The 60948-nt window shown below is 49.3% G+C and overlaps 1 protein-coding gene across 1 annotated transcript; it reads left to right on the forward strand.

The window, feature by feature from the left end:
• The first annotated feature begins 30451 nt into the window (after positions 1-30451).
• On the forward strand, positions 30452-60632 carry NAA40 (N-alpha-acetyltransferase 40, NatD catalytic subunit). The gene is made up of 8 exons (XM_063944925.1): positions 30452-30573; positions 31354-31449; positions 31550-31602; positions 31682-31777; positions 34912-35070; positions 59519-59602; positions 60109-60186; positions 60262-60632. Exons 1-8 carry the CDS (start codon positions 30568-30570, stop codon positions 60398-60400), a joined length of 711 nt encoding a protein of 236 aa, XP_063800995.1. The 5' UTR covers positions 30452-30567; the 3' UTR covers positions 60401-60632.
• Positions 60633-60948: the final 316 nt, after the last annotated feature.

The following is a 60948-nucleotide window of genomic DNA, read 5'->3' on the forward strand; positions in this document are numbered from 1 at the left end:
GGCCAAGGAACCCGTTTTGGAGAAGGTGGCAGTGGCCCTCCCTTGTTGGAAGTGTCGGCGATCAGGACATTCGGCCAATGAGTGTCCCTGGGAAGATTCCGCGGACCTACTCTGCCCCAAGAAAGTGACCCCAGTAAAGAAGGATCCTTTCCCGCATAAGGCGGAGGTGGACGACTGGGAGGTGAAGATACCACGCTGCGAGGAAAAGCGTGAAGACCCAGTGACGAGGACGTCCGGAATCTCCCCGCGTTGGAACCGTCCACGACCAGGACGTGCGGAACAGGTGTGTCCTGGGTACCAAGAGATGCCAGCGGAAGCGAAGGAGTACGCTGAGGAAGTAGAGATGCCAGCGGAAGAGAAGTACACTGAGGAATTAGAGCTGCCAGCGGAAGGGACTAAGTACGCTGAGGAGGAAAGTAATCCCCTAGTCCAGGTATCGGTGGAGGGAGACTCGGACTACAGTGAGATGTCTGCCGACGAATCTCTCCAAGAGCAGATGGAGGATGACTCGGGCATCGGAAGTGCCGACGAGTGTGACTGGCAGGATCGGGTGGAGTCGTGCTCCCAGTTGATTGCCCTCCGTGAAGAGGAGGAGATAGTCCTGGAGCAAGAATACCTGCCGGTAGTGTCGAGTTGGACGGACGTACGGGGAGAGGATCGTGATGCCATGGGAGGACCCGTTCCAGAGGAAGACATGGGACCTTTGGAGATGCCCCACGAGGAGATGCGACAGATGGTGGTTGTTGCCCGGGAGGAAATGGATACCCCGGAGGATTCTGCTGTTGGGTGGTGGTCGGTACCACACCCTGAAGACATGGACGATGCCCCAGACGATATGGGAGGTCAAGAGTGGGTGACTGTTGTCCCCGTGGAGGAAGATTCCCCTTGGTGGCCAACGTCAAGCGACCATGAGGAGATGCCACTCCCCCAGAGGATCCGCCAATGGAGGTCAGGAGGTAAGTAGAGGAACCCGGAGCTGGAGGAGGAAAGATGTGGGGTTACAGTCTGTCCGGGCTGGGCCCTCGTATACAACCTCGCCGGAGGGACCTCAGAATTCCCTGACCCGCGGACAATGGACATCGTGGAGACCTTTGTAGGGACTACAAAGGAAAAAGGGGGGGGGGGGGAATGTAGAGATGTGCCCTGTGTCCCAGGGCACATCACCACAACAGTGTGCAGGGGATCTGCGTCCCCTGCAGTTCCTTGCTGTGGACAGCGCTGGGGCAGCTTATCTGTCCCCAGCGCTGGGAGTGCGGCAGCGGCGGGTGTCCGGTGCAGGGATCAGATATTTCCCTGCACCAGACTGTCAGCGGAGTCGGACGGCACGGCGGCGTTTTAAACTTGGCGCCAATCTGGCCGCCAATGAAAAGCGCCGCCCGCAGGATTTGAAATCCGGCGCCGTCCGTGAGCCAATCACGGCTCGCGGGGCGCCGGCCAATCGGAGGCAGACGCGGCGAGCCAAACGGCGCTTGCCGCGTCATAGGCCCCGCCTCCGGCGTCTGACGGCGGGAGCCGAAGACGGATAGCGTGCGGAAGAGCGCTGAAGAGCTCCGGTGGCCGCGGAAGAGGCCAGAAGACTCCAGGCTCCGGAAAGAAGATGTCCAGCGGCGGCTGGACGCAGCGAGGCGATGACGCTGGCCAGGACAGGCCAGCGGCCGAAGATTGAAAAGGAGCGCGGGAGAGGTCACCAGGGGTGGAAAGGAAGAGAGCTGACGAAGCTCCCCCCTGGTGCCTCTCCCTGCGGGTCAGGTAGGCCCTTCTCCGGTGCCCCTGTACCTGCTCCTCCCTAGACCACCGGGTGTTCGGGCATTAGGCACGTGGGCACAGTCAGGCCCTTCCGGCCTGTGGGCACATAGTCGGGCCTGACTCCGGCCTGTGTGCAGTTAGGGGGCGTTGGGCCCAGTAGATACGTGGTACCCCCCCCCCCCCAGGGGTATAGGTAGGCAGGCTGGCCTGAGCCCCACATAAGAGAGGGTAACGGAGGTGGGTAGGCTGTACGGCGTACACCCCCCCAGAGTGCAGGTAGGGATTTAAAGGAACAGCACCGTTTGATGTATACTCTGATATGTGTGTTGTTACCGTGCAGGGCAAAGTGTTGTTTTAGAGTTTGTGCATAGTTTGTGTTGCACCACCCAGTGGCGGATCTTGCCACGGGCAAGCAGGACTTTTGCCCGGGGCGCCGCCTTCCGGAGGGCGCTGGCGCCATCCGGAGGGCGCCGCACCGTGACAAGATCCGCCACTGCTGCCCGCTGTGTCCCTGTCCGCCTCCGCTGCCGTCCCCGTCCCGATCCCCGTCCCCGTCCGCCTCCTGAAGGGAACTAGACGCTATGCGTCTAGTTTCCCTTCCTGGAGAGTAACTTTGCTGAGCGGTGCGCGATGACGTCATCGCGCACCGCACAGCAAAGGTACTCTCTACGAAGGGAACTAGACTCATAGCGTCTAGTTTCCCTTCGTGGAGAGGACCTTTTGCTGTGCGGTGCGCGATGACGTCATCGCGCACCGCTCAGCATTCAAGCGGCGCTTTTAATGTACAGGGGGCGTGATTGACCACGCCCCCTGTATTAGGCCACACCCCATTTCCTGCCCGGGCGCAGAGCGCCCTTGAACCGGCCCTGGCACCACCCACACTTGAGTCAGTTTGAGGGCTTTGTTTATGTAGCTAGTGTAGCGGATGCACACTAGGTTAGAGTTAGGCCCTGCACGGCTGTTTCTCTCTTTGCCTCCTTACAGGGACCTGTAAGTGGATAAGATTGGAGTACAAGACGTAGGACGGTGAGTAACATCTGCCTGTGTGTTCCTTCTGTGTTTGTCCCTATCTGTCTCCCTTCCTTCAGGGTGAACGGTGAGCCTTGCACACCGGTTTCAAGGTAGAATTTCCACCTGGTGCGAGAGTGCCAATAGGTGAAATTCGGGCTCTGAGGCGTACGCCTGGGATGACCCTCACCTAGCCCGAAAGCGCTATTTTCCTCGTTTCCGGAGGGCGTTTCGGTCCACAGTCAGAAGGACGGCACTCAGCAATCTTCTTCCTCCTAGGTCATCGTGTCCGGGTCCGACTGAAGATTTTCCAGGTCCGTTGAAGGTTCCGGTACCTGAAGGTGAGAGAGTGCGGCGCCGGGTAAGTGGCGAACCTACACCTGCACAGCAGCAGGCACTACACGCACCGCCACCACCCTCTTACACTTTTCCTTCCCTTTAGGTGGTACCCATGGGGAGATGTGTGCTGAGTGATCTATCACAAACCGCTCAGCACTCAGCGTGAAGTGTGCTGAGCGGAGGGTGAAGTGAGCGACCGGACTAGATTGTGACTGCACGCAGGCCAATCTAGTGTCAGTAATAGTAACCACTGCAGCAATGCTTATATACCGTGTACATGTCCTGCATTTTCTTGTACGGTAGGTCACTGTTTTCTTGTTTTGCTCATTTATGACATTTTTAAGGTGCTGCGGAACCGTTGTGGCGCCAGTAAAGGATAGTAATAACATCAGACTTGCCTACCCTCCCGGATTCAGCAGGAGGCTCACGATTTTTCAATGAGCCTTCCGCTGCCCCGCAAACCTTGCCTGCCCTCCCGGTTTTTAAATGAGCTCCCTGTTAATCCGGACTGCGCATGCGCGAGTCCGGAAATGCGGGGGGGCGGGGCCTGCACGTAAGAGGTCACAGCCGTCCGTGGTGGCCGTCCTGCCTCCTGCTGTGCACACAGAGCCGGCAGCCTGAGTGGAGGCAGGAGAATAAACAGCAGAGCAGCTGGTCTGCTGACATCCTGATCCAATGCTCTGCTTCACTGCTGCTGGCCCCGCCCACCACACTCACAGGGCTGCGTGTATCTCTTCCTGCTCCTCATCATGTGCCTGCCCAGTGCTGCTGCCTCGGTAGATGCTAGAATCAAGTGGGCTAAGGGACCTTTTCCGTAAGGGGGAGGAGTTACGACGCAAGGGGGAGGAGCTAGGCCAGCGGGATAGTTCCTCTACTATCCACGCCACCAACTATTACCTTTAGTAATTAGGTGGTGAGCGAAGCGGAGCGGAGCGAGCCACCGTGCCCGAAGCGTGGCGAGCGAAGCGAGCCCGCGAGGGTACTTTTCGGGTACCCTGTTCGCCCGTAGCTCCTCCCCCTGGTGATGTAGCTCCTCCCCTCAATACGTCACAAGGTCCCTTCAGCCCCTCCGATATAGAACCAACCCTGCTGCCTCCCCCACCACACTGTCCCAGCCCCGTCTCCTGCTCTTCACAGGAAGGAGCAGCAATCGGCAGGTAGGTGCTGTATGTGCTGGGGGGGTTTTATGAGAAAGGGGGGATGTGTATAATGTGGTCAGGGGAAGGGAGTGTGTACTGTGCATTATGTAATGTTACATGGTACTTTCTGTAATAAGGGGGAGGGGAGGGGGAAGCTGTGTGATATGTAATGAGCTACCGGGTGTAATTTTAGGGGGGGGGGGGGGGGGGTTGTGCGGTGTATAATATAGTGTAATTTGGTGCTGTGTACTATCTGTGATAGGGGGGGGGGGGGGGCTGTGTGATATGTAATGTGCTAACGGGTGTAATATTAGGGGGGGGCTGTGTGAAATGTAATGTGCTACTCGGTGTAATATTGTGGGGACTGTGTACTGGCTGTAATATGGGGGACTGGGGCTATGTATAATGTAATGCAGTGGTTAAAGTGGGGCGGAACTGCGTTCCGTCACCTCTAATTGCAGGCGGTCCGCCCAGCCACAGCATCAGGTCCCTGCTGCATTGTAATGGCGGCAGCGGCCGCCAGCCAATCCCGGCTCGCGGACCAGCTGCAGCACCAATCAAAAATAGGGGCGGCTTTTTAAAATCTGGCGTGAGCCAATCACGGCTCGCGGACCGCCAGCCAATGAGAAGCTGCCAAGTGGCAGCTTCTCATTAGCTGGCGGTCCGGGAGCCGTAAAATGGAGTTCTGCCTGCAGTAATCTGCAAAAGGGAGCTCTGTGGCCACGCCACTTCCCCATGAAGCCACACCCCTACATTTTTGGCACACACTCGCCTACGGCACACACTTGCCCAGTTTTTTTATAGGGGGGTACCGATGCTGTTTCTTGCACACTGCTAAAAAAAATGTCTATTTAAGGCACTGACTGGGGCTATGTATAATGTAATGTTATGTGGTACCGGGTGTACTGGCTGTAATATGGGGGAGTGAGGCTGTGTATAATGTAATGTAATATGGTACTGGGTACAATATGGGGAGGGGGGCTGTGTATAATATAATGTATTATATGCTGTGTGTACTGGGTGTAATATACTGTCCGTTTCTTCTCAGAAATGTACACGGTATCATAATTTAGTGCACCTGTATTATTACTCTAGTGTACCTATAGTATTACCCTATTTTTTATTTTTATTTTTTGCTGCTTTTTGCTGCTTTTAGTACTAATTTTCACCTGCCATTGCAGGACACACCCCTGAGCAGTGGTGTAACTACTGCCCCCGCAGCCTTCGCGGTGGCTTGGAGGCGCAGGGCTGCGGGGGGCGCCGCCACTGATTTAGAGCAGATTGACATGCTGTGAAGGAGGGACACGGAGGGCAAAGCGCGCGCCTCTCCTGTGTCCCTCCTGCGTCTCCGGCAGGTCTATTAAATGAAGTGCCCGTTCGTGAGCTCTGATTGGCTCACGAACCGGCACTTCATTCAACAGACACGCCGGAGACGCAGGAGGGACACAGAAGAGGCGCGCGCTGTGCTCTCCGTGTCCCTTCTTCACAAAACAGCGGGGGGGGGGGAGCTGTACCTGGCACTGGGGGAGGGGGAACATATTTGGCACTTGGGGGGGCATATGTGGCACTGAGGGGGCATATGTGACACTGAGGGGTATATGTGTACCTGGCACTTGGGGGGGGGGGCATATTTGGCATTGGGGGCATGTGTGTACCTGGCACTGGAGGCATATGTGGCACTGGGAACACAGCCCTAGCAACAAGCATTACCCCCTAGCAACGAGCATGACACCCAGTGCATGAAACCCCTGGTAACGAGCATGGAACCAAGAGCATGAAACCCATGGCAACGAGCATGACTCCCAGTGCATGAAACCCCTGGCAACAAGCATGACACCCTGAGCATGAAAACCCCTGGCACCGTGCATGGAACCAAGAGCATGAAACCCCTGGCAACGACTAGATAATTTAAAAGTAATTAGAAGCCTTACTGTAGGACTTAATGTGTAAAATAATAATTTACTCACCAGTAATTCTATTTCTCGTAGTCCGTAGTGGATGCTGGGAACTCCGTAAGGACCATGGGGAATAGCGGGCTCCGAAGGAGGCTGGGCACTCTAGAAAGATCTTAGACTACCTGGTGTGCACTGGCTCCTCCCACTATGACCCTCCTCCAAGCCTCAGTTAGGATACTGTGCCCGGACGAGCGTACACAATAAGGAAGGATTTTGAATCCCGGGTAAGACTCTTACCAGCCACACCAATCACACCGTATAACTCGTGATATGAAACCCAGTTAACAGTATGAAACAACTGAGCCTCTCAACAGATGGCTCAACAATAACCCGATTTAGTTAACAATAACTATGTACAAGTATTGCAGATAAACCGCACTTGGGATGGGTGCCCAGCATCCACTACGGACTACGAGAAATAGAATTACCGGTGAGTAAATTCTTATTTTCTCTGACGTCCTAGTGGATGCTGGGAACTCCGTAAGGACCATGGGGATTATACCAAAGCTCCCAAACGGGCGGGAGAGTGCGGATGACTCTGCAACACCGAATGAGAGAACTCCAGGTCCTCCTTAGCCAGGGTATCAAATTTATAGAATTTTGCAAACGTGTTTGCCCCTGACCAAGTAGCAGCTCGGCAAGTTGTAAAGCCGAGACCTCTCGGGCAGCCGCCCAAGATGAGCCCATCTTCCTTGTGGAATGGGCATTGACAGATTTTGGCTGTGGCAGGCCTGCCACAGAATGTGCAAGCTGAATTGTACTACAAATCCAACGAGCAATAGTCTGCGTAGAAGCAGGAGCACCCAGCTTGTTGGGTGCATATATGATAAACAGCGAGTCAGATTTTCTGACTCCAGCCGTTCTGGAAACATATATTTTCAGGGCCCTGACCACGTCTAACAACTTGGAGTCCTCCAAGTCCCTAGTAGCCGCAGGCACCACAATAGGCTGGTTCAGGTGAAACGCTGACACCACCTTAGGGAGAAACTGGGGACGAGTCCTCAATTCTGCCCTATCCATATGGAAAATCAGATAAGGGCTTTTACATGATAAAGCCGCCAATTCTGATACTCGCCTGGCCGAAACCAAGGCCAATAACATGACCACTTTCCAAGTGAGATATTACAGATCCACGGTCTTTAGTGGTCCCAAGGTGCCACAGGAGGCACAAACGGGGGCTGAATATGCAGCACTCCTTTTATAAATGTCTGAACTTCATGTACTGAAGCTAGTTCTTTTTGAAAGAAAATCGACAGAGCCGAGATCTGTACCTTAATGGAACCTAATTTAAGGCCCATAATTACTCCTGCTTGCAGGAAATGCAGAAATCGACCTAGTTGAAATTCCTCTGTTGGGGCCCTTTCGGCCTCACACCATGCAACATATTTCCGCCATATGCGGTGATAATGATTTGCTGTAACCTCTTTCCTGGCTTTAGTAAGCGTAGGAATGACTTCCTCCGGAATGCCCTTTTCCTTCAGGATCCGGCGTTCAACCGCTATGCCGTCAAACGCAGCCGCGGTAAGTCTTGGAACAGACAGGGCCCCTGCTGCCGCAGGTCCTGTCTGAGTGGCAGAGGCCATGGGTCCTCTGATATAAATTCTTGAAGTTCTGGGTACCAATCTCTTCTTGGCCAGCCCGGAACCACGAGTATCGTTCTTACTCCTCACCTTCTTATTATTCTCAGTACCTTTGGTATGAGAGGCAGAGGGGAGAACACATAAACCGACTGGTACACCCACGGTGTTACCAGAGCGTCCACAGTTATCGCCTGAGGGTCCCTTGACCTGGCGCAATATCTTTTATAGCTTTTGTTGAGGCGGGACGCCATCATGTCCACCTGTGGCCTTTCCCAATGGTGTACAATCCTTTGGAAGACTTCTGGAGGAAGTCCCCACTCTCCCGGGTGGAGGTCGTGTCTGTTGAGAAGATCTGCTTCCCAGTTGTCCACTCCGGGAATGAACACTGCTGACAGTGCTAACACATGATTTTCCGCCTATCGGAGAATCCTTGTGGCTTCTGCCATCGCCATCCTGCTTCTTGTGCCGCCCTGTTGGTTTACATGGGCGACTGCCGTGATGTTGTCTGATTGGATCAGTACCGGCTGGTTTTGAAGCAGAGGCCTTGCCGGCCTCAGGGCATTGTAAATGGCCCTCAGATCCAGAATGTTTATGTGTAGGGAAATCACCTGACTTGACCAAAGTCCCTGGAAGTTTCTTCCCTGTGTGACTGCCCCCCCAGCCTCAAAGGCTGGCATTCATGGTCACTAGGACCTAGTCCTGTATGCCGAACCTGCGGCCCTCTTGAAGATGGGCACTCTGCAGCCACCACAGTAGAGATACCCTGGTCCTTGGAGACAGGGTTATCAGCCTATGCATCGGAAGATGCGATCCGGACCACTTGTCCAACAGGTCCCTCTGAAAAGTTCTTGTATGGAACCTGCCTAATGAGATTGCTTCGTAGGAAGCTACCATTTTTCCCAGGACTCGCGTGCCATGATGCACCGCTACCTGTTTTGGCTTCAGGAGGTCTCTGACTAGAGAATGACAACTCCTTGGCTTTCTCCTCCTGGAGAAAACTATTTCTGGTTTATGTCCAGAACCATCCCCAGGAACAGTAGACGTGTCATAGGAACCAGCTGTGACTTTGGACTGTTTAGAATCCAACCGTGCTGTTGTAGCACTTTCCAAAATAGTGCTACCCCGACTACCAACTGCTCCTTGGACCTCGCCCTTATAAAGAGATTGTCCAAGTGCGGGATAATTAAAACTCCCTTTTTTCGAAGGAGTATCATCATTTCGGCCATTACCTTGATAAAACACCCTCGGTGCCATGTACAGTCTAAACGGCAGTGTCTGGACTTGGTAATGGTAATCCTGTACCACAAATCTGAGGTACTCCTGGCGAGGATAGTAAACGGGGACATGCAGGTAAGCATCCTTGATGCCCCGGGATACCATGTAATCCCCCTCGTCCAGGCTTGCAATAACCGCCCTGAGCGATTCCATCTTGAACTTGAATTTTTTTATGTATGTGTTCAAGGATTTTAAATATAAGAAGGGTCACACCGAACTATGCGGTTTCGGTACCCCAAACCGTGTGGAATAGTAACCCCGTCCTTGTTGAAGTAGGGGCACCTTGAGTATTACCTGCTGGGAATACCGCCTATTAATTGCCTCTAGCACAGCCTCCCTGCCTGAGGGAGTTGTCAGCAAGGCATATTTAAGGAAACGGCTGGGGGGAGACATCTCTAATTCCAGCTTGTACCCCTGAAATACTACTTGAAAGAAACAGGGATCCACCTGTGAGCGAGCCCACTAATTGCTGAAATTTTTTGAGACGGCCCCCCACCATACCTGGCTACACCTGTGGAGCACCCGCGTCATGCTGTGGACTCACAGGAAGCGGGGGAAGAATTTTGATTCTGGGAACAGGCTGCTAGTGCAGCTTTTTCCCTCTTCCCTTGTCTCTGTACAGAAAGGAAGCGCCATTTGACCCGCTTGCTTTTCTGAAGCCGACAGGACTGTACCTTTTTCTGTGAGGAAACCTGAGGTAAAAATATTTCTTCCCAGCACATTGCTGTGGATACGAGGTCCCAGAGACCACCCCCAAATAATTCCTCACCCTTATAAGGCAGAATCTCTATGCGCTGTTTAAGTCAGCATCACCTGTCCAGTGACAGGTCTCTAATACCCTCCTGACAGAATGGACATTACATTCATTTTGGATGCCAGCCGGCAAAATATCCCTCTGTGCATCCCTCATATATAAGACGACGTCTTTAATATGTTCTCATATTAGCAAACTAGTATGCTTAACAGGGTCACCGACCACGCTGCAGCCGCACGATCTGCAGGTTTCAGTCTAGTACCTGAGTGTGTAAATACAGACTTCAGGATAGCCTCCTGCTTTTTATCAACAGGTACCTTCAAAGTGGCCGTTCCTAAAACGGCAGTGCCACTTTTTTTTTTTTTTTTTACAACCGTGTGAGCGCCTTATCCACCCTAGGGGATACCTCCCAGCGTAACTTATCCTCCTGGCGGGAAAGGGTACGCCATCAGTAACTTTTTATAAATTACCAGTTTCTTAACGGGGAACCCACGCTTTTCACACACTTCATTTATTCATCTGATGGGGGAACAAAACACTGCCTGTTTTTTCTCCCCAAACCTAAAAACCCATTTTCAGAGGTGCTTGAGTTAATGTCAGAAATGTATAACACATTTTTTATTGCCGGGACCAAGTCACGGCTGTTCCTAGTGGATTTTGTATATGTCTCAACCTTGTCGACACTGGAGTCAAACTCCATGTCGACATCTGTGTCTGCCATCTGAGAGAGCGGGCGTGTTTGAGCCCCTGATGGCCTTTGAGACGCCTGGGCAGGCGCGGGCTGAGAAGCCGGCTGTCCCACAGCTGTTACGTCATCCACCCTTTTATGTAAGGAGTTGACACTGTCGGTTAATACCTTTCACCTAACCATCCACTCTGGTGTCGGCCCCACGGGGGGCGACATCACATATATCGGCCTCTGTTCCGTCACCATATAAGCCTCCTCATTCAACATGTCGACACAGCCGTACCGACACACCACAGACACACAGGGAATGCTCTAAACGAGGACAGGACCCACAAAAGCCCTTTGGGGGGACAGAGTGAGAGTATGCCAGCACACACCAGAGCGCTATATACTGCAGGGACTAACTGAGTTATGTCCCCTATAGCTGCTGTTTTTATATATAATGTATACTGCGCCTAAATTTAGTGCCCCCCCTCTCTTTTTTTAACCCTTTTCTGTTGCAGGGGAGAGCCAGGGAGCTTCCCTCCAACGGAGCTGTGAGGGAAAATGGCGCCAGTGTGCTGAGGAGATAGGCTCCGCCCCTTTTTCGCTGCCTATTCTCCCGCTTTTTATGGACTTCTGGCAGGGGTATTTACCTCATATATAGCCCCTGGGGCTATATATTGAGGTATTTTAGCCAGCCAAGGTGTTTTTATTGCTGCCTCAGGGCGCCCCCCCCCAGCGCCCTGCACCCTCAGTGACCGAAGTATGAAGTGTGTGAGAGGAGCAATGGCGCACAGCTGCAGTGCTGTGCGCTACCTTGGTGAAGACTGAGTCTTCATGCCGCCGATTTTCCGGACCATCTTCTTGCTTCTGGCTCTGTAAGGGGGACGGCGGCGCGGCTCCGGGACCGAACATCAAGGCTGGGCCTGCGGTCGATCCCTCTGGAGCTAATGGTGTCCAGTAGCCTAAGAAGCCCAATCCGGCTGCAAGCAGGCGAGTTCGCTTCTTCTCCCCTTAGTCCCTCGCTGCAGTGAGCCTGTTGCAAGCAGGTCTCACTGAAAATAAAAAAATCTAAGACTATTACTATTACATCCAACCTCGGCCGGGCACGAAATCTAACTGAGGCTTGGAGGAGGGTCATAGTGGGAGGAGCCAGTGCACACCAGGTAGTCTAAGATCTTTCTAGAGTGCCCAGCCTCCTTCGGAGCCTGCTATTCCCCATGGTCCTTACGGAGTTCCCAGCATCCACTAGGACGTCAGAGAAAATAAGATTTTACTTACCGATAAATCTATTTCTCGTAGTCCGTAGTGGATGCTGGGGACTCCGTCAGGACCATGGGGAATAGCGGCTCCGCAGGAGACAGGGCACAAAAGTAAAAGCTTTAGGATCAGGTGGTGTGCACTGGCTCCTCCCCCTATGACCCTCCTCCAAGCCTCAGTTAGGATACTGTGCCCGGACGAGCATACACAATAAGGAAGGATTTTGAATCCCGGGTAAGACTCATACCAGCCACACCAATCACACTGTACAACCTGTGATCTGAACCCAGTTAACAGCATGATAACAGCGGAGCCTCTGAAAAGATGGCTCACAACAATAATAACCCGATTTTTGTAACAATAACTATGTACAAGTATTGCAGACAATCCGCACTTGGGATGGGCGCCCAGCATCCACTACGGACTACGAGAAATAGATTTATCGGTAAGTAAAATCTTATTTTCTCTGACGTCCTAGTGGATGCTGGGGACTCCGTCAGGACCATGGGGATTATACCAAAGCTCCCAAACGGGCGGGAGAGTGCGGATGACTCTGCAGCACCGAATGAGAGAACTCCAGGTCCTCTTTAGCCAGGGTATCAAATTTGTAGAATTTTACAAACGTGTTCTCCCCCGACCACGTAGCTGCTCGGCAGAGTTGTAATGCCGAGACCCCTCGGGCAGCCGCCCAGGATGAGCCCACCTTCCTTGTGGAATGGGCCTTGACAGATTTAGGCTGTGGCAGGCCTGCCACAGAATGTGCAAGTTGAAATGTGCTACAAATCCAACGAGCAATCTTCTGCTTAGAAGCAAGAGCACCCAGTTTTTTGGGTGCATACAGGATAACAGCGAGTCAGTTTTCCTGACTCCAGCCGTCCTGGAAACCTATATTTTCAGGGCCCTGACAACATCTAGCAACTTGGAGTCCTCCAAGTCCCTAGTAGCCGCAGGTACCACAATAAGCTGGTTCAGGTGAAACGCTGACACCACCTTAGGAAGAAACTGGGGACGAGTCCGCAGCTCTGCCCTGTCCGAATGGACAATCAGATATGGCTTTTGTGAGACAAAGCCGCTAATTCTGACACTCGCCTGGCCGAGGCCAGGGCCAACAGCATGGTCACTTTTCATGTGAGATATTTCAAATCCACAGATTTGAGCGGTTTAAAATGTGATTTGAGGAATCCCAGAACTACGTTGAGATCCCACAGTGCCACTGGAGGCACAAAAAGGGGGTTGTATATGCAATACTCCCTTGACAAACTTCTGGACTTCAGGAACTGAAGCCAATTCTTTCTGGAAGAAAATTGACAGGGCCGAAATTTGAACCTTAATGGACCCCAATTTGAGGCCCATAGACACTCCTGTTTGCAGGAAATGCAGGAATCGACCGAGTTGAAATTTCTTCGTGGGGCATTCCTGGCCTCACACCACGCAACATATTTTCGCCACATGTGGTGATAATGTTTTGCGGTCACATCCTTCCTGGCTTTGACCAGGGTAGGAATGACCTCTTCCGGAATGCCTTTTTCCCTTAGGATCTGGCGTTCCACCGCCATGCCGTCAAACGCAGCCGCGGTAAGTCTTGGAACAGACCTGGTACTTGCTGAAGCAAGTCCCTTCTTAGCGGCAGAGGCCATGAGTCCTCTGTGAGCATTTCTTGAAGTTCCGGGTGCCACGTCCTTCTTGGCCAATCCGGAGCCACGAGTATAGTTCTTACTCCTCTACGTCTTATAATTCTCAGTACCTTGGTTATGAGAAGCAGAGGAGGGAACACATACACCGACTGGTACACCCACGGTGTTACCAGAACGTCCACAGATATTGCTTGAGGGTCTCTTGACCTGGCGCAATACCTGTCCAGTTTTTTGTTCAGGCGGGACGCCATCATGTCCACCTTTGGTCTTTCCCAACGGTTCACAATCATGTGGAATACTTCCCGATGAAGTCCCCACTCTCCCGGGTGGAGGTCGTGCCTGCTGAGGAAGTCTGCTTCCCAGTTGTCCACTCCCGGAATGAACACTGCTGACAGTGCTATCACATGATTTTTCGCCCAGCGAAGAATCCTTGCAGTTTCTGCCATTGCCCTCCTGCTTCTTGTGCCGCCCTGTCTGTTTACGTGGGCGACTGCCGTGATGTTGTCCCACTGGATCAATACCGGCTGACCTTGAAGCAGAGGTCTTGCTAAGCTTAGAACATTGTAAATTGCCCTTAGCTCCAGTATATTTATGTGGAGAGAAGTCTCCAGACTTGATCACACTCCCTGGAAATCTTTTCCCTGTGTGACTGCTCCCCAGCCTCTCAGGCTGGCATCCGTGGTCACCAGGACCCAGTCCTGAATGCCGAATCTGCGGCCCTTTAGTAGATGAGCACTCTGCAGCCACCGCAGAAGAAACACCCTTGTCCTTGGAGACAGGGTTATCCGCTGATGCATCTGAAGATGCGATCCGGACCATTTTTCCAGCAGATCCCACTGAAAAGTTCTTGCGTGAAATCTACCGAATGGAATCGCTTCGTAAGAAGCCACCATTTTTCCCAGGACCCTTGTGCAATGATGCACTGACACTTTTCCTGGTTTTAGGAGGTTCCTGACTAGCTCGGATAACTCCCTGGCTTTCTTCTCCGGGAGAAACACCTTTTTCTGGACTGTGTCCAGAATCATCCCTAGGAACAGCAGACGTGTCGTCGGAAACAGCTGCGGTTTTGGAATATTTAGAATCCACCCGTGCTGTCGTAGAACTACTTGAGATAGTGCTACTCCGACCTCCAACTGTTCTCTGGACCTTGCCCCTATCAGGAGATCGTCCATTTTCTTTGAAGAAGAATCATCATTTCGGCCATTACCTTGGTAAGGACCCGGGGTGCCGTGGACAATCCAACCGGCAGCGTCTGAAACTGATAGTGACAGTTCTGTACCACGAACCTGAGGTACCCTTGGTGAGAAGGGCAAATTGGGGCATGGAGGTAAGCATCCCTGATGTCCCGGGACACCATATAGTCCCCTTCTTCCTGGTTCGCTATCACTGCTCTGAGTGACTCCATCTTGATTTGAACCTTTGTATGTAAGTGTTCAACTATTTCAGATTTAGAATAGGTCTCACCGAGCCGTCTGGCTTCAGTACCACAATATAGTGTGGAATAATACCCCTTTCCTTGTTGTAGGAGGGGTACTTTGATTATCACCTGCTGGGAATACAGCTTGTGAATTGTTTCCACTACTGCCTCCCTGTCGGAGGGAGACGTTGGTAAAGCAGACTTCAGGAACCTGCGAGGGGGAGACGTCTCGAATTTCCAATCTGTACCCCTGGGATACTCCTTGTAGGATCCAGGGGTCCACTTGCGAGTGAGCCCACTGCGTGCTGAAACTCTTGAGACGACCCCCCCCACCGCACCTGAGTCCGCTTGTACGGCCCCAGCGTCATGCTGAGGACTTGGCAGAAGCGGTGGAGGGCTTCTGTTTCTGGGAATGGGCTGCCTGCTGCAGTCTTCTTCCCTTTCCTCTATCCCATGGCAGATATGACTGGCCTTTTGCCCGCTTGCCCTTATGGGGACGAAAGGACTGAAGCTGAAAAGACGTTGTCTTTTTCTCCTTTATACGGCAATACTTCCATGTGCCGTTTGGAATCTGCATCACCTGACCACTGTCGTGTCCATAAACAACTTCTGGCAGATATGGACATCGCACTTACTCTTGATGCCAGAGTGCAAATATCCCTCTGTGCATCTCGCATATATAGAAATGCATCCTTTAAATGCTCTATAGTCAATAAAATACTGTCCCTGTCAAGGGTATCAATATTTTCAGTCAGGGAATCCGACCAAGCCACCCCAGCGCTGCACATCCAGGCTGAGGCGATCGCTGGTCGCAGTATAACACCAGTATGTGTGTATATACTTTTTAGGCTATTTTCCAGCCTCCTATCAGCTGGCTCCTTGAGGGCGGCCCTATCTGGAGACGGTACCGCCACTTGTTTTGATAAGCGTGTGAGCGCCTTATCCACCCTAAGGGGTGTTTCCCAACGCGCCCTAACTTCTGGCGGGAAAGGGTATACCGCCAATAATTTTCTATCGGGGGAAACCCACGCATCATCACACACTTCATTTAATTTATCTGATTCAGGAAAAACTACAGGTAGTTTTTTCACACTCCACATAATACCCTTTTTTGTGGTACTTGTAGTATCAGAAATATGTAACACCTCCTTCATTGCCCTTAACAAGTAACGTGTGGCCCTAAAGGAAAATACGTTTGTTTCTTCACCGACGACACTGGAGTCAGTGTCCGTGTCTGTGTCTGTGTCGACCGACTGAGGTAAAAGGACGTTTTAACGCCCCTGACGGTGTTTGAGACGCCTGGACAGGTACTAATTGGTTTGCCGGCCGTCTCATGTCGTCAACCGATTGCAGCGTGTTGACATTATCACGTAATTCCTTAAATAAGCCATCCATTCCGGTGTCGACTCCCTAGAGAGTGACATCACCATTACAGGCAATTGCTCCGCCTCCTCACCAACATCGTCCTCATACATGTCGACACACACGTACCGACACACAGCACACACACAGGGAATGCTCTGATAGAGGACAGGACCCCACTAGCCCTTTGGGGAGACAGAGGGAGAGTTTGCCAGCACACACCAAAAACGCTATAATTATACAGGGACAACCTTTATATAAGTGTTTTTCCCTTATAGCATTTTAATATATATATTCATATCGCCAAATAAGTGCCCCCCCTCTCTGTTTTAACCCTGTTTCTGTAGTGCAGTGCAGGGGAGAGCCTGGGAGCCTTCCCACCAGCATTTCTGTGAGGGAAAATGGCGCTGTGTGCTGAGGAGAATAGGCCCCGCCCCCTTTTCGGCGGGCTTCTTCTCCCGTTTTTCTGAGACCTGGCAGGGGTTAAATACATCCATATAGCCCCCAGGGGCTATATGTGATGTATTTTTAGCCAGAATAAGGTACTATCATTTCTGCCCAGGGCGCCCGCCCCAGCGCCCTGCACCCTCAGTGACCGCTGCTATGAAGTGTGCTGACAACAATGGCGCACAGCTGCAGTGCTGTGCGCTACCTTATGAAGACTGAAAAGTCTTCTGCCGCCGGTTTCTGGACCTCTTCACTTTTCGGCATCTGCAAGGGGGTCGGCGGCGCGGCTCCGGGACGAACCCCAGGGTGAGACCTGTGTTCCGACTCCCTCTGGAGCTAATGGTGTCCAGTAGCCTAAGAAGCCAATCCATCCTGCACGCAGGTGAGTTCACTTCTCTCCCCTAAGTCCCTCGATGCAGTGAGCCTGTTGCCAGCAGGACTCACTGAAAATAAAAAACCTAACAAAACTTTTACTCTAAGCAGCTCTTTAGGAGAGCCACATAGATTGCACCCTTCTCGGCCGGGCACAAAAATCTAACTGAGGCTTGGAGGAGGGTCATAGGGGGAGGAGCCAGTGCACACCACCTGATCCTAAAGCTTTTACTTTTGTGCCCAGTCTCCTGCGGAGCCGCTATTCCCCATGGTCCTGACGGAGTCCCCAGCATCCACTAGGACGTCAGAGAAATAAGAATTTACTTACCGATAATTCTATTTCTCGTAGTCCGTAGTGGATGCTGGGAACTCCGTAAGGACCATGGGGAATAGCGGCTCCGCAGGAGACTGGGCACAAAAGTAAAGCTTTAGGACTACCTGGTGTGCACTGGCCCCTCCCCCTATGACCCTCCTCCAAGCCTCAGTTAGGATACTGTGCCCGGACGAGCGTACACAATAAGGAAGGATTTTGAATCCCGGGTAAGACTCATACCAGCCACACCAATCACACCGTATAACTTGTGATCTAAACCCAGTTAACAGTATGATAACAGAGGAGCCTCTAGAAAAGATGGCTCACTACAACAATAACCCGATTTAGTTAACAATAACTATGTACAAGTATTGCAGACAATCCGCACTTGGGATGGGCGCCCAGCATCCACTACGGACTACGAGAAATAGAATTATCGGTAAGTAAATTCTTATTTTCTCTGACGTCCTAGTGGATGCTGGGAACTCCGTAAGGACCATGGGGATTATACCAAAGCTCCCAAACGGGCGGGAGAGTGCGGATGACTCTGCAGCACCGAATGAGAGAACTCCAGGTCCTCCTCAGCCAGGGTATCAAATTTGTAGAATTTAGCAAAACGTGTTTGCCCCTGACCAAGTAGCTGCTCGGCAAAGTTGTAAAGCCGAGACCCCTCGGGCAGCCGCCCAAGATGAGCCCACTTTCCGTGTGGAATGGGCTTTTACAGATTTTGGCTGTGGCAGGCCTGCCACAGAATGTGCAAGCTGAATTGTACTACAAATCCAACGAGCAATAGTCTGCTTAGAAGCAGGAGCACCCAGCTTGTTGGGTGCATACAGGATAAACAGCGAGTCAGATTTTCTGACTCCAGCCGTCCTGGAAACATATATTTTCAGGGCCCTGACAACGTCTAGCAACTTGGAGTCCTCCAAGTCCCTAGTAGCCGCAGGCACCACAATAGGTTGGTTCAGGTGAAACGCTGAAACCACCTTAGGGAGAAACCGAGGACGAGTCCTCAATTCCGCCCTGTCCGTATGGAAAATCAGATAAGGGCTTTTACAGAATAAAGCCGCCAATTCTGACACGCGCCTGGCCCAGGCCAGGGCCAACATCTTTAAGTGGTTCAAACCAATGTGACTTTTGGAACCCAAAAACTACATTGAGATCCCAAGGTGCCACTGGAGGCACAAAAGGAGGCTGTATATGCAGTACCCCTTTTACAAACGTCTGCACTTCAGGGACTGAAGCTAGTTCTTTCTGGAAGAAAATTGACAGGGCCGAAATTTTAACCTTAATGGACCCCAATTTCAGGCCCATAGACACTCCTGTTTGCAGGAAATGTAGGAATCGACCCAGTTGAAATTCCTCCGTCGGGCCTTACTGGCCTCGCACCACGCAACATATTTTCGCCAAATGCGGTGATAATGTTTTGCGGTTACATCCTTCCTGGCTTTGATCAGGATAGGGATGACTTCATCCGGAATGCCTTTTTTCTTCAGGATCCGGCGTTCACCGCCATGCCGTCAAACGCAGCCGCGGTAAGTCTTGGAACAGACAGGGTCCTTGCGGGAGCAGGTCCCTTCTTAGAGGTAGAGGCCACGGATCCTCCGTGAGCCTCTCTTGAAGTTCCGGGTACCAAGTCCTTCTTGGCCAATCCGGAGCCACGAATATAGTGCTTACTCCTCTCCATCTTATAATTCTCAGTACCTTGGGTATGAGAGGCAGAGGAGGGAAAACATACACTGACTGGTACACCCACGGTGTTACCAGAGCGTCTACAGCTATTGCCTGAGGGTCCCTTGACCTGGCGCAATACCTGTCGAGTTTTTTGTTGAGGCGGGACGCCATCATGTCCACCTTTGGTTTTACCCAACGGTTTATAATCATGTGGAAGACTTCTGGGTGAAGTCCCCATTCTCCCGGGTGGAGGTCGTGTCTGCTGAGGAAGTCTGCTTCCCAGTTGTCCACTCCCGGAATGAATACTGCTGACAGTGCTATTACATGATTTTCCGCCCAGCGAAGAATCCTTGCAGCTTCTGCCATTGACTGCTTCTTGTGCCACCCTGTCTGTTTACGTGGGTGACTGCCGTGATGTTGTCCGACTGGATCAACCCGGCTGACCTTGAAGCAGAGGTCTTGCTAAGCTTAGAGCATTGTAAATGGCTTTTAGCACCAGGATATTTATGTGAAGTGATGTCTCCAGGCTTGACCATAAGCCCTGGAAATTTCTTCCCTGTGTGACTGCTCCCCAGCCTCGCAGGCTGGCATCCGTGGTCACCAGGACCCAGTCCTGAATGCCGAATCTGCGGCCCTCTAGAAGATGAGCACTCTGCAACCACCACAGGAGGGACACCCTTGTCCTTGGTGACCGGGTTATCCGCTGATGCATCTGAAGATGCGATCCGGACCATTTGTCCAGCAGGTCCCACTGGAAAGTTCTTGCGTGGAATCTGCCGAATGGGCTTGCTTCGTAGGAAGCCACCATTTTTCCCAGAACCCTTGTGCATTGATGCACTGAGACTTGGCTCGGTTTTAGGAGGTTCCTGACTAGCTCGGATAACTCCCTGGCTTTCTCCTCCGGGAGAAACACCTTTTTCTGGACTGTGTCCAGAATCATCCCTAGGAACAGAAAACGAGTCGTCGGAACCAGCTGCGATTTTGGAATATTGAGAATCCAACCGTGCTGTCGCAACACTACCTGAGATAGTGCTACACCGACCTCCAACTGTTCCCTGGATCTTACCCTTATCAGGAGATCGTCCAAGTAAGGGATAACTAAAACTCCCTTCCTTCGAAGGAGTATCATCATTTCGGCCATTACCTTGGTAAAGACCCGGGGTGCCGTGGACCATCCAACGGCAGCGTCTGAAACTGATAGTGACAGTTCTGTACCACAAACCTGAGGTACCCTTGGTGAGAAGGGTAAATTGGGACATGAAGGTAAGCATCCTTGATGTCCAGAGACACCATGTAGTCCCCTTCTCTTGAATTTGAACCTCTGTATGTAAGTGTTCAAAGATTTTAGATTTAAAATCGGTCTCACCGAGCCGTCCGGCTTCGGTACCACAACAGTGTGGAATAATACCCCTTTCCCTGTTGCAGGAGGGGTACCTTGATTATCACCTGCTGGGAATACAGCTTGTGAATGGCTTCCAAAACTGCCTCCCTGTCTGCTTGTAAAGCCCCAGCGTCATGCTGAGGGCTTGGCAGAGGCGGGAGAGGGCTTCTGTTCCTGGGAACTGGCTGATTTCTGCAGCCTTTTTCCTCTCCCTCTGTCACGGGGCAGAAATGAGGAACCTTTTTCCCACTTGCCCTTATGGGAACGAAAGGACTGCGCCTGATAATACGGCGTCTTCTTATGTTGAGAGGCGACCTGGGGTAAAAACGTGGATTTCCCAGCTGTTGCCGTGGCCACCAGGTCTGAAAGACCGACCCCAAATAACTCCTCCCCTTTATAAGGCAATACTTCCATATGCCATTTGGAATCCGCATCACCTGACCACTGTCGTGTCCATAACCCTCTTCTGGCAGAAATGGACAGCGCACTTACTCTTGATGCCAGTCGACAAATATCCCGCTGTGCATCACACATATATAGAAATGCATCTTTTAAATGCTCTATAGGCAATAATATACTGTCCCTATCTAGGGTATCAATATTTTCAGTCAGGGAATCCGACCACGCCAACCCAGCACTGCACATCCAGGCTGAGGCGATTGCTGGTCGCAGTATAACACCAGTATGTTGTGTAAATACATTTTAGGATACCCTCCTGCTTTCTATCAGCAGGATCCTTAAGGGCGGCCATCTCAGGAGAGGGTAGAGCCCCTGTTTTGACAAGCGTGTGAGCGCTTTATCCACCCTAGGGGGTGTTTCCCAACGCACCCTAACCTCTGGCGGGAAAGGATATAATGGCAATAACTGTTTAGAAATTATCAGTTTTTTTATCGGGGGAAACCCACGCTTCATCACACACCTCATTTAATTTCTCAGATTCAGGAAAACTACAGGTAGTTTTTCCTCACCGAACATAATACCCCTATTGGTGGTACTCGTATTATCAGAAATGTGTAAAACATTTTTCATTGCCTCAATCATGTAACGTGTGGCCCTACTGGAAGTCATATTTGTCTCTTCACCGTCGACACTGGAGTCAGTATCCGTGTCGGCGTCTGTATTTGCCATCTGAGGTAACGGGCGCTTTAGAGCCCCTGACGGCCTATGAGACGTCTGGACAGGCACAAGCTGAGTAGCCGGCTCTCTCATGTCAATCACTGTCTTTTGTAAAGAGCTGACACTGTCATGTAATTCCTTCCAACAGTTCATCCACTCAGGTGTCGACCCCCTAGGGGGTGACATCCCTATTACAGGCAATTTGCTCCGCCTCCACATCATTTTCCTCCTCATACATGTCGACACAAACGTACCGACACACAGCACACACACAGGGAATGCTCTGATAGAGGACAGGACCCCACTAGCCCTTTGGGGAGACAGAGGGAGAGTTTGCCAGCACACACCAGAGCGCTATATATATACAGGGATAACCTTATATAAGTGTTTTTCCCCTTATAGCTGCTGTATTGTTTATACTGTGCCTAATTAGTGCCCCCCTCTCTTTTTTAACCCTTTCTGTAGTGTAGTGACTGCAGGGGAGAGCCAGGGAGCTTCCCTCCAACGGAGCTGTGAGGGAAAATGGCGCCAGTGTGCTGAGGAGATAGGCTCCGCCCCTTTCTCGGCGGCCTTTTCTCCCGTTTTTCAGTGTAATCTGGCAGGGGTTAAAATTCATCCATATAGCCCTGGGGGCTATATGTGATGTATTTTCGCCAGCCAAGGTGTTTTTATTGCTGCTCAGGGCGCCCCCCCCTAGCGCCCTGCACCCTCAGTGACCGAAGTGTGAAGTGTGCTGAGGAGCAATGGCGCACAGCTGCAGTGCTGTGCGCTACCTTGGTGAAGACAGGATGTCTTCTGCCGCCGATTTTCCGGACCTCTTCTTGCTTCTGGCTCTGTAAGGGGGCCGGCGGCGCAGCTCTGGGACCGGACTCCATGGCTGGGCCTGTGTTCGATCCCTCTGGAGCTAATGGTGTCCAGTAGCCTAAGAAGCCCAATCCACTCTGCACGCAGGTGAGTTCGCTTCTTCTCCCCTTAGTCCCTCGATGCAGTGAGCCTGTTGCCAGCAGGTCTCACTGAAAATAAAAAACCTAAAACTAAACTTGTCACTAAGCAGCTCAGGAGAGCCCCTAGTGTGCACCCTTCTCGTTCGGGCACAAAAATCTAACTGAGGCTTGGAGGAGGGTCATAGGGGGAGGGGCCAGTGCACACCAGGTAGTCCTAAAGCTTTACTTTTGTGCCCAGTCTCCTGCGGAGCCGCTATCCCCATGGTCCTTACGGAGTTCCCAGCATCCACTAGGACGTCAGAGAAAATAAGATTTTACTTACCGATAAATCTATTTCTCGTAGTCCGTAGTGGATGCTGGGGACTCCGTCAGGACCATGGGGATTAGCGGCTCCGCAGGAGACAGGGCACAAAACTAAAGCTTTAGGATCAGGTGGTGTGTACTGGCTCCTCCCCCTATGACCCTCCTCCAAGCCTCAGTTAGGATACTGTGCCCGGACGAGCGTACACAATAAGGAAGGATACTGAATCCCGGGTAAGACTCATACCAGCCACACCAATCACACCGTATAACTTGTGATCTAAACCCAGTTAACAGTATGACAAACGTAGGAGCCTCTGAACAGACGGCTCACAACAAATAACAACCCGATTTTTTTGTAACAATAACTATGTACAAGTATTGCAGACAATCCACACTTGGGATGGGCGCCCAGCATCCACTACGGACTACGAGAAATAGATTTATCGGTAAGTAAAATCTTATTTTCTCTGACGTCCTAAGTGGATGCTGGGGACTCCGTCAGGACCATGGGGATTATACCAAAGCTCCCAAACGGGCGGGAGAGTGCGGATGACTCTGCAGCACCGAATGAGAGAACTCCAGGTCCTCTTTAGCCAGGGTATCAAATTTGTAGAATTTTACAAACGTGTTCTCCCCCGACCACGTAGCTGCTCGACAGAGTTGTAATGCCGAGACCCCTCGGGCAGCCGCCCAGGATGAGCCCACCTTCCTTGTGGAATGGGCCTTGACAGATTTAGGCTGTGGCAGGCCTGCCACAGAATGTGCAAGTTGAATTGTGCTACAAATCCAACGAGCAATCGTCTGCTTAGAAGCAGGAGCACCCAGCTTGTTGGGTGCATACAGTACAAACAGCGAGTCAGATTTTCTGACTCCAGCCGTCCTTGAAATGTATATTTTCAATGCCCTGACAACGTCCAGCAACTTGGAATCTTCCAAATCGCTAGTAGCCGCAGGCACCACAATAGGCTGGTTCAGGTGAAACGCTGACACCACCTTAGGCAGAAACTGAGGACGCGTCCGCAGTTCTGCCCTGTCCGAATGGAAAATCAGATATGGGCTCTTATACGATAAAGCCGCCAATTCTGATACTCTCCTGGCTGAAGCCAGGGCCAGTAGCATGGTTACTTTCCATGTAAGATATTTCAAATCCACCGATTTGAGTGGCTCAAACCAATGGGATTTGAGAAAATCCAAAACTACATTCAGGTCCCACGGAGCCACTGGGGGCACAACCGGGGGCTGTATATGTAGTACTCCTTTTACAAAAGTCTGGACTTCAGGAACTGAAGCCAATTCTTTCTGGAAGAAAATCGACAGGGCCGAAATTTGAACCTTAATGGACCCCAATTTGAGGCCCATAGACAATCCTGTTTGCAGGAAATGTAGGAATCGACCCAGTTGAAATTCCTCCGTGGGGGCCTTCCTGGCCTCACACCACGCAACATATTTTCTCCAAATGCGGTGATAATGTTGTGCAGTCACCTCCTTCCTGGCTTTAACCAGTGTAGGAATGACCTCTTCTGGAATGCCTTTTTCCTTTAGAATTCGGCGTTCAACCGCCATGCCGTCAAACGCAGCCGCGGTAAGTCTTGGAATAGACACGGTCCCTGCTGAATCAGGTCCCGTCTTAGAGGTAGAGGCCACGGATTTTCCGTGAGCATCTCCTGAAGTTCCGGGTACCAAGTTCTTCTTGGCCAATCCGGAGCCACGAGTATCGTTCTTACTCCCCTTTGCCGTATAATTCTCAGTACTTTGGGTATGAGAGGCAGAGGAGGAAACACATACACTGACTGGTACACCCACGGTGTTACCAGAGCGTCCACAGCTATTGCCTGAGGGTCTTTTGACCTGGCGCAATACCTGTCCAGTTTTTTGTTGAGGCGAGACGCCATCATATCCACCTTTGGTTTTTCCCAACGGTTCACAATCATGTGGAAGACTTCTGGATGAAGTCCCCACTCTCCCGGGTGTAGATCGTGTCTGCTGAGGAAGTCTGCTTCCCAGTTGTCTACTCCCGGAATGAACACTGCTGACAGTGCTATCACATGATCTTCCGCCCAGCGAAGGATCCTTGCAGCTTCTGCCATTGCTCTCCTGCTTCTTGTGCCGCCCTGTCTGTTTACGTGGGCGACTGCCGTGATGTTGTCCGACTGGATCAACACCGGCTGACCCTGAAGCAGGGGTTTTGCCAGGCTTAGAGCATTGTAAATCGCTCTTAGCTCCAGTATATTTATATGAAGAGACATCTCCAGGCTTGACCATACTCCCTGGAAGTTTCTTCCCTGTGTGACCGCTCCCCAGCCTCTCAGACTGGCATCCGTGGTCACCAGGACCCAGTCCTGTATGCCGAATCTGCGGCCCTCTAACAGATGAGCACTCTGCAACCACCACAGAAGAGACACCCTTGTCCGTGGCGATAAGGTTATCCGCTGATGCATCTGCAGATGCGATCCGGACCATTTGTCCAGCAGATCCCACTGAAAAGTTCGTGCGTGGTATCTGCCGAATGGAATTGCTTCGTAAGAAGCCACCATCTTTCCCAGGACTCTTGTGCATTGATGCACAGACACTTTTCCTGGTTTTAGGAGGTTCCTGACAAGTTCGGATAACTCCTTGGCTTTCTCCTCCGGAAGAAACACCTTTTTCTGAACCGTGTCCAGAATCATTCCCAGGAACAGCAGACGTGTTGTCGGGGTCAACTGAGATTTTGGAAAATTCAGAATCCACCCGTGTTGTTGCAGCACTACTTGGGTTAGTGCTACTCCGTCCTCCAGCTGTTCTCTGGACCTTGCCCTTATCAGGAGATCGTCCAAGTAAGGGATAATTAATACGCCTCTTCTTCGCAGAAGAATCATCATTTCGGCCATTACCTTGGTAAAGACCCGAGGTGCCGTGGACAATACAAACGGCAGCGTCTGAAACTGATAATGACAGTTTTGCACCACGAACCTGAGGTACCCTTGATGTGAAGGGCAAATTGGGACATGCAGGTAAGCATCCTTTATGTCCAGGGACACCATAAAGTCCCCTTCTTCCAGATTCGCTATCACTGCTCTGAGTGATTCCATCTTGAACTTGAATTTTTGTATGTACAGGTTCAAAGATTTCAGATTTAGAATAGGTCTTACCGAGCCGTCCGGCTTCGGTACCACAAATAGCGTGGAGTAATACCCCTTTCCCTGTTGTAGGAGGGGTACCTTGACTATCACCTGCTGAGAAAACAGCTTGTGAATGGCTTCCAATACCGTCGCCCTGTCTGAGGGAGACGTTGGCAAAGCAGACTTTAGGAACCGGCGAGGGGGAGACTTCTCGAATTCCAACCTGTAACCCTGAGATACTACCTGCAGGATCCAAGGGTCCACCTGTGAGCAAGCCCACTGTGCGCTGAAATTCCTGAGTCGACCCCCCACCGCTCCTGAGTCCGCTTGTACAGCCCCAGCGTCATGCTGAGGGCTTTGCAGAACCCTGGGAGGGCTTCTGTTCCTGGGCAGGGGCTGCTTGCTGCCCTCTCTTACCCCTTCCTCTGCCCCGGGGCAGATATGACTGTCCTTTTGCCCTCTTGTTCTTATAGGACCGAAAGGACTGCGGCTGAAAAGACGGTGTCTTTTTCTGTTGGGAGGGGGTCTGAGGTAAAAAGGTGGATTTTCCGGCAGTTGCCGTGGCCACCAGATCCGATAGACCTACGCCAAATAATTCTTCCCCTTTATACGGCAATACTTCCATATGTCGTTTGGAATCCGCATCACCTGACCACTGTCGCGTCCATAAACTTCTTCTGGCAGATATGGACATCGCACTTACTCTCGATGCCAGAGTGCAAATATCCCTCTGAGCATCTCGCATATAAAGAAAAGCATCCTTTAATTGCTCTATAGTCAATAAAATACTGTCCCTATCCAGGGTATCAATATTTTCAGTCAGGGAATCCGACCAGACCACCCCAGCACTGCACATCCAGGCTGAGGCGATGGCTGGTCGCAGTATAACACCAGTATGTGTGTATATACTCTTTAGGGTAGTTTCCAGCCTCCTATCAGCTGGATCCTTGAGGGCGGCCGTATCAGGAGACGGTAACGCCACTTGTTTTGATAAGCGTGTGAGCGCCTTATCCACCCTAGGGGGTGTTTCCCAGCGCGCCCTAACCTCTGGCGGGAAAGGGTCTAATGCCAATAACTTTTTTGAAATTAGCACTTTTCTATCTGGGTTAACCCACGCTTCATCACATACATCATTCAATTCCTCTGATTCAGGAAAAACTACAGGTAGTTTTTTCACCCCCCACATAATACCCCTTTTTGTGGTACTTGCAGTATCAGAGATATGCAAAGCCTCCTTCATTGCCGTGATCATATAACGTGTGGCTCTACTTGAAAATACGTTTGTTTCTTCACCGTCGACACTAGATTCAGTGTCCGTGTCTGGGTCTGTGTCAACCGACTGAGGTAAAGGGCGTTTTACAGCCCCTGACGGTGTCTGAGACGCCTGGGCAGGTACCAACTGGTTTTCCGGCCGTCTCATGTCGTCAACTGATTTTTGTAATGTGCTGACATTATCACGTAATTCCATAAACAAAGCCATCCATTCCGGTGTCGACTCCCTGGGGGGTGACATCACCATTACCGGCAATTGCTCTGCCTCCACACCAACATCGTCCTCATACATGTCGACACACACGTACCGACACACAGCAGACACACAGGGAATGCTCTTATCGAAGACAGGACCCCACTAGCCCTTTGGGGAGACAGAGGGAGAGTTTGCCAGCACACACCCAAGCGCTATAATATATATGGGAACAACCTTATATAAGTGTTGTATCCTTATAGCAGCCTAAATATATAAAATATCGCCATAAAAAGTGCCCCCCCTCTCTGTTTTACCCTGTTTCTGTAGTGCAGTGCAGGGGAGAGTCCTGGGAGCCTTCCTCACAGCGGAGCTGAGCAGGAAAATGGCGCTGTGTGCTGAGGAGAATAAGCCCCGCCCCCTATTCCGGCGGGCTTTTCTCCCGTAGTTTGTAATATCTGGCAGGGGTTAAATACATCCATATAGCCTCAAGGGCTATATGTGATGTATTTTTTAGCCATAAAAGGTATTTACATTGCTGCCCAGGGCGCCCCCAGCAGCGCCCTGCACCCTCCGTGACCGTTGGTGAGAAGTGTGTGACAAACAATGGCGCACAGCTGCAGTGCTGTGCGCTACCTTCAAGAAGACTGAAGAGCCTTCTGCCGCCGGTTTCTGGACCTTCAATCTTCAGCATCTGCAAGGGGGGTCGGCGGCGCAGCTCCGGGACGAACCCCAGGGTGAGACCTGTGTTCCGACTCCCTCTGGAGCTAATGGTGTCCAGTAGCCTAAGAAGCCAATCCATCCTGCACGCAGGTGAGTTGAACTTCTCTCCCCTAAGTCCCTCGATGCAGTGAGCCTGTTGCCAGCAGGACTCACTGAAAATAATAAACCTAAAAACTTTTTCTAAGCAGCTCCTTAAGAGAGCCACCTAGATTGCACCCTGCTCGGACGGGCACAAAAACCTAACTGAGGCTTGGAGGAGGGTCATAGGGGGAGGAGCCAGTACACACCACCTGATCCTAAAGCTTTAGTTTTGTGCCCTGTCTCCTGCGGAGCCGCTAATCCCCATGGTCCTGACGGAGTCCCCAGCATCCACTTAGGACGTCAGAGAAATGGGCATTGCGGTGTGTGTCATAATGTGTCACAGGCATTACGGTGTGTGGCATAATATATCACGGGCATTGTGGTATGTGGTATAATGTCTCAGGGGCATAATGTATAACGGGCATTGCAGTGTGTGGCATAGGGTATAACGGGCATCGCGGTATGTGTTACAGGCATTACGGTGTGTGGTATTCTATATCACGGGCATTGTGGTATGTGGTATAATGTTTCAGGGTCATTGTGGTGTGTGTCATAATGTGTCACAGGCATTGTATGTGCTATAATGTATCAGGGGCATTGCAGTGTGTAGCATAATGTATAATGGGCATTGCGATGTGTCACAGGCATTACGATGTGTGGCATAATGTGTCAGGGGCATTATGGTGTGTGGCATGTTGTGTCATGTGCATTATTGTGTGTGGCATAATGTCTAAGGGCCATTGCAGTATGTGGCATAATGTATACTGGGCTTTACTATAAGGAGGAAAAATGACGAATAATGTATGGGGCATGAATCAGGATTATTTTTCTTTCCTGTGGTGGCTAACATCTGAGCGTGCAGGTTGCAAAACTGGGGTATAAGGTAGTCTTTTCCTGCAATGCCACGCCCTTTATGTGAAACCACGCCCCTTTCAACAAAGCCACACCCCTTTTTTGCTTGGGGGAAAAACATTTCTAGTTACGCCACTGCCCCTGAGTGTCAATAAATACGCTAACAGGTAGTCCTCAACACGCACTTTGGCCGAAGCATGCCACTCCCCCCCCCCTTCCCCCCCTCAACGGCACGCCACGCTTTGTGTGGCGTATTCTGCTGCCTGGAATCTCCCTGGAACCAGTTTTCAAAAGTAGGCAAGTATGAATAACATACCCTCCAACATTTTACACATAAAAATCGGTACAAATTAGAAAAGGGGGCGTGGCCACGGGTAAAGGGCCTTTTCCTATACTTTCAATGGCAGTTTAGAGAGCCAAAAATCGGTACAGACTATGGAGGTCATTCCGAGTTGTTCGCTCGCAAGCGGATTTTAGCAGATTTGCTCATGCTAAGCCGCCGCCTACTGGGAGTGAATCTTAGCATCTTAAAATTGCGAACGAAGTAATCGCAATATTGCGATTACACACCTCGTAGCAGTTTCTGAGTAACATCAACCTTACTCGGCATCTGCGATCATTTCAGTGCTTGTCGTTCCTGGTTTGACGTCACAAACACACCCAGCGTTCGCCCAGACACTCCCCCGTTTCTCCGGCCACTCCTGCGTTTTTTCCGGAAACGGTAGCGTTTTTTCCCACACGCCCATAAAACGGCCTGTTTCCGCCCAGTAACACCCATTTCCTGTCAATCACATTACGATCGCCAGAACGATGAAAATGCCGTGAGTAAAATTCCTAAGTGCATAGCAAATTTACTTGGCGCAGTCGCAGTGCGGACATTGCGCATGCGCACTAAGCGGAAAATCGCTGCGATGCGAAGATTTTTACCGAGCGAACAACTCGGAATGACCCCCTATATATAAAAAAAAAAAGGTACTGTACCTGCCAAAAAGGTACAGTTGGAGGGTATGTAATAATAACTGCTGCTAACCCACAGCCACAGATTGCCTGCATTACGGAACGTACGAGTCAACGTCAGCTATTACTTTGACAAATCACTTGTAATACGTTTAATATACTATTTTGTCCACTTAATTTTTATTAATAGTGTACTCATCTCATACCACTATATTTTATAAGTGCCGTTTTAAATGTCTAACCTTGCAAAAACGAGCATTTACATGGTATGATAATTTTATGTAATTTATAACATGAAGCATTGTCTAGCTGTCAGCAGCACACGGTCCCCGTCCAGACATCACCATGGCAACAGCCACCCCGCCTCTTCTGTTCTGTGTCCAATATAGCATCTGGCTCTGCCGCTTTCCCCGCCACGCCCCCCTCCGGTGACGTACCAACAGCCGCGTTTTCTCACCTAGACAAAGACTGGGAGAATGGGCGGAGCTTCACTTTCCCCGCCAACTCCAGGCGAGGTGTGACCCGCACACGCGCTGTACGCATGCGTTTCACTGACCTCCACTGAGCCGAACGGACTACACGAGTGGGCGTGATAGGCACCGTGCGTGATGATATCATCGGGACTTACCCCTTTGCTCCTTTCTTCTCCCCCTCCAGCACCGAACCGAACCGGGATCAGAGTATTACGTCATCAGCTACGTCATGGGGGTGAGAAAGGAGGGGGGCAATGGCCAGTAGGCGAGGATGGGGTCGCCGGTACCAAAAAATAGCTGTTTTGGGTATTATGAGGTTCATGGGTATTTTTGGATGGCTGTGTGGTATGGGAGCTACAGGGGTACTTGCTGGCTGTAGGTGTGGATTCCTGTAGTGGACCTATTATGGCAGTGAATGCTGGTGGCTTGGCTTCCTAAAATGATATAATATTAAGGAGGCAAAATTAATTGAAATTTCAATGTATTACCCCCCAAAAAAGTTATGTGCCAGGGTTACCTGCTTTGTGCCTACCAATCTGGGGTAATTCAGTGACTTTCGGGGGTGTCCGGGACAGGTAAAATGGTGCAGGTGTGCACATGGCTATTTGCCCAGCAGAAGCACCAACTTTGAAAAATTACTTGGGCATGCGCTTATTACCCTTGTGAAAAATGGCATATATAGGCTGCAAGAGCACATGCTGGTGGTGCTCAAGCACCCAGTATATCATGCCTTCATTAGGGCTTTGCCAATTAACTGAATTTTAATTGCTCTCTGGACTAATGTACTTCTCCTGTTGCTTTGTGCAAGCTGAACTTTCCTGAAGATATTCTGGCGTCAATGGTTTAGCCTTTGACCATGTTTCTCCGATACACATGGGCTTAATGGATGGTGAATCTACTTGTGATAATTACGTAGTAATGGCAAAAAATTTTTAATTTGCCGCTTTGATTGCCTTGCATGTGTGGTGTGCAATTACATGTACACATTACTCATGTCTTGGTTTTTGATCCTCAGAGGAAGTCTGTACGGGCAAAAGAAAAAAAACAAAAACGCCAAGAGGAACGTGCTGCCATGGCAGCTGTGTGCGCCAAGGTGCAAGCGGCCAATCAGGTGACTGGCACTGTTTTCTATGAGAAGGTTTAGTTGCTTTGCTATATGTCTGTTACATTGACCTGACTGTTTTTCTACCTTGTCATTGTCTATTTTGCAGCTGGGTGACCCCCTAGGAGCCTTTCCAGTCTTTAAGAAGTTTGACAGAAATGGGTAAGGTTAAGAGGGTTTTAAAATTGTTTCTAAAATGATGTATGATGCTCTTGTTTATAATTGCTGTCCCTATTTTCAGGTTGAATCTGTCTATAGAGTGCTGCAAAGTAACAGATTTGGACCCGAAGACTCTAGACTGGGTATTTGAACTCACAAAGACAAATATGCAGCTGCTGTAAGTGTGTATGAGATACCTAAAGTTTTTACAATCCTATTATTTATAGGCAGGCTGTTAGTACCATGTCCTATAAAATCAATGCTGTCTTGGTCTCATGTCTTATACACTGTTCAGTGCTTTATTGCCGTATATTATCTACAGCCGTTAAAAGTCATTCTAGTGGTAAAAGAGATTTTATTCTAGAAAAGTGATCTTGTGTGTGCACACCACTATAAGAAAATACGTTCTGGCATTAAAACCCCTAACATGCTTTATCTGTTGATTGGAATTATTCTCATGGTATATTAGTAGTTCCAAAACGGTGTTTGGGCACCCTGGGGTGCCTTGGGCTGCCTTGGGCTGGTGGTTCAGGACCAAATCAAATTACTTCTGGTTAATGATAGCCATACCAGTGTAATGGCAGCCAATCGTAAAATGTGTACAATCGGAAACACAACTGTACACCACCACACAACTGAACCTAGACAGGTGAGCACAAGTTATTTATTTTTTTTTATTTTTTTTTTCCAAATTTATCAATAAAAAACTGATATCCTGTGGGGGATGCATTTAGCATCCCAGCTGTCGGGATGCCAGCGATCATATGATGACGCCAGAATCCCGACACCACTCAGGAGATTGGTTCCGGATCACTGACAGCCAACAACCTGAATGTGTGTATTGGGGGTTAGGGCTGGGGAAGGGTCGGGATTTAGGGTTAGGCATTAGCAGGGACCTCAATCCTGCTTATCCTTCTCTTGCTTAAACATCCTTGATGGCACCTAATCCCACAGTTTCTGCCACTCTGATACTTATGTCAGTGTTATTTACGCTGTACATGTCCTAATATTGTCTTCAACTGTAAGTCACTTTTTTTTCCCATTTTGATTTCATTTGTGTACTCTGTAATTGGGTGCTGCAGATCCCTTGTTGCGCGATATAAATAAAGAATAATAATAATGGGGGGGGGGGGGGGCAGGCACTAGAGGAGGTGGTTAGCCATAGCTGCCAGTTGGGGGTGGGGGGTCGTTTGCATACATACCCCCTCTGATGGTGGGATTTTCAGTCCTGGCATCCCAACCGCTAGGATTTCATATGTATTCCCCCTAGTCCTCTAGGGGTGCCGTGAAATAAATGCTTTATACTGTAGGGAGCCTTGAATTAAGAAAGTTTGGGAACCTTTGATCTACGGCATTGAATAGCAAAAGGTTATCTCCAGATATAAAATTCAAGCTGCAAAAAATAAAATACAACCCCTTTTACATGTATAATTTGAGATACATTTCTTACATACATAAATGAAAAGTAAGTTAATGTGTATGCACAAAGCGCATTAAGACATGTTGTAAGTGTGCCATCATACTTGAGACACCATTTATCATCATTAACTAGCTGAAGGATAGGCATCGTGTAGTACCACAGCTGTTTTGGAACTACACATCACAGCATGCCTTAAAAGTTTTAGCTTGCCCTAACCGCAAAACTGACAGGGCATGCTGGGATTTGTAGTTCTGCTGGAGTGCCACGGGTTGCCTAGCCCTGAGCTAGTTTGATGTCTGGAGTTTTTTAGACTAAAAGAAAAAAGTGATCCCAGTCCTCAAAGCTTCGGTTAGTTACCACTAACAGGTGGTGTCCACCTGCACAAACTGCAACTAACCCGTCCTGTTTAGCATTGCTCTAAATTTCAGAGGGAAATCCAGCCTGCAGAATAAAAAGTTCTTCACCCTATTCTGTAAGAATTATACAGCCTTGGTATAGGGCTTTTCCCACATCCCATGCCCAGTGGGTGTTGATGGTGGAATTCAGCATTGTTTTAAGCCATGGCAGCCATAAATTGCTTGGGCATGCTGGTGCTTGTAGAACTAAAAGTACCAGCATACCCATGGCAGCATTTGAAGGACTGCAAGCACCAGCATGGCCAAGCATCCAGGGACAGCTTTTGTCTGTACTGGCATTGTATCTGTCAATGCAGAAAAGCATTATGGAACATCCCTGAATATGGGTTCTATTTAGTAAGCCGTGGAGAGAGATAAAGTACCAGCCAGTCCGCTCCTTACTGCCATGCTCCAAAATGACAGGAGCTGGTTGATACTTTATTTATTCCCGTCCACTTTTTCTCTGTAAGCCTTAGTAAATAGACCCAGTTTTCACCAAGGAGTTTCTGTGTTTGGTTGGAAAGTCTGAGCTTTGTGCTGAGCTGCACTTGGGAGTCTCTCTTAAATACTATATACAGTGAGCAGTTTGCCAGGAACTGTATACTCATTTTCATTATTCATAGCTGACATATGGAATTGCTTACCAGGTGTTAATTTTACTGTGAGTAGTTTGGGATGAGTTCCATCACTTGTTTAATTTTTTTAATTTTATTTGTGGCTTAAATATTTAATTTGGCAAACTGCTCTTTTCCCTATCTGTCTTATTCATGAAGCCCATATCCTTAATGGCTCTCTCCTCTCCCAGCTGTTTTGTGTTCATCTGACCAATATTCAGAAGTGTTTTTAGTTTATCCATTCACTAGGAGCCGAGGCATGGCGTGCCTAAGGAATGTCACTAGTTCTTAGTGAATGGATAGTCTGAATTCTCTTCATTATTGAGAGGAGAGAGCTTCCAGGGCTGGCAGTGGAAAGTGGCTGGGAGATCAATTCGCCTCTCTATTGTACAGTAGCTCAGTGGTTAAGATCTATTTAAAAATCATGTTCACTACATGTAGGGTGTGCTTGCAGTGAGTTCTCTGCTGTCCATGCTGTCAGACCAGACCTGTAGCTGCACATTGAAGTGTTATGTCAGGGCCTCTATAATATCTGTGTGTAGGTATTGAGAGAGAGATATTAATTATTTATTAATTATTAGATTTAATAATTTATTTCTGTTAAATAGTAGTTCAGAGTATGGCCACCTACTGGCCAAAGTATAACCTGTGTAAATACCTTTCACTTTTTCACATTACAAGGTCAAACTTTCTCTTCATATACGAGATGAAAATATTCTTAATTGGTTAGAAAAGCTTTATAAAATACCTTGTAGACAGCACAAAATACCGTGTTTTTTTTTTGTTTGTTTTTTTTTTTTTTTTTTTTTTTCCGTTTTAGTTTTTCTTGACTCGTTCTGATGTATTAATTTCAAATCTAAAAAAGGTTTTTGTGTCATTGTAGATATGAACAGAGCGAGTGGGGATGGAAAGAGCGGGAAAAGCGTGATGAGCTGACTGATGAACGTGCCTGGTACCTTATTGCCAGAGATGAGCTTTCTGCGCCTGTGGCTTTTGTGCACTTCAGATTTGACGTGGAGTGCGGGGATGAGGTCCTTTATTGGTAAGGAGCAGAGTACCACAGATGGAGAATTGTCCATACATGTGTATATGGAGGATATGCGGAAATGTTCAGGATTTATGGCATAACCGAAGTACATCTTCTGTCCACCTATTATTCTATCGTAAATACCCTAACTGCTAAAGTAATCCTAATACCCTATCTCTAACCCTGAAGGGCAGACTGGATGCGCCATTTGATTCTTATGTGCTGTCAAATTCTGTTTTTTGTTGTTGTTTTTTTGTCCACTGTAATGCTGCATATGGTGCCCCCCAGTGGTGGTAATGGCAGATATTTGTTGCTGTGCTGCAGCAGACAGATTATAGAGAACATGTTAAAGTAAAAACAGTGGAGCAGCCATTTTGTGGACTGGGGGCCTAATTCAGAACGGATTGCAAAAGCAAAATCTTTCTCTAATGGGCAAAAGTATGTGCATGCACTGCAGGTGGGGCAGATGGGTGTGGTTCATAGGGTCGACCAGAATTAGGTCAACTACTATTGGTCGACAGTAACTAAGGTGACACCCAAAGTAGGTCGACATGAGGTTTGTTTGTTTTTGTAAATTGTCATTTTTGTAGAGTGACCGGGAACCCCAATTAGTGCGCTGTGTCCCCTCGCAGGGCTTGCTTTGCTCGCCATGCTTAGGGCAAGGTACCTTGCTCCACTACCGCTGTGCACACGTTATCGTTCCCAGTTGTAGTCCATGTGGATCATAAAGTATGAAAAAGTGAAGACATTTTTTTTGAAAAGCTCATGTCGACCTTTTGCCATGTCGACCTAGAAATCATGTTGACCTAATGCATGTCGACCTAGAGACTGGATAATGGGACAGATAACAAGTTGCATAGAGTTAGATTTGGGTGGGTTATATTGTTTCTGTGCAGGGTAAATACTGGCTGCTTTATTTCTCTTACGTCCTAGAGGATGCTGGGGACACCGTAAGGACCATGGGGTATAGACGGGCTCCGCAGGAGACATGGGCACTCTAAAGACTTTAGAATGGGTGTGCACTGGCTCCTCCCTCTATGCCCCTCCTCCAGACCTCCGTTAGATCCTGTGCCCAGAGGAGACTGGGTGCACTGCAGGGGAGCTCTACTGAGTTTCTATGAAAAAGACTTTTGTTAGGTTTTTTATTTTCAGGGAGCACTGCTGGCAACAGGCTCCCTGCATCGTGGGACTGAGGAGAGAGAAGCAGACCTACTTAAATGATAGGCTCTGCTTCTTAGGCTACTGGACACCATTCGCTCCAGAGGGTCGGAACGCAGGTCTCACCCTCGCCGTTCGTCTCGGAAGCCGCGCCGCCGTCCTCCTCACAGAGCCGGAAGATAGAAGCCGGGTGAGTATTGAGAAGAAAAGAAGACTTCAAAGGCGGCAGAAGACTTCAGATCTTCACTGAGGTAACGCGCAGCGATAACGCTGCGCGCCATTGCTCCCACACATACACACACACACACAGCGGGCAGCAATATAAACCTCAAGGGACACTGGCATATGGATTATATACTGCGGAGGCGGTATATTTAAAAAAAAAACCTGCCAGTATAAATAATTTGAGCGGGACCGAAGCCTGCCGCTGAGGGGGCGGGGCTTGATCTTCCAGCACCATTTTCTCCACAGCACACTGCAGAGAAGCTGGCTCCCTGGACTCTCCCCTGCTGAACACGGTTACAGGGGGGGGCACATTAATTGGCGCAGGGAGTGTAATTGTATATATATTTCTATAAAAGCTCTGTATTAGCTGGGATTTTATTCCGGTGGCGCTGGGTGTGTGCTGGCATACTCTCTCTCTGTCTCTCCCAAGGGCCTTATTGGGGGACTGTCTCCATATAGATATATCCCTGAGTGTGTGGGGGTGTCGGTAGTTGTGTGTCGGCATGTCTGAAGCGGAAGGCTCATCTAGGGAGGAGGTGGAGCAGATGATTGTGGTGTCTCCGTCGGCAACGCCGACACCTGATTGGTTGGATATGTGGAATGTTTTAAATGCAAATGTATCTTTATTACATAAGAGATTGGACAAAGCAGAGCCCAGGGATAACACAGGGAGTCAATCCATGGCTTTGACTGTATCGCAGGGCCCTTCTGGGTCTCAAACGTCCACTGTCCCAAGTAGCAGACACTGATACCGACACGGATTCTGACTCCAGCGAGGTTACACCCAAGGGTGGCCAAAAGTATTCATTATATGATTATTGCAATAAAAGATGTTTTGCATATCACAGATGACCCCTCTATCCCTGACATGAGGGTATGCATGTTTAAGGAAAAGAAACCTGAGGTAACTTTTCCCCCATCTCATGACCTGAATGAGTTATTTGAAAAAGCTTGGGAAACTCCAGACAAGAAACTGCAGATTCCCAAGAGAATTCTTATGGCGTATCCTTTCCCGGCACTGGACAGGTTACGGTGGGAATCCTCACCCAAGGTGGACAAGGTTTTTAACGTGCTTGTCCAAAAAGGTGGCGCTACCATCCCCGGACACGGCAGCCCTCAAGGATCCTGCTGATCGCAGACAGGAAACTACCTTAAAATCAGTTTATACACATATGGGTGCCTTTCTCAGACCGGCAATAGCGTCGGCTTGGGTTTGTAGCGCTGTAGCAGCTTGGGTAGATACCTTGTCAGCTGACATTGATACACTAGATAGGGATACCATTTTATTGACCTTAGCTCACATTAGAGACGCAGTCTTATATATGAGAGACGCTCAGAGACGTTGGGCTGCTACGTTCGAGAGCCAACGCCATGGCGATTTCTGCTAGGCGAGCCCTGTGGACCCGCCAATGGACGGGCGATGCCGACTCAAAGAGGCATATGGAAGTTTTGCCTTACAAGGGTGAGGTTTTATTTGGGGAAGGTCTCGCGGACCTGGTTTCCACAGCTACCGCTGGTAAATCTACTTTCTCTGACGTCCTAGTGGATGCTGGGGACTCCGTAAGGACCATGGGGAATAGCGGCTCCGCAGGAGACTGGGCACAAAAGTAAAGCTTTAGAACTACCTGGTGTGCACTGGCTCCTCCCCCTATGACCCTCCTCCAAGCCTCAGTTAGATTTTTGTGCCCGAACGAGAAGGGTGCACACTAGGTGGCTCTCCTGAGCTGCTTAGTGAAAAGTTTAGTTTTAGGTTTTTTATGTTCAGTGAGACCTGCTGGCAACAGGCTCACTGCATCGAGGGACTAAGGGGAGAAGAAGCGAACTCACCTGCGTGCAGAGTGGATTGGGCTTCTTGGGCTACTGGACATTAGCTCCAGAGGGACTGATCACAGGCCCAGCCATGGATAGGTCCCAGAGCCGCGCCGCCGGCCCCCTTACAGAGCCAGAAGACAGAAGAGGTCCGGAAAATCGGCGGCAGAAGACGTCCTGTCTTCAACAAGGTAGCGCACAGCACTGCAGCTGTGCGCCATTGCTCTCAGCACACTTCACACTTCGGTCACTGAGGGTGCAGGGCGCTGGGGGGGGGGCGCCCTGAGACGCAATAAAAACACCTTGGATGGCAAAAAATGCATCACATATAGCTCCTGGGCTATATGGATGAATTTAACCCCTGCCAGAATACACAGAAAAACGGGAGAAAAGGCCGCCGAGATGGGGGCGGAGCCTATCTCCTCAGCACACTGGCGCCATTTTCCCTCACAGCTCCGTTGGAGGGAAGCTCCCTGGCTCTCCCCTCTGTCACTACACTACAGAAAGGGTTAAAAAAGAGAGGGGGGCACTAATTACGCGCAGTATTAAAAATACAGCAGCTATAAGGGGAGAAACACTTATATAAGGTTATCCCTGTATATATATAGCGCTCTGGTGTGTGCTGGCAAACTCTCCCTCTGTCTCCCCAAAGGGCTAGTGGGGTCCTGTCCTCTATCAGAGCATTCCCTGTGTGTGTGTGCTGTGTGTCGGTACGTTTGTGTCGACATGTATGAGGAGAAAAATGATGTGGAGACGGAGCAGATTGCCTGTAATAGTGATGTCACCCCCTAGGGGGTCGACACCTGAGTGGATGAACTGTTGGAAGGAATTACGTGACAGTGTCAGCTCTGTATAAAAGACAGTGGTTGACATGAGACAGCCGGCTACTCAGCTTGTGCCTGTCCAGACGTCTCATAGGCCGTCAGGGGCTCTAAAGCGCCCGTTACCTCAGATGGCAGATATAGACGCCGACACAGATACTGACTCCAGTGTCGACGGTGAAGAGACAAATGTGACTTCCAGTAGGGCCACACGTTACATGATTGAGGCAATGAAAAATGTTTTACACATTTCTGATAATACGAGTACCACCAAAAAGGGGTATTATGTTCGGTGAGGAAAAACTACCTGTAGTTTTCTTGAATCTGAGAAATTAAATGAGGTGTGTGATGATGCGTGGGTTTCCCCCGATAACAACTGATAATTTCTAAAATGTTATTGGCATTATATCCTTTCCCGCCAGAGGTTAGGGTGCGTTGGGAAACACCCCCTAGGGTGGATAAAGCGCTCACACGCTTGTAAGAACAAGGGCTCTACCCTCTCCTGAGATGGCCGCCCTTAAGGATCCTGCTGATAGAAAGCAGGAGGGTATCCTAAAATGTATTTACACACATACTGGTGTTATACTGCGACCAGCAATCGCCTCAGCCTGGATGTGCAGTGCTGGGTTGGCGTGGTCGGATTCCCTGACTGAAAATATTAATACCCTAGAGAGGGACAGTATATTATTGCCTATAGAGCATTTAAAAGATGCATTTCTATATATGCGTGATGCACAGCGGAATATTTGCCGACTGGCATCAAGTCTAAGTGCGTTGTCCATTTCTGCCAGTAGAGGGTTATGGACACGACAGTGGTCAGGTGATGCGGATTCCAAACGGCATTTGGAAGAAGGGGAGGAGTTATTTGGGGTCGGTCTTTCAGACCTGGTGGCCACGGCAACAGCTGGGAAATCCACGTTTGTACCCCAGGTCGCCTCTCAACATAAGAAGACGCCGTATTATCAGGCGCAGTCCTTTCGTGGGCAAGCGGGCAAAAGGTTCCTCATTTCTGCCCCGTGACAGAGGGAGAGGAAAAAGGCTGCAGAAATCAGCCAGTTCCCAGGAACAGAAGCCCTCTCCTGCCTCTGCCAAGCCCTCAGTATGACGCTGGGGCTTTACAAGCAGAATCAGGCACGGTGGGGGCCCGTCTCCATGAATTTCAGCGCGCAGTGGGCTCACTCGCAATTAGACCCCTGGATTCTTCAGGTGATATCTCAGGGGTACAAATTGGAATTCGAGACGTCTCCCCCTCGCCGTTTCCTAAAGTCGGCTTTACCGATGTCACCCTCTGACAGGGAGGCAGTTTTGGAAGCCATTCACAAGCTGTATTCCCAGCAGGTGATAATCAAGGTACACCTCCTGCAACAGGGAACGGGGTATTATTCCACACTGTTGTGGTACCGAAGCCGGACGGCTCGGTGAGACCGATTCTAAATCTTGAACACTTACATACGGAGGTTCAAATTCAAGATTGAGTCACTCAGAGCAGTGATTGCGAACCTGGAAGAAGGGGACTACATGATGTCTCGGGACATCAAGGATGCTTACCTTCATGTCCCAATTTACCCTTCTCACCAAGGGTACCTCAGGTTTGTGGTACAGAACTGTCACTATCCGTTTCAGACGCTGCCGTATAGATGGTCCACGGCACCCCGGGTCTTTACCAAGGTAATGGCCGAAATGATGATACTCTTTCGAAGGAAGGGAATTTTAGTTATCCCTTACTTGGACGATTCCCTGATAAGGGTAAGATCCAGGGAACAGTTGGAGGTCGGTGTAGCACTATCTCAGGTAGTGTTGCGGCAGCACGATTGGATTCTCAATATTCCAAAATCGCAGCTGATTCCGACGACTCGTCTTCTGTTCCTAGGGATGATCCTGGACACAGTCCAGAAAAAGGTGTTTCTCCCGGAGGAGAAAGTCAGGGAGTTATCCGAGCTAGTCGGGAACCTCCTATAACCGAGCCAAGTCTCAGTACATCAAAGAAAGGGTTCTGGGAAAAATGGTGGCTTCCTACGAAGCAATCCCATTCGGCAGATTCCACGCAAGAACTTTCCAGTGGGACCTGCTGGACAAATGGTCCGGGACGCATCTTCAGATGCATCAGCGGATAACCCTGTCACCAAGCACAAGGGTGTCTCTCCTGTGGTGGTTGCAGAGTGCTCATCTTCTAGAGGGCCGCAGATTCGACATTCAGGACTGGGTCCTGGTGACCACGGATGCCAGCCTGCGAGGCTGGGGAGCAGTCACACAGGGAAGGAATTTCCAGAGCTTATGGTCAAGCCTGGAGACATCACTTCACATAAATATCCTGAAGCTAAGGGCCATTTACAATGCTCTAAGCTCAGCAAGACCTCTGCTTCAAGGTCACCCGGAGTTGATCCATTCGGACAACATCACGGCAGTCACCCACGTAAACAGACAGGGTGACACAAGAAGCAGGAGGGCAAGGCAGAAGCTGCAAGGATTCTTCGCTGGGCGGAAAATCATGTGATAGCACTGTCAGCAGTATTCATTCCGGGAGTGGACAACTGGGAAGCAGACTTCCTCAGCAGACACGACCCCCACCCGGGAGAGTGGGGACTTCACCCAGAAGTCTTCCACATGTTTATAAAACTCGACAAGTATTGCGCCAGGTCAAGGGACCCTCAGGCAATAGCTGTAGACGCTCTGGTAACACAGTGGGTGTACCAGTCAGTGTATGTGTTCCCTCCTCTGCCTCTCATACCCAAGGTACTGAGAATTATAAGATGGAGAGGAGTAAGCACTATATTCGTGGCTCCGGATTGGCCAAGAAGGACTTGGTAACCGGAACTTCAAGAGATGCTCACGGAGGATCCGTGGCCTCTACCTCTAAGAAGGGACCTGCTCCAGCAAGGACCCTGTCTGTTCCAAGACTTACCGCGGCTGCGTTTGACGGCATGGCGGTTGAACGCCGGATCCTGAAGGAGAAAGGCATTCCGGATGAAGTCATTCCTATCCTGATCAAAGCCAGGAAAGATATAACCGCAAAACATTATCACCGCATTTGGCGAAAATATGTTGCGTGGTGCGAGGCCAGTAAGGCCCCGACGGAGGAATTTTCAACTAGGTCGATTCCTACATTTCCTGCAAACAGGAGTGTCTATGGGCCTGAAATGGGGGTCCATTAAGGTTCAAATTTCGGCCCTGTCAATTTTCTTCCAAAAAGAACTAGCTTCAGTCCCTGAAGTTCAGACGTTTGTGAAAGGGGTACTGTATATACAGCCTCCTTTTGTGCCTCCAGTGGCACCTTGGGATCCAAAAGTCACATTGGTTTGAACCACTTAAATATGTGGAGTTAAAATATCTCACATGGAAAGTGGTCATGCTGTTGGCCCTGGCCTGGGCCAGGTGCGTGTCAGAATTGGCGGCTTTATCCTGTAAAAGCCCTCATCTGATTTCTCTAACGTCCTAGTGGATGCTGGGGACTCCGTCAGGACCATGGGGAATAGCGGGCTCCGCAGGAGACAGGGCACATCTAAAAAGCTTTTTAGGTCACATGGTGTGTACTGGCTCCTCCCCCTATGACCCTCCTCCAAGCCTCAGTTAGGTTTTTGTGCCCGTCCGAGAAGGGTGCAAACTGGATGGCTCTCTTAAGGAGCTGTTTAGTAAAGTTTTTTTTTAGGTTTCTAATCAGTGATTCCTGCTGGCGACAGGATCACTGCAACGAGGGACTTAGGGGAGAGACTTGCAACTCACCTGCGTGCAGGAGGATTGAAGTTTTAGGCTACTGGACACTGAGCTCCAGAGGGAGTCGGAACACAGGTCAGCCTGGGGTTCGTCCCGGAGCCGCGCCGCCGATCCCCCTTACAGACGCTGAAGAAAGACGGCGGAACGGAGGTCCGGAAACAGGCGGCAGAAGACTTCACAGTCTTCAGAGAGGTAGCGCACAGCACTGCAGCTGTGCGCCATTGTTGCTACACGGCTCACTGACACGGTCACGGAGGGTGCAGGGCGCTGCTGGGGGCGCCCTGGGCAGCAATATAAATACCTATTTGGCAAATAAATACATCACATATAGCCATTAAGGCTATATGTATGTATTTAACCCAGGCCAGTTTTCCTAATAACCGGGAGAAAAGCCCGCCGTGAAAGGGGCGGAGCTTATTCTCCTCAGCACTCAGCGCCATTTTCCTGACCAGCTCCGCTGGTGAGGAAGGCTCCCACTCTCCCCTGCACTACAGAAACAGGGTTAAAGAGAAGGGGGGCATAAATTGGCGATATAATTATATATTAAGAGCCCATATATAGAAACAACACCTTCTAGGGTTGTTATATACATTATGGCGCTTTTGGTGTGTGCTGGCAAACTCTCCCTCTGTCTCCCCAAAGGGCTAGTGGGTCCTGTCCTCTATCAGAGCATTCCCTGTATGTGTGTGCTGTAGGTCGGTACGTGTGTGTCGACATGTATGAGGAAAATGTTGGTGAGGAGACGGAGAAAATTGCTTGTAATGGTGATGTCACTCTCTAGGGAGTCGACACCAGAATGGATGGCTTACTTATGGAATTACGTGATAATGTCAACACGCTGCAAGCCGGTTGACGACATGAGACAGCCGGCGGACAAATTAGTATCGGTCCAGGCGTCTCAGACACCGTCAGGGGCTTGTAAAAACGCCCATTTACCTCAGTCGGTCGACAGACACTGACACGGACACTGACCCCAGTGTCGACGGTGAAGAAACAAACGTATTTTTCCTTTAGGGCCACAAGTTACATGTTAAGGGCAATGAAGGAGGTGTTACGTATTTCTGATACCACAAGTACCACAAATAAGGGTATTTTGTAGGGTGGGAAAAAACTACTTGTAGTTTTGCCTAAATCAGATAAATTAAATGAAGTGTGTGATGATACGTGGGGTTCCTCCGACAGAAAGTTATGGGCGGTATACCCTTTTTCCCGCCAGTAGTAAGGGCGAGTTGGAAAACACACCTTAGGGTGGACAAGGCGCTCACACGCTTATAAAAAACATGGCGTTACCGTTTCCAGATACGGCCGCCCTCAAGGAGCCAGCTGATAGGAAGCTGGAAAATATCATAACAGTATATACACACATACTGGTGTTATACTACGACCAGCAATCGCCTCAGCCTGGATGTGCAGCGCTGAGGGGGCTTGGTCGGATTTCCTGACTGAAAATTTTGATACCCTTGACAGGGACAGGATTTTATTGTCTATAGAGCATTTTAAGGATGCATTTCTATATGTGTGATGCGCAGAGGCATATTTGCATTCTGGCATCAAGAGTAAATGTGATGTACATATCTGCCAGACGAAGACACGACAGTGGTCAGGTGAGGCAGATTCCAGACGGCATATGGAAGTATTGCCGTATAAAGGGGCGGTCCATTGGACCTGGTGGCCATGGCAACAGCTGAAAAATCCACCTTTTGTTACCCCGAGTCACATATTGGCAGAAAAGGACACAGTCTTTTCAGTCTCAGTCCTTTCGTCCCCATACGGGCAGGCGGGCGAAGGCCAGTCATATCTGCCCAGGGGGAGAGGAAAGGGAAGAAGACTGCAGCAAGCAGCTCATTCCCAGGAACAGAAGCTCCTCACGGCTTCTGCCAAGTCCGCAGCATAACGCTGGGGCCGTACAAGCGGACTCAGGTGCGGTAGGGGGTCATCTCAAGAGTTTCAGCAACACTCGCAAGGGAACTCCGGGATCCTACATGTAATATCCCAGGTGTACATTGGAAATTCGAGACGTCTCCCCCTCACACAATTCACAGGCTGTATTCCCAGCAGGTGATAATCAAAGTACCCTTCTTACAACAAGGAAGGGGGTAGTATTCCACACTATATTGTGGTACTGAAGCCAACCGGCTCGGTGAGATCTGAAATATTTGAACACTTACATACAAGCGTTCAAATCAAGATGGAGTCACTCGGAGCAGTGATAGCGAACCAGGAAGAAGGGGACGATATGATGTCACTGGATATCAGGGACGTTTACCTACAGGTCCAAATTTGCCCTTCTCACCAAGGGTACTTCAGGTTCCTGGTACAGAACTGTCACTATCAGTTCAGACGCTGCCGTTTGGATGGTCCACGGCGCCCCGGGTCTTTACCAAGGTAATGGCCGGAATGATGATTTTTCTTAAAAGAAACATGGACGCTTTCCTGATAAGGGCAAGGTCCAGAGAACAGTTGGAGGTCGGAGTAGCACTATCTTAAGTAGTTCTACGACAGCACGAGTGGATTCTAAATATTCCAAAATCGCAGCTTTTTCCGACGACACGTCTACTGTTCCTAGGGAAGATTCTGGACACAGTCCAGAAAAACGTGTTTCTCCCAGTGGAGAAAACCAGGGAGTTATCCGAGCTAATCGGGATCCTCCTAAAACCAGGAAAAGTGTCAGTGCATCATTGCACAAGAGTCCTGGTAAAAATGGTGGCTTATTACGAAGCAATTCCATTCGGCAGATTTCCCGCAAGAACTCTTCAGTGGGATCTGCTGGACAAATGGTCCGGATCGCATCCTCAGATGCATCAGCGGATAACCCTATATCCAAGGAAAAGGGTGTCTCTCCTGTGGTGATTACAGAGTGCTCATCTTCTAGAGGGCCGCAGATTCGGCATTCAGGATTGGATGCCGGTGACCACGGAGGCCAGCCTGAGAGGCTGGGGAACAGTCACACAGGGAAAAAATTTCCAGGGAAGTGTGATTAAGTCTGGAGAATTCTCTCCGCATAAATAAGCTTAGAGCAAATTTATAATGCTCTAAACTTAGCTAGACCTCTGCTTCAAGGTCAGCCGGTATTGATCCAGTGGGATAACATCACGGCAGTCGCCCACGTAAACAGAAGGGCGGCACAAGAAGCAGGAGGGCAGTGAAAACTGCAAGGATTTTTCGCTAGGCGGAAAATCATGTGATAGCACTGTCAGCAGTGTTCTTTCCGGGAGTGGACGACTGGGAAGCAGACTTCCTCAGCAGGCATGACCTCCACCCGGGAGAGTGGAAACTTCATAGGGAAGTTTTTCAACATGATTGTGGACCGTTGGCAAAGACCAAAGGTGGACATGATGGCGTCCCACCCGAACAAAAACGGGACAGGTATTCCGCCAGGTCATGAGACCTTCAGGCGATAGCTGTGGATGTTCTGGTAACACCGTGGGTGTACCAGTCTGTGTATGTGTTCCCTCCTCTGTTTCTCATAACCAGGGTATTGAGAATTATAAGACATAGAGGAGTATGAACTATACTAGTGGCTCCGGATTGGCCAAGAGGGACTTGGTACCCGGAACTTCAAGAAATGCTCACAGAGGACTAAGGGACTGGGGAGCTAAGAAGGGACTTGATTCAGCAAGTACCATGTCTATTCCAAGACTTACCGCGGCTGCGTTTGACGGCATGGCGGTTGAATGCCGGATCCTGAGGGGAAAAGGCATTCCATAAGAGGTCATACCTACCCTGGTCAAAGCCAGGAAGGAGGTGACCGCACAACGTCATCACCACATGTGGTAAAAATATGTTGCGTGGGTGAGGCCAGGAAGGCTCCACGACGGAAATTCAACTAGGTCGATTTCTACACTTCCTGAAAACAGGAGTGTTTTGGACCTCAAATTGGGGTTCATTAACATTTAAATTTCGGCCCTGTAGATTTTCTTCCAGAAAGAATTGACTTCTGTTCCTGAAGTCCAGATTGTAAAGGATGTATTGCATATACAGCTTTTTTGTGCCCCTAGGGGCACCGTGAGATCTCAACATAGTGTTGGGATTTCTTAAAATCATATTGGTTTGAACCGCTCAAATCTGTGGATTTGAAATATCTCACATGGAAAGTGACCATGCTGTTGACAAATATCTCACATGGGAAGTGACCATGTTGTTAGCCCTGGCCTCGGCCAGGCGATTGTCAGAATGGGCGGCTTTGTCTTACAAAAGCCCATATTAAAATTTTCCATTTGAACAGGACAGAACTGGGACTCGTCTCCAGTTTCTTCATGAAGGGGTGTCAGCGTTTTCACCTGAAACAACCTCTTGTGGTGCCTGCGGCTACTAGGGACTTGGAGGACTCCAAGTTACTAGACGTGGTCAGGGCCCTAAAATATATATATATATATATATATATATATATATATATATATATATATATATATATATATATATATATATATATATATATATATATATATATATATATATAGTTAGGACGGCTGGAGTCAGAAAGTCTGACTTGCTGTTTATACTGTATACACCCAACAAGCTGGGTGCTCATGCTTCTAAGCAGTCTATTGCACGCTGGATTTGTAGTACAATTCAGCTTGCACATTCTGTGGCAGGCCTGCCACAGACGAAATATGTAGATGCCCATTCCACAAGGAAGGTGGGCTCATCCTGGGCGGCTGCCCGAGGAGTCTCGGCATTACAACTTTGCCGAGCAGCTACGTGGTCAGGGGAGAACACGTTTGTAAAATTTTACAAATTTTGATACTCTGGCTAAGGAGGACCTGGAGTTCTCTCATTCGGTGCTGCAGAGTCATCCGCACTCTCCCGCCCGTTTGGGAGCTTTGGTATAATCCCCATGGTCCTGACGGAGTCCCCAGCATCCACTAGGACGTTCGAGAAAATAAGAATTTACTTACCGATAATTCTATTTCTCGTAGTCCGTAGTGGATGCTGGGCGCCCATCCCAAGTGCGGATTGTCTGCAATGCTTGTACATAGTTATTGTTACAAAAATCGGGTTATTACTATTGTTGTGAGCCATCTTTTCGGAGGCTACTTCGTTTTGTTATCATACTGTTAACTGGGTTCAGATCACAAGTTGTACGGTGTGATTGGTGTGGCTGGTATGAGTCTTACCCGGGATTCAAGATCCTTCCTTATTGTGTACGCTCGTCCGGGCACAGTACCTAACTGAGGCTTGGAGGAGGGTCATAGGGGGAGGAGCCAGTACACACCATGTGACCTAAAAAGCTTTTTAGATGTGCCCTGTCTCCTGCGGAGCCCGCTATTCCCCATGGTCCTGACGGAGTCCCCAGCATCCACTACGGACTACGAGAAATAGAATTATCGGTAAGTAAATTCTTATTTTTCCATTCGGACAGGGCGGAATTGAGGACTTGTCCTCAGTTTCTCCCTAAGGTGGTTTTCAGCGTTTCACCTGAATCAACCGGTTGTGGTGCCTGCGGCTACTAGGGACTTGGAGGACTCCAAGTTGCTAGACATTGTCAGGGCCCTGGAAATATAGGTTTCCAGGACGGCTGGAGTCAGAAAATCTGACTCGTTGTTTATTCTGTATGCACCCAACAAGCTGGGTGCTCCTGCTTCTAAGCAGACTATTGCTCGTTGGATTTGTAGTACAATTCAGCTTGCACATTCTGTGGCAGGCCTGCCACAGCCAAAATCTGTAAAAGCCCATTCCACAAGGAAGGTGGGCTCATCTTGGGCGGCTGCCCGAGGGGTCTCGGCTTTACAACTTTGCCGAGCAGCTACTTGGTCAGGAGCAAATACGGTTGTAAAATTCTACAAATTTGATACCCTGGCTGAGGAGGACCTGGAGTTCTCTCATTTGGTGCTGCAGAGTCATCCGCACTCTCCCGCCCGTTTGGGAGCTTTGGTATAATCCCCATGGTCCTTACGGAGTCCCCAGCATCCACTAGGACGTCAGAGAAAATAAGAATTTACTTACCGATAATTCTATTTCTCGTAGTCCGTAGTGGATGCTGGGCGCCCATCCCAAGTGCGGATTGTCTGCAATACTGGTACATAGTTATTGTTACCAAAAAATCGGGTTATTATTGCTGTAGTGAGCCATCTTTTCTAGAGGCTCCTCTGTTATCATGCTGTTAACTGGGTTTAGATCACAAGTTATATGGTGTGATTGGTGTGGCTGGTATGAGTCTTACCCGGGATTCAAAATCCTTCCTTATTGTGTACGCTCGTCCGGGCACAGTATCCTAACTGAGGCTTGGGTCATAGGGGGAGGAGCCAGTGCACACCAGGTAGTTCTAAAGCTTTACTTTTGTGCCCAGTCTCCTGCGGAGCCGCTATTCCCCATGGTCCTTACGGAGTCCCCAGCATCCACTACGGACTACGAGAAATAGAATTATCGGTAAGTAAATTCTTATTTTTTTACCTTATGTTTCCCCACAGCAAAAGAAAACACCACAATATCAGATGCAGTCCTTTCGGTCGCATAAGTCTAAAAAAGGTCTGGGCTCTTCCTTCCTCGCCAGAGGTAAGGGTAGAGGGAAAAGAATGCCTGCTACGGCTAGTTCCCAGGAGCAGAAGTCCTCCCCGGCTTCTACTAAATCCACCGCATGACGCTGGGGCTCCTCTGAGGGAGTCCGCGCTGGTGAGGGCACGTCTTCGACTCTTCAGCCACGTCTGGGTTCAGTCAGACGTGGATCCTTGGGCAATGGAAATTGTATCCCAAGGCTACAAGCTGGAATTCGAAGACGTGCCTCCTCGCCGGTTTTTCAAATCTGCTTTACCTGCTTCTTCCCCAGAAAGGGAGTTAGTTTTAGCTGCAATCCAAAAACTGTGTCAACAACAAGTGGTTGTTGAGGTTCCCCTAGTTCAACAGGGAAAGGGATACTATTCAACCCTATTTGTGGTCCCGAAACGGGATGGCTCGGTCAGACCCATTCTAAATTTAAAATCCCTAAATCTGTACTTGAAAAAGTTCAAATTCAAGATGGAATCGCTCCAGGCAGTTATCTCCAGCCTGGAAGGGGGGGATTTTATGGTGTCACTAGACATAAAGGATGCATACCTTCATGTTCCCATATATCCCCCTCATCAGGCGTACCGGAGATTCGCTGTACAGGACTGTCATTACCAGTTTCAGACGTTGCCTTTTGGGCTTTCCACGGCCCGAGGATTTTCACCAAGGTAATGGCGGAAATGATGGTGCTCCTGCGCAGACAGGGAGTCACAATTATCCCGTACTTGGATGATCTCCTGATAAAAGCGAGATCGAGAGATCCGTTGCTAAAAAGCGTGTCGCTCTCCCTGAGAGTGCTGCAGCAACATGGCTGGATTCTAAATCTACCAAAGTCACAGTTGGTTCCAACGACTCTGCTATCTTTCTTAGGCATGATTCTGGACACGGAACAAAAGAGGGTTTTTCTCCCGATGGAAAGCCCAGGAACTCCAGAACATGCTCAGAGACCTGTTTAAAACCGAAAAGAGTCAGTCCATCAATGCACTCGAGTACTGGGAAAAATGGTGGCAACCTACGAGGCCATCCCATTCGGCAGTTTTCATGCAAGAACATTTCAGTGGGACCTTCTGGACAAGTGGTCCGGGTCCCATCTCCAAATTCATCAGAAAATAAGCCTGTCCCCCAGGGCCAGGCTGTCTCTCCTGTGGTGGCTGCAGAGTGCTCATCTTCTAGAGGGTCGCAGGTTCGGCATTCAAGACTGGGTTCTGGTGACCACGGACGCGAGCCTCCGAGGATGGGGAGCAGTCACACAAGGAAGAAATTTTCAGGGAACATGGTCAAGCCAGGAGGCTTGTCTACACATCAACATACTGGAATTAAGGGCCATATAAAAAAGCCTACGACCAGCGGAGAATCTTCTTCACGAACTACCGGTTCTGATTCAATCAGACAACGTCACAGCCGCGGCTCATGTAAACCGCCAAGGCGGGACAAAGAGCAGAGTGGCAGTGGCGGAAGCCACACGGATTCTGCGCTGGGCGGAAAATCACGTAAGCGCTCTGTCAGCAGTCTTCATTCCAGGAGTGGACAACTGGGAAGCAGACTTCCTCAGCAGACACGATCTTCATCCAGGAGAGTGGGGACTTCATCAAGAAGTTTTTGCAGAGATAACCAGTCTTTGGGGACTTCCTCAAATAGACATGATGGCGTCACGCCTCAACAAGAAGCTTCGGAGGTATTGTGCCAGGTCAAGGGACCCTCAGGCAGTAGCGGTAGACGCCCTGGTGACACCATGGGTGTTTCAGTCTGTATATGTATTCCCTCCTCTTCCTCTCATCTCCAAAATATTGAGAATCATAAGAAGAAAGAGTGCAGACAATACTCATTGTTCCAGATTGGCCTCGATGGGCCTGGTATTCAGATCTTCAGGAGATGCTCACAGAAGATCCATGGCCTCTTCCTCTCAGGGAGGACCTGTTGCAGCAGGGGCCCTGCGTGTTCCACGACTTACCGCGGTTACGTTTGACGGAATAGCGGTTGAACACCGAATCCTAGCTGGAAAAGGTATTGCGGATGAAGTCATCCGTACTCTGATAAGGGCTCGGAAGGAGGTGACTGCGAAACATTATCACCGTATCTGGAGGAAGTATGTTTCTTGGTGTGAAGCCAAGAATGCTCCTACGGAAGATTTCCACCTGGGCCGTTTTCTCCACCTTTTACAGACAGGAGTGGATATGGGCCTGAAGTTAGGGCCGAAATCTGTACCTTAATGGAGCCTATCTATATTCTTTCAGAAGGAATTTGCTTCTCTCCCAGAAGTCCAGACTTTTGTAAAGGGAGTGCTGGACATCCAGCCTCCTTTTGTGGCACCATGGGACCTTAACGTGATGTTACAGTTCCTTAAGTCACACTGGTTTGAACCTCTTCAAACAGTTGAGTTGAAATTTCTCACTTGGAAAGTGGTCATGTTGTTGGCCTTGGCATCTGCGAGGTGGGTGTCCGAATTGGCGGTTTTGTCTCACAAAAGCCCCTATCTGATTTTCCATGTGGATAGAGCAGAGTTGAGGACTCGTCCTCAATTTCTGCCTAAGGTGGTTTCATTGTTTCATATGAACCAACCTATTGTGGTGCCTGTGGCTACGGGGGACTTGGAGGATTCTAAGTCTCTTGATGTAGTCAGGGCCTTAAAAGTTTATGTAGCCAGGACGGCTCGGATTAGGAAAACAGAGGCACTGTTTGTCCTGTATGCAGCCAACAAGGTTGGCGCCCCTGCTTCTAAGCAGACTATTGCCCGCTGGATCTGTGACACGATTCAGCAGGCTCATTCTACGGCTGGATTGCCGGTACCAAATTCGGTAAAGGCTCATTCCACTAGGAAGGTGGGCTCTTCTTGGGCGGCTGCCCGAGGTGTCTCGGCATTGCAACTTTGCCGAGCGGCTACTTGGTCGGGTTCAAACACTTTTGCTAAATTCTTCAAGTTTGATACCTTGGCTGAGGAGGACCTCATGTTTGCTCAATCGGTGCTGCAGAGTCATCTGCACTCTCCCGCCCCGGACTGGAACTTTGGTAAAAACCCCATGGTCCTTACGGAGTCCCCAGCATCCTCTAGGACGTAAGAGAAAATAAGATTTTAAACCTACCGGTAAATCTTTTTCTAATCCGTAGAGGATGCTGGGCGCCCGTCCCAGTGCGTACTAAAATCTGCAAGACTTGTATATAGTTTTGGCGTACATAAGGGTTATGTTACAGTTTTGATCAGTCTCGGGCTGATACTGGTTTGTTTCATACTGTTAACTGGTTCGTATATACCAGGTTGTACGGTGTGTATGGTGTGGGCTGGTTTGAATCTTGCCCTTAGATTAACAAAAATCCTTTCCTCGTACTGTCCGTCTCCTCTGGCCACAGTTTCTCTAACTGAGGTCTGGAGGAGGGGCATAGAGGGAGGAGCCAGTGCACACCCATTCTAAAGTCTTTATAGTGCCCATGTCTCCTGCGGAGCCCGTCTATACCCCATGGTCCTTACGGAGTCCCCAGCATCCTCTACGGACTAGGAGAAAAAGATTTACCGGTAGGTTTAAAATCTTATTTTTTACACTGCAATTTAAATTTCAGTTTGAACATACCACACCCAAAACTAACATACTCTGCATATCTAATAACTGCTCCACCTGCAGTGCACATGATTTTAGATAGGGTTTGCTGCTGTGATCAGGTCTGAGTTACGCCCTGGTCCAGTAGTATCATTCCCTTTTCTAGTGAATTGATGAGTAACATTCTTTTCTCTGACGTCCTAGTGGATGCTGGGAACTCCGTAAGGACCATGGGGAATAGCGGCTCCGCAGGAGACTGGGCACAAAAGTAAAGCTTTAGGACTACCTGGTGTGCACTGGCTCCTCCCCCTATGACCCTCCTCCAAGCCTCAGTTAGATTTTTGTGCCCGGCCGAGAAGGGTGCACACTAGGGACTCTCCTGAGCTTCTTAGTGAAAGTTTTAGTTTTAGGTTTTTTATTTTCAGTGAGACCTGCTGGCAACAGGCTCACTGCATCTAGGGACTAAGGGGAGAAGAAGCGAACCTGCCTGCTTGCAGCCAGCTTGGGCTTCTTGGCTACTGGACACCATTAGCTCCAGAGGGACCGAACACAGGCCCAGCCTCGGAGTCCGGTCCCAGAGCCGCGCCGCCGGCCCCCTTACAGAGCCAGAAGCAAGAAGAGGTCTGGAAAATCGGCGGCAGAAGACATCAGTCTTCACCAAGGTAGCGCACAGCACTGCAGCTGTGCGCCATTGCTCCTCATACACACCTCACACTGCAGTCACTGAGGGTGCAGGGCGCTGGGGGGGGGCGCCCTGAGCAGCAATAAAAACACCTTGGCTGGCAAACATACATCACATATAACCCCCAGGGCTATATGGATGTATTTTAACCCCTGCCAGAATCCATAAAAATGCGGGAGAAAAGTCCGCGAAAAAGGGGCGGAGCCTATCTCCTCAGCACACTGGCGCCATTTTCTCTCACAGCTCCGTTGGAGGGAAGCTCCCTGGCTCTCCCCTGCAGTTACTACACTACAGAAAGGGGTTAAAAAAGAGAGGGGGGCACTAATTAGGCGCAGTATTAATAAAACAGCTATAAGGGGAAAAACACTTCTATAAGGTTATCCCTGTGTATGTATGTATGTATGTATGTATATATATATATGTGTATATATATATATATATATATATATATATATATATATATATATATATATATATATATATATATAGCGCTCTGGTGTGTGCTGGCATACTCTCCCTCTGTCTCCCCAAAGGGCTAGTGGGGTCCTGTCCTCTATCAGAGCATTCCCTGTGTGTGTGCTGTGTGTCGGTACGATTGTGTCGACATGTATGAGGAGGAAAATGGTGTGGAGGCGGAGCAATTGCCTGTAAAGGAGATGTCACCCCCTAGGGAGTCGACACCTGAGTGGCTGAGCTTATGGAAGGAATTACGTGACAGTGTCAGCTCTTTACAAAAGATTGATGACATGAGACAGCCGGCTACTCAGCCTGTGCCTGTCCAGGTGTCTCAAAAGCCATCAGGGGCTCTAAAACGCCCGTTACCTCAGATGGCAGATACAGACGCCGACACGGATACTGACTCCAGTGTCGACGATTAAGAGACGAATGTGACTTCCAGTAGGGCCACACGTTACATGATTGAGGCTATGGAAAATGTTTTACATATTTCTGATAATACCAGTACCACTAAAAAGGGTATTATGTTGGGTGAGAAACTGCCGGTAGTTTTTCCTGCATCTGAGGAATTAAATGAAGTGTGTGATGATGCGTGGGTTTCCCCCGATAAAAACTGTTAATTCCTAAAAAGTTATTAGCATCATACCCCTTCCCGCCAGAGGATAGGGCACGTTGGGAAACACCCCCTAGGGTGGATAAAGCGCTCACACGCTTGTCTAAACAGGTGGCACTACCGTCCCTGGATACGGCCGCCCTTAAGGAACCTGCTGACAGAAAGCAGGAAAATATCCTAAAAATGTATATACACTCACACGGGTGTGATACTGCGACCAGCAATCGCCTCAGCCTGGATGTGCAGTGCTGGGGTGGCTTGGTCGGATTCCCTGACTGACAATATTGATACCCTAGATAGGGACAGTATATTACTGACTATAGAGCATTTAAAAGATGCATTTCTATATATGCGTGATGCACAGAGGGATATTTGCCGACTGGCATCAAGAGTAAGTGCGCTGTCCATTTCTGCCAGAAGAGGGTTATGGACAAGACAGTGGTCAGGTGATGCTGATTCCAAAAGGCATATGGAAGTATTGCCTTATAAAAGGGAGGAGTTATTTGGGGTAGGTCTAACAGACCTGGTGGCCACGGCAACGGCTGGGAAATCCACATTTTTACCCCAGGTAGCCTCTCAACATAAGAAGACGCCGTATTATCAGGCGCAGTCCTTTAGGCCCCATAAGGACAAGCGGGCAAAAGACTCCTCATTTCTGCCCCGTGGCAGAGGGAGAGGAAAAAGGCTGCAGCAGAAGCCATTCACAAGCTGTATTCCCAGCAGGTGATAATCAAGGTACCCCTCCTACAACAGGGAAAGGGGTATTATTCCACGCTGTTTGTGGTACCGAAGCCGGACGGCTCGGTGAGACTTATTTTAAATCTGAAATCCTTGAACACTTACATACAAAGGTTCAAATTCAAGATGGAGTCACTCAGAGCGGTGATTGCGAACCTGGAAGAAGGGGATTATATGGTGTCTCTGGACATCAAGGATGCTTATCTCCATGTCCCAATTTACCCTTCTCACCAAGGGTACCTCAGGTTTGTGGTACAGAACTGTCACTATCAGTTTCAGACGCTGCCGTTTGGTTTGTCCATACCAAAGTAATGGCCGAAATGATGATACTCCTTCGAAGGAAGGGAGTTTTAGTTATCCCTTACTTGGACGATCTCCTGATAAGGGCAAGATCCAGATAAGGGCAAGATCCAGGGAACAGTTGGTAGTCGGGGTAGCACTATCTCAAGTAGTGTTGCGGCAGCACGGTTGGATTCTCAATATTCCAAAATCGCAGCTGATCCCGACGACACGTCTTCTATTCCTAGGGATGATCCTGGACACAGTCCAGAAAAAGGTGTTTCTCCCGGAGGAGAAAGCCAGGGAGTTATCCGAACTAGTCAGAAACCTCCTAAAACCAGGCCAAGTGTCAGTGCATCAGTGCACAAGGGTCCTGGGAAAAATGGTGGCTTCCTACGAAGCAATTCCGTTCGGCAGATTCCACGCAAGAACTTTCCAGTGGGACCTGCTGGACAAATGGTCCGGATCGCATCTTCAGATGCATCAGCGGATAACCCTGTCACCAAAGACAAGGGTGTCTCTCCTGTGGTGGTTGCAGAGTGCTCATCTTCTAGAGGGCCGCAGATTCGGCATTCAGGACTGGGTCCTGGTGACCACGGATGCCAGCCTGCGAGGCTGGGGAGCAGTCACACAGGGAAGAAATTTCCAGGGCTTGTGGTCAAGCCTGGAGACATCACTTCACATAAATATTTTGGAGCTAAGGGCCATTTACAATGCCCTAAGCCAAGCAAGACCTCTGCTTCAAGGTCAGCCGGTGCTGATCCAGTCGGACAACATCACGGCAGTCGCCCACGTAAACAGACAGGGCGGCACAAGAAGCAGGAGGGCAATGGCAGAAGCTGCAAGGATTTTTCGCTGGGCGGAAAATCATGTGATAGCATTGTCAGCAGTGTTCATTCCGGGAGTGGACAACTGGGAAGCAGACTTCCTCAGCAGGCACGACCTCCACCCGGGAGAGTGGGGACTTCACCCAGAAGTCTTCCACATGATTGTAAACCGTTGGGAAAAACCAAAGGTGGACATGATGGCGTCCCGCCTAAACAAAAAATTGGACAGGTATTGCGCCAGGTCAAGGGACCCTCAGGCAATAGCTGTGGACGCTCCTCTTCCTCTCATACCAAAAGTACTGAGAATTATAAGACGGAGGGGAGTAAGAACTATACTCGTGGCTCCGGATTGGCCAAGAGGGACTTGGTACCCGGAACTTCAAGAGATGCTCACGGAGGACCCGTGGCCTCTACCTCTAAGAAGGGACCTGCTCCAGCAAGGACCCTGTCTATTCCAAGACTTACCGCGGCTGCGTTTGACGGCAGGGCGGTTGAACGCCGGATCCTGAAGGAAAAAGGCATTCCGGATGAAGTCATCCCTACCCTGATCAAGCCAGGAAGGATGTAACCGCAAAGCATTATCACCGCATTTGGCGAAAATATGTTGCGTGGTGCGAGGCCAGTAAGGCCCCGATGGAGGAATTTCAACTAGGTCGATTCCTGCATTTCCTGTAAACAGGAGTGTCTGTGGGCCTAAAATTGGGGTCCATTAAGGTTCAAATTTCGGCCCAGTCAATTTTCTTCCAGAAAGAACTAGCTTCAGTTCCTGAAGTTCAGACGTTTGTAAAAGGGGTACTGCATATACAGCCTCCTTTTGTGCCTCCAGTGGATCTCAATGTAGTTTTGGGGTTCCTAAAGTCACATTGGTTTGAACCACTTGAATCTGTGGAGTTAAAATATCTCACATGGAAAGTGGTCATGTTGTTGGCCCTGGCCTCGGCCAGGCGCGTGTCAGAATTGGCGGGCTTTATCCTGTAAAAGCCCTTATCTGATCTTCCATTCAGACAGGGCGGAATTGAGGACTCGTCCTCATTTTCTCCCTAAGGTGGTTTCAGTGTTTCATCTGAACCAACCTATTGTGGTACCTGCGGCTACTAGTGACTTGGAGGACTCCAAGTTGTTGGACGTAGTCAGGGCCTTGAAAATATATGTTTCCAGGACGGCTGGAGTCAGAAAATCTGACTCGCTGTTTATCCTGTATGCACCCAACAAGCTGGGTGCTCCTGCTTCTAAGCAGACTATTGCTCGTTGGATTTGTAATACCATTCAGCTTGCACATTCTGTGACAGGCCTGCCACAGCCAAAATCTGTAAAAGCCCATTCCACAAGGAAGGTGGGCTCATCTTGGGCGGCTGCCCGAGGGGTCTCGGCTTTACAACTTTGCCGAGCAGCTACTTGGTCAGGGGAAAACACGTTTGCTAAATTCTACAAATTTGATACCCTGGCTGAGGAGGACCTGGAGTTCTCTCATTCGGTGCTGCAGAGTCATCCGCACTCTCCCGCCCGTTTGGGAGCTTTGGTATAATCCCCATGGTCCTTACGGAGTCCCAGCATCCACTAGGACGTCAGAGAAAATAAGAATTTACTTACCGATAATTCTATTTCTCGTAGACCGTAGTGGATGCTGGGCGCACATCCCAAGTGCGGATTGTCTGCAATACTTGTACATAGTTATTGTTAACCAAATCGGGTTATTGTTGTGAGCCATCTATCCAGAGGCTCCTCTGTTATCATGCTGTTAACTGGGTTCAGATCACAAGTTGTACGGTGTGATTGGTGTGGCTGGTATGAGTCTTACCCGGGATTCATAAATCCTTCCTTATTGTGTACGGGCACAGTATCCTAACTGAGGCTTGGAGGAGGGTCATAGGGGGAGGAGCCAGTGCACACCAGGTAGTCCTAAAGCTTTTCTTTTGTGCCCAGTCTCCTGCGGAGCCGCTATTCCCCATGGTCCTTACGGAGTTCCCAGCATCCACTACGGACTACGAGAAATAGAATTATCGGTAAGTAAATTCTTATTATTACTGAGGTACTAGAGGGGAGATATATCAAACCTTCCAGAGACCTAAAGGAGAGAAGTTGCCCATAGAAACCAGTCCACTTCTAGCAATTGTTTATCTAGGAAGGTCTTTGAAATGACTGGTTGGTTGCTATGGGCAACCTCCCATTATCTCTCTGAAAAGTTTGATACATCTTTCATTCAAGTACTTGGTCCTAGTGAATTTGCTGTCTGCTTGTTCCTGAGATTTAAAATTCCATGTAATGTAGGTGACACATGGTGCAGTAATTTCACTGTGGAATTCTGTGTGACTCATAGCAACACTAATTAGCTTCTGGTGTTAGTGATTTACCACACATGCACAATGTTTAATAAAGGTGGCAAACATCCCAACTAAATCTAATCACTTGTAATAACTGAGGAGTCATAAAGGATACAAGTGGTCAGAGGGCCCAGAATGGGTTGGGTTATGCCCTTCCACAATGCAGCTATAGGAGCAGCCATTGTCCATGCTATTTATTAGGTGGCCACTCTGACCGGATATTATGTAAGAGGACAGGGTTAGTGTGTTCCTTGCTGTATACAGATGTAGCAGCATTGCGCGCATCGCTGCTACATGCAAAAAATAAAATGAATGGGCCATGGGTGCAAATAGCTGCAGCTTGGATGAGCGGAGAATTGTCCATGCATATGGTGGTTTTATGGCATAACCTAACTACATCTTCTGTCCACCAAATATTCTATCCCTAATACCCTATCCCTAATACTCTAACCCTGAAGGGTAGACTGGATGGGCCATTTGGTTCTTATCTGCAGTCAAATTCTGTTTGTTTCTGTGTCCACTGTAATGCTGTAAATTTGTTCCCCCACCCCCCAGTTGTGGCGATGGCAGATATTTGTTGTGCTGCAGCAGTAGTCTGGAAAACATACATGGAATATGGAAAGGGTATCTGTGATACAGTTTAAATCCATTAAAGGTTAAAAAACAAAACTTGTTTAAAAAGTGTGTATGCCACTTTAGAACAATAACACAATATGCTTGTGGTGTGATGCTGTGCATGTGTGTAGCTGAGACTTTCAGAACCACCACCTGTTCTAATGACTAGCTCTCGTGTTTTTTTTACTGCCTTAGTTATGAGGTGCAGTTGGAAATCCGTGTCCGCAGGAAAGGAGTGGGGAAATTCCTGGTACAAATCTTACAATTGATGGCAAATAGGTAAGTGAGATGAATGCGCCTGCAATATTTTCCCTTAGCAGGGGCATATGTACAGGGTGTCAGAGATTGAGAAATATTTACAGGCAGCTTTATTAACCTGAGCTGCACTATTTTTCAGTATCATTCCATTATGTATGGAACACCACTCGCCACTACCATGGCTTTACCAGTTCTCTAAAGCAGGCCTGGCCAACCTATGGCTCCCCAGCTGTTGTAAAACTACACACCCCAGCATGTCCTGCCACAGTTTTAGCATCCCATAATAGCAATAGCAGGCCTGCTCTAAAGTTTTAAATCTTTAGTGCTCATTTCATTCTGCCTAATTGTGAGATTTCTGGTCACGAATGATGTATAACAGTGGTAGAAATATATCTGCTTGCTCTGTTATAAATAGGGATCAGACATGTTTGTCATTTCTCCCGATTGAGAAGACCTAACTTCCATTGTTTGGGCATATTATGGAGAGAAGTCACACGCTCCCTTCAGTCACCTCCTCTTCTTTACAGCACACAGATGAAGAAAGTCGTTCTTACAGTGTTCAAACACAATCATGGTGCTTACCAATTCTTCAGAGATGCTTTACAGTAAGTCTGATTACCGCTCCTCTTATCTATTTTTCCACCTTCACTGTCTCATTAGTTTCCTCCTTCTGCCCTCAGGTTTGAGATAGACGAGACCTCTCCCAGTGTATCGGGGTGCTGCAGTGACGATTGCACGTATGAGATTCTGAGCCGCAAGACAAAGTTTGGAGACGCTCCCCATTCACATTCAGGACATTGTGCAGGCTGCTGCCACTGAATAAGGTGGTGGATGGACATATGGGAAATTCTGGGGGGTTCAAATGGACACAGCGATTGTCATTATCTTCTGTTTGTGGTTTTATTTTGTTTTTTTTGTTTTCTACTCTTCTAGTTTTTAATTTTTTTTTTAAATTTAGTGATGTTTCAATACTGTGCTATTGTGCACATGCGTGTGACTCGCGCCACCGCAAGTCCTTTTAACAGTAAATAAATTCTTGTTTGAATCCAAATCCATTTAGAGCTGCAGTACTGTTTAGTGAGTTATGTTCTGATTGTGCTGTAAACCCATGTGAGTAGATTGCTGCACAACCTTTCAACACAAAGGTCTACATTGCATGAGTGCCATCATTGTGAAGCCGCACTATTTCAGTGCAGATAACTCCACCCCATGATACGTAGACACGCTACAAGAGGCAGTCCCTCATTTTCGTACTGCTCAAAGACTATAGGATCCAGTGGCTCTCCCCTATATGTATATTTAGGTGTTTGAGGATAGTGTGCACTGCCATTCTCAGATGGGACTATCAGTCCTCCTATTACTGCATG

Source organism: Pseudophryne corroboree, chromosome 11 (assembly GCF_028390025.1).
Source record: "Pseudophryne corroboree isolate aPseCor3 chromosome 11, aPseCor3.hap2, whole genome shotgun sequence".
In the NCBI taxonomy this organism is placed as follows: Eukaryota; Metazoa; Chordata; class Amphibia; order Anura; family Myobatrachidae; genus Pseudophryne; species Pseudophryne corroboree.

Excerpts from the sequence above, each read along its gene's own strand:
- NAA40 (XM_063944925.1), top strand. Across the intron at positions 35,071-59,518 it reads GGGGATGAGGTCCTTTATTG|TTATGAGGTGCAGTTGGAAA; the intron begins GTAAGGAGCAGA and ends TTACTGCCTTAG. Across the intron at positions 59,603-60,108 it reads TTACAATTGATGGCAAATAG|CACACAGATGAAGAAAGTCG; the intron begins GTAAGTGAGATG and ends TCTTCTTTACAG.